The 66,116-nt window shown below is 42.3% G+C and overlaps 2 protein-coding genes across 2 annotated transcripts; both read right to left on the reverse strand.

Moving 5' to 3' along the window:
- Positions 1-10,221: 10,221 nt before the first annotated feature.
- LOC141332915 (uncharacterized) lies at positions 10,222-14,523 on the reverse strand. Its single transcript, XM_073837876.1, has 2 exons — positions 14,393-14,523; positions 10,222-11,345 (listed from the first exon to the last, which is right to left on the reverse strand). Exons 1-2 carry the CDS (start codon positions 14,466-14,468, stop codon positions 10,222-10,224), a joined length of 1,200 nt encoding a protein of 399 aa, XP_073693977.1. The 5' UTR covers positions 14,469-14,523.
- Positions 14,524-18,457: 3,934 nt separating this feature from the next.
- LOC141333231 (guanylate-binding protein 4-like) lies at positions 18,458-59,229 on the reverse strand. Its single transcript, XM_073838195.1, has 10 exons — positions 59,151-59,229; positions 24,964-25,155; positions 24,762-24,889; positions 23,792-23,901; positions 22,909-23,099; positions 22,482-22,724; positions 22,104-22,384; positions 20,733-20,945; positions 20,527-20,629; positions 18,458-19,055 (listed from the first exon to the last, which is right to left on the reverse strand). Exons 2-10 carry the CDS (start codon positions 25,136-25,138, stop codon positions 18,622-18,624), a joined length of 1,878 nt encoding a protein of 625 aa, XP_073694296.1. The 5' UTR covers positions 25,139-25,155; positions 59,151-59,229; the 3' UTR covers positions 18,458-18,621.
- Positions 59,230-66,116: the final 6,887 nt, after the last annotated feature.

A 66,116-nucleotide genomic window follows, 5' to 3' on the forward strand; every position in this document is an offset into this window, starting at 1 on the left:
TATATCCGTGTTAAATCGTTCAGAATTTTGGCAGGTAAAAAATAAGCTTGTCCGGTTGATTTTTTAATCCGGTGTGTCAAAAAGTTAATTTTGGTCCCTGCCCAGATAGCACACGTACGTCTGCAAGATGTCTGTTAAAGGTCTCTTGATCTGGAAAGCATCTGCTGTGTACAAACGTCTGACAGACGTCTGTAAGATGTCAGTTTTATCTACATTCTGATTCAAGAACATCTTAAAGACATCTAATAGACGTCTATTTGACATCTGATGGAAAACGTCTAATAGATGTATTGCAGATGAGCAAACTACGTCTTTCAGATGTCTTGCAGATGTAAATGCAGACGTCAAATAGATGTCTCCGAGATGTACGTGCACTATCAGGGTAGCAACAATGATGTACAGTAATGTTTTTTGGACCTTGAACTGCATAAACATTGCATTACAACAAATACACAAAATAATGCTCTATTTAGCAACATCATGTGACTCCGTTAAATATTTGATAATAGTGTTTAGCATTGAGAAACGTGTGTATTCATGGAAGCGATTTTAGTTACATCGTTCTGCCTTTAGGTGGCGACAGCAGACGAGTGTGTCAGCAGTAAAAAGTGACTTTGGGATTTTTAACTCAAAAGCTACACGTGGAAGTTATTTTTAGCTTCAACAGCAGCGAATAAATGCACTGAGCAGCTAAAAAGGGAATTAACGCCTTCTTTGGTAAACATTCAAACTAATGTTCTATCATCGTGAATAATGAATGCTATCAAACGCAGGTGCGTTAATCGTTCGCTCAGTCCGTCTATTTCTCATAATACTCATACATGATACAGTGAGGTTTTAATGCAGTAATACAATAGGCTTTAAAGGAAGCAACTCACCTTTTGTTCGTTTCTAGCTCTAAAATGACATTTGGAATTAGTAATGGAGGCTTATGCTCAGTTGATCAAGTAGGTTGTAGTTCACAGAAAAGAGGGCTTTTAAAGACCTCCGTTGTCATTTTATATTTTTACTGTTGTATAAATGCAATATCACACGAGTATACTTGAGATATGCACTGCAAAAAATGCTTTTCCTACGATTTTTTCTCGTTTCCATCCAAAATATCTAAAAATTCTTAAATCAAGAAGGATTTTCTAGACGAGTAAAAATCATTGTCTTATATTCAGAAAAAAAAGGTTAAAATTAAGTGCATTTTTGATTAAAACAAGCAAAATAATCTGCCAATGGGGTAAGCAAAATAATCTTGTTTTGTCTGTTTGAAATAATTTTTTTTTTCTTACCCCATTGGCAGATTATTTAGCTTGTTCTAAGCAAAAAATCACTTAATTTTGATTTTTTTTTTCTGAAAACAAGAAAATCCTTTTTGATTTAAGATCTTTTAGATATTTTGTCTGGAAACGAGAAAAAAAATCTAAGCTAGAAAAGCATTTTTCGCAGTGTAGGGCTATCGTTATCGCGACAATAATAAGCAAAATATAAGCAAAGATATTACATTTAATTTATGTAAATAAAGCTTTTGTGTTGCATGCATAGGTTATCCAAATTTGACCAATCAAATGGGGCCTTACTATTTTTATAACCACCTCCCCAGTTGGAGATATTATGCTATTGGCTTGACCAGGTGCGACGGGGAACCTAATGACTTGTTCTTAAAAAGGACTGTACGCCTAACATCTTAAATATGATTTATTAGGGTTACTTCTGTATTATCTTTAATAAGGATCTTCTTAAAGGTAGCATTAGTCCACATAAAATGTCAAATAAAACCACATTAAATATATTCATTTCCATAGAGCTGGACATATTAATAAGGATCCAAACCTATTCCATCGTCACTATCTTCATCCTTCACTTCAATCTTCACATCTTCACTCTCCTCTTTAATAAACGCCATCTTCGTTTGTTCCTCGGTGTCTTCATGTTTGAGACTGAATACTTCTGCAATCCTTATGTCTCCACTCTCCTCTTTAATAAACGCCATCTGTGTGTTAAAGATGAGAAGAATTATTAAAGCGAACTAAGACTGTCTCAATCAGCTCCATAATGGACTTAAATGACCCGATTCACTCAAAATACTCAAAACTAGTACAAGTTAACAACGTATCTTCTCTGTAAGATGTAATAATCATCTCCACAATCTGTAGTTCTATGTTATTGTGTTTATTAACCAAAGTATATAAAAAACGCATTAATTACACAAATCATCAAGTTGATACTTCACTGAAACACAACTGAAAGCATATTATTGTCCAGATATATTAGTTAACTACAAAAAAAAAAACTAAAACCATTAAAATGTCACTTGAAATAAAATCAAGAGTTAACTGTAATAAAATAAAATATGACAATCTTAAATGCAAATTTTATGTCCATTAGTTGCCAAGGCATCATTACTAAGATCTATACAGACATAAAAAAATAATAAAAATGGCAAAATACATGCATTTCTGAAATTTTTACAAACAGTTATGTTGTAACAAATATGAACAAAAAGTATATATCAATAATATAAAAAAATATATATACAGTTACTGTTAACTGAAGCTAAAACCTATTTAAAAAATGTTGTTAATAGGAATAAACCTGAAATATATATATATATATTAGACGGCTAAAATAAGCTGAAGCAAAAAATAAAACCAGTCAAACCGAAATAGTAATAAGGATGCGCTTCACTAACAGAAAATAACGCGATTAATCTGAGATCAAGTATTACAGCGTCACACTCAATAATAATGAAGGTGTTTGTAAAAACTATAAAGTTGCTTTAATGGATTGCATTCATTTAAACGCTTAAAAACAAACCTTTTTCTTTAGTCGAACCACAACAAACGCCGGAGCGCGACGCAGCTTTCTGACGTCCTGTCGCCAAAACAAAAGAAAAGTCCTCTTCTTCTTCTTCTTCTTCTAAGATTCGCGGCAGACTAGACGCATCAACGGCGTGTTGCTGCCCTCCTCAGTTCACTTCAAGAACTCCACCTAGAGGTTCAATTCTCCCATACAGTCCAGCGAGGACTACTAGAACATGTGTGACAGTCTCTGTTGTCTCCTTTTCCTTGTTATTATGTCTTGACTTGAAACTCCAGATTTCAGCAGCTCAGAAAACATGGTAAATCTTGCAATTTGGTGAATAACACACTCCATTATTACATGCTTCACAGTTTCTGCTTCTCCACAAATACATTTGCCATCTGGATGCTTACCAACCATTGCCAGCCCATAATACAGTGCACATACCCTGTTGAAACAAACCCAGATAAAACCAGCCTAGACTGGATGACTGGTTTTTGCTGATTTAAGATGGAAGTAGCTGGTTTTAGCTGGTCACCCAGCCTAGCCAGGCTGGAAAAGTGGCCAAAACCCCTCTAAAACCAGCTATATCCAGGATGGTTGACCAACTAAAACCAGCCAAACAGTCTAGGCTGGTTTTAGTTTTTTTTTGTTTTTGTTTTTTTAGCAGGGGTGCCCAAGTCTTAATCTAGAGATCACCACCCCTGCTGAAAAAACAACAACAGATAAAACTAGCCTAGACTGGTTTACTGGTCTTAGCTGGTTTAAGCTGGAAGTAGCTGGTTTTAGCTGGTCACCCAGCCTAGCCAGGCTGGAAAAGTGGCCAAAACCCCACTAAAACCAGCTAAAACCAGGATGGTTGACCAACTAAAACCAGCCAAACAGTCTAGGCTGGTTTTAGTTTTTTTTTGTTTTTGTTTTTTTTAGCAGGGTTGCTCGAGTCTTAATCTAGAGATCACCACCCCTGCTGAAAAAACAACAACAGATAAAACCAGCCTAGGCTGGATGACTAGTCTTTGCTGGTTTAAGATGGAAATAGCTGGTTTAAGCTGGAAATAGCTGGTTTAAGCTGGTCTCCCAGTCTGACCAGCTAAGAAAATGACCAAAACCCCGTTAAAACCAGCTTGCTGACCAGCTAAAACAAAGATGGTTGACCAACTAAAACCAGCCAAACAGTCTAGGCTGGTTTTAGCTTTTTTTTTTTTTTTTAGCAGGGGTGCCCCAGTCTTAATCTAGAGATCACCACCTGAAACCCCCCCCCCCCCAGCTAAAACCAGCCTAGACTGGTTGACTGGTCTTAGCTGGTTTAAGCTGGAAGTAGCTGGTTTTAACTGGTCACCCAGCCTAGCCAGGCTGGAAAAGTGGCCAAAACCCCTCTAAAACCAGCTAAAACCAGGATGGTTGACCAACTAAAACCAGCCAAACAGTCTAGGCTGTTTTTAGTTTTTGTTTTTGTTTTTGTTTTTTTAGCAGGGGTGCCTGAGTCTTAATCTAGAGATCACCACCCCTGCTGAAAAAACAACAACAGATAAAACCAGCCTAGGCTGGATGACTAGTCTTTGCTGGTTTAAGCTGGAAATAGCTGGTTTTAGCTGGTCTCCCAGTCTGACCAGCTAAGAAAATTACCAAAACCCTGTTAAAACCAGCTTGCTGACCAGCTAAAACAAGGATGGTTGACCAACTAAAACCAGCCAAACAGTCTAGGCTGTTTTAGCTGTTTTTTAGCAGGGGTGCCCCAGTCTTAATCTAGAGATCACCACCTGAAAAAAACCCCAGCTAAAACTAGCTAAATCCAGGATGGTTGACCAACTAAAACCAGCAAAACAGTCTAGAGATCACCACCCCTGCTGAAAAAACCCCCCAGCTAAAACTAACCTAGACTGGTTGACTGGTCTTTGCTGGTTTAAGCTGGAAACAGCTGGTTTTAGCTGGTCACCCAGCCTAGCCAGGCTGGAAAAGTGGCCAAAACCCCTCTAAAACCAGCTAAATCCAGGATAGTTGACCAACTAAAACCAGCCAAACAGTCTAGGCTGGTTTTAGTTTTTTTTTGTTTTTGTTTTTTTAGCAGGGGTGCCCAAGTCTTAATCTAGAGATCACCACCCCTGCTGAAAAAACAACAACAGATAAAACTAGCCTAGACTGGTTTACTGGTCTTAGCTGGTTTAAGCTGGAAGTAGCTGGTTTTAGCTGGTCACCCAGCCTAGCCAGGCTGGAAAAGTGGCCAAAACCCCACTAAAACCAGCTAAAACCAGGATGGTTGACCAACTAAAACCAGCCAAACAGTCTAGGCTGGTTTTAGTTTTTTTTTGTTTTTGTTTTTTTTAGCAGGGTTGCTCGAGTCTTAATCTAGAGATCACCACCCCTGCTGAAAAAACAACAACAGATAAAACCAGCCTAGGCTGGATGACTAGTCTTTGCTGGTTTAAGATGGAAATAGCTGGTTTAAGCTGGAAATAGCTGGTTTAAGCTGGTCTCCCAGTCTGACCAGCTAAGAAAATGACCAAAACCCCGTTAAAACCAGCTTGCTGACCAGCTAAAACAAAGATGGTTGACCAACTAAAACCAGCCAAACAGTCTAGGCTGGTTTTAGCTTTTTTTTTTTTTTTTTAGCAGGGGTGCCCCAGTCTTAATCTAGAGATCACCACCTGAAACCCCCCCCCCCCCCCCCCCAGCTAAAACCAGCCTAGACTGGTTGACTGGTCTTAGCTGGTTTAAGCTGGAAGTAGCTGGTTTTAACTGGTCACCCAGCCTAGCCAGGCTGGAAAAGTGGCCAAAACCCCTCTAAAACCAGCTAAAACCAGGATGGTTGACCAACTAAAACCAGCCAAACAGTCTAGGCTGTTTTTAGTTTTTGTTTTTGTTTTTGTTTTTTTAGCAGGGGTGCCTGAGTCTTAATCTAGAGATCACCACCCCTGCTGAAAAAACAACAACAGATAAAACCAGCCTAGGCTGGATGACTAGTCTTCGCTGGTTTAAGCTGGAAATAGCTGGTTTTAGCTGGTCTCCCAGTCTGACCAGCTAAGAAAATTACCAAAACCCTGTTAAAACCAGCTTGCTGACCAGCTAAAACAAGGATGGTTGACCAACTAAAACCAGCCAAACAGTCTAGGCTGTTTTAGCTGTTTTTTAGCAGGGGTGCCCCAGTCTTAATCTAGAGATCACCACCTGAAAAAAACCCCAGCTAAAACTAGCTAAATCCAGGATGGTTGACCAACTAAAACCAGCAAAACAGTCTAGAGATCACCACCCCTGCTGAAAAAACCCCCCAGCTAAAACTAACCTAGACTGGTTGACTGGTCTTTGCTGGTTTAAGCTGGAAACAGCTGGTTTTAGCTGGTCACCCAGCCTAGCCAGGCTGGAAAAGTGGCCAAAACCCCTCTAAAACCAGCTAAATCCAGGATAGTTGACCAACTAAAACCAGCCAAACATTCTAGGCTGGTTTTAGCTGTTTTTTTTTTTTTTAGCAAAACCAGTGTGTTTGACCAACTAAAACCAGCCAGCCTTGGCTGGCCTTAGCTAGTTTAAGCTGGAAGTAGCTGGTTTTAGCTGATCTCCCAGGCTGGGAAAGTGGTCAAAACCCTCTAAAACCAGCCTGCTGACCAGCTATGACCAGCTAACCAGCCTAGCCTGTTTTTAACTGTTTTTTTTTTCACCAGGCCACAGGCATATAAAAATATTACATACATACAAGACATACTGCACTTACCGACAAATAAGTCAGATGTTGTGAGCTTTTTTTTGGTCAGCAATCTTTTCTTGGTTTTGATTTACCTTTGAGTCACCTGTAAATACTCAAATGACGAGCGACATCCCTTCTGTGATTGGTCCGTCCTGACACCAAACGGCGGTGATTGGCTCAAAGTTTCGCAAGAGGAAATATATTGTTTATTACTGCTGTACGTGACCTAAACAACAAAACTCTGTCCTCTTGCACAGTCATTACTAGATGGTAATATATTACGTATATCTTTTTCATTTCATTTCAGTTATAGTTGTTCTGTTATAATTTACACACTACAATTTGTTTTGATATTGAATAACACCAGAAATTATGAACGAGCTCATATGATGTTGCTTTAAACATTTAATTAATTAATATCTTATATTCGTTCAAAATTAACAATGACTTTCGGAGAATAAGATTTCAATGAGAAGTCTAAAATTGACAACAAAGGTGTTTTAATCCAATGCTATATTTGCATACTGTGCATTTATATCTGAACTTAGGGGCAGTTCCACACATTATAGGCAAACCATGCAGGACAATGACGGAAAGCTCATCTACTGTTAGAACCTGTTAACACTGCTGTTTCACCCTTTTATGCTCCATTCCACACTGTTAGGCAGGTCATTTAAAATAACAATTTGACAGAAATGTTAAATGTTTGGCATACTTTTGACTTATTTTGTGAGGTGTGGAGCATTAACAGCATATACATGTATGTGTTTTTATCCCCAACAGGGTGGAATACTTTAACAGCCAGTGTCTGAACTTTAATTTTTTTTTTTTTTACCTGAGCTTGACCAATACTTATTCATAACTGTTAAGTATGACACTATTTTGGTACAATGCTAAAAACCATTAAAAACATGTAGCTTTTTATCCAAACATTATGAAGCCAAAATGTTAATGGATACCAGGAATGGCCCATAAATTACTCAACCCTGTGGTTCTTGAGGTTTGAAAAGTTACAAAAACTCTAGAAGATTGTTGTCTGTGGTATATTTTCACTGGAAAACAACACAAGAAATGCCACAACCCAGATTGTACACATACATCTGCAAGATGTCTGTTAAGGTTCTCTTGATCTGGAAAGCATCTGCTGTGTAAAACATCTGGCAGACGTCTGTAAGATGTAAGTTTAACATACATTTTAATTCATAAACATCTTAAAGACATTTAATAGACATCTATTTGACATCTGATGGGAAACGTCTAATAGATGTATTGCAGATGAGCAAACTACATCTTGCAGATGTCAAATAGAAGTCTCCAAGATGTACGTGTGCTATCAGCGTAACATATTTAAAGATAAGTTCAGATATAAATGCACAGCATGCAAATATAGCATTGGATAAAACACCTTTGTTGTCAATTTTAGACTTTTTATTAAAATCGTATTCTCCAGAAATCAACGTGACTGCCATTTTATACGAGTATGAGATATTAATTAAATAAATGTTTAATAGCAACATCATCTGTTATCTGGGTAGTAATTTATATAAAGGGGATCAGAAAAAAAGTGGCATGCTTTTTGGTTGTCGTTTTAGTAATCCTGCAAATATTGTATGTACTGGTGCTTTTCTTAGCAGTCTCAGACAAGACTTTCAATTTTATAGTTTATATTTTAGATGTTGAAACACAATGCTTCAGGCACTTACTCTGAGGGTGATGCTCAATGTGAAGGTCAACATCTTGTGAATAATGAAGCAAACAATGCAACACAACAAACAATTAAACAAGAAGATAAAAGATGCCTTGCCGAAGTCTGCACGTGCGCCGGCAACAGCGTCAGCTTTTGTCATTTAGCAACGAATGCCAAATCATTCTGTAAAAAAACACCACTGTGCATTGCTCAGAAATGCGGCTGTGATCTCTGTTTGGAACAACTTTTGTTAACAAAATCGAGTCAAAAAGAGTCAACATTGATAATATTGTGTCTATAATGTAAGTCACTTTGCAATTGAAACTCAGATTCTGATTTATTCTGATTCTGAAATAGTACATTTGTTTTTTTACCAAAAACCTCTTGTAAGTCCCATGACAGCACACGTACATCTCGAAGTCGTCTATTTGACATCTGTATTTATGTCTGGAAGATGTAGTTTGATCATCTGCAATACGTCTATTGGATGTTTCCTATCAGATGTCAAATAAACATCTACGTACGTCTGCAAGATGTCTGTTAAAGATCTCTTGATCTGGGGTCCGTTCTTCGTACCTCGCTTACTACATCCAAGATCAAATGACACATCTAAGATCAAATCATCGCGCTAACTATGAGCTCGCTATTTCGGTTCTCCGAACGCACCTGTTGTTGATGATTAGTATAGCTGGATGAAGTTATTTGAGATCACTGGGTGGCTTAAAAGGGGGTACGTATCGATAGTAGAAACATTGATCGGCAACTCTTTGATTGGTCGGCGAACATGACGAAGGAGCGCGCTCAGTATTTTTCTGCAGCAGAGCAAGAACTCTTGATTGAGGGATTTCAGGAGTTTCAGAGTTTAATTAAAACGCAAGGGAACACTGCAAAGGCTGGAAAAGCAAGGAGAGAGGGCTGGCAAAAAGTAGTGAACACATTAAATGTGTTAATGTTGCCCATGTTACATGTTTTTTTCTTGGTATGTTATTTTATTTATATTTTTATTTTTTTATACACTACCGTTCAAAAGTTTGGGGTCAGTAAGACTTGTAATAGTCTTTAAAGAAGTCTCTTATGCTCATCAAGACTGCATTTATTTGATTAAAAATACAGAAAAAACATTAATATTGCAAATTGTTTTTACAATATAAAATAATGTTGTTGTTTTATATATATATATTAACATACTTTAAAATATAATTTATTCCTGTGATGAAAAGCTGAATTTTTATCAGCTGTTACTCCAGTCTTAAGTGTCACATGATCCTTCAGGGATCATTCTAATATGCTGATTTATTATTAGAATGATCAATGTTGGATAATATCAACAGTTGTGCTGCCAAATATTTTTTGGAACCTGTGATTTTTTCCCCCCAGGATTCTTTCATGAATAACAAGTTTAAAAAGTACAGTATTTATTCAATATATATATATACTTTCTTGCAAGATACTTTTCTTTTCCCACGTGAGTCAGTCCGCGTCAGTTGTGCTCTTTAACCAATCAGATGTGACCTCGCCATTTCAACCAATCATAACCCGCCAGGAGCGCAGCCTAAATCCTGTTTACATGAAATAAACCTGCTCCAGAGCAGGTTTAGGCTTGCGCAGCTGTTGCTATGACAGCAAGTCCAGGATGAGCTTCGAAGAACCAAACAATCCAAGATCATGCCAAATCGTCAACAATCAAATCCAGCTAACTTAGTTAGCGAGGTACGAAGAACGGACCCCAGGAAAGCATCTGCTGTGTACAAACGTCTGGCAGACGTCTGTAAGATGTCAGTTTTACATTCATTCTGATTCATGAACATCTTAAAGACATCTAATAGACGTCTATTTGACATCTGATAGGAAACGTCCAAAAGACGTATTGCAGATGTAAATGTAGACGTCAAACAGACGTCTCTGAGATGTACGTGTGATATCAGTGTATGAAAGCTGACATCCAAACCCAAGCAGACCAGAAATTTATTGTTTTCTTTATTTTGGTCTGGACCAAAATAACCAAGAGAACCAAACTACAAGTGTGAAAATAAGTAAGTTAACGACTTCTTTTCTGCGCGATGCCTCATGTGAATGTTTTCATTAGATCTGAAAGTCCTTCATCAGGCTTCTCTTCACTGTGAATTCTCAAGTGAATCTCAAGGTTTGCTTCATCTGGACAAGTTTTTCCACATTGATGGCACATGAAACGCTTCTTTCCAGTGTGAGTTGTTACATGATTCTTGTATTGTTTCCTGTCCGTGAAACTCATTCCACACTCATGACATATCAAATTGTTCTCTCTTGAGTGAATCTTTATGTGGGCTTTGAGGTTTCCATTTTGAGTGAAGCTCTTTCCACACTGTGGGCAGGTAAAAAGTTTCTCACCTGTGTGGATTCTCATGTGGACTTTAAGGTTTCCCTGTTGATTGAAACCCTTTCCACACTGAGGGCATATGAACGGCTTTTCTCCAGTGTGAATTCTCATGTGGACTTCAAGATTTCCTTTTCTAGTAAAACTCTTTCCACATTGCTGGCAGCTGAAGTGGCTCTCTCCGGTGTGAATCCTCATGTGGACTTTGAGGTCTCCTTGTTGATAGAAACTCTTCCCACACTGATCACATATGCAAGGCTTCTCTCCTATGTGAATTTTTATGTGGGCATTAAGAGCTTGTTTGTGTGTAAAACTCTTTCCACATTGAGGGCATGTGTAAGGCTGCTCTCCAGTATGAATTCTCATGTGGCCTTTAAGGCTTCCCTTTCGAATGAAACATTTTCCACACTCTTGGCAGGTGAAAGGCTTCTCTCCGGTGTGAATTCTAATGTGCCTTTCAAGGATTCCTTTTTGAGTGAAACTTACTCCACATTGAGGGCATGTGTAAGGTTTCTCTCCGGTGTGAGTTCTCATGTGGTCTTTAAGGGTTCCCTTTTTAATGAAACTTTTCCCACATTGTTGGCAGGTGTAAGGCTTTTCTCCAGTGTGAATTCTATTATGAACTTCAAGGTTTCTTTTTTCACTAAATATCTTTCCACATTTTTGGCAGGTGAAATGTTTTGTAGCTCTTCTCTTTTTAGCTCTTTTTCGTGAAGAAGCCTTTCTAGTCTGTGCACAACTTAAGTTTTCTCCAGAGAAATCGTGATGTTTCTCATGCTGGCCTTTGTCTTCCATTTCATTCTGTTCTTGACTCTCCTCTTTATGCAACACCAAGTCTAAAGCAAAAAGAACCAATAGAAGTTAACTTCATTTTAAAGGCACAAGCTATTGAAATAACTACATTTAAACATATAAAGCATAAAAACCAACATGTAATCTAGATGCCACCAACAATCTACTCCAACACAGCTGTCTGTAATTATCAAGTGCTACCTAATTAGCTGGTTCAGGTGTGTTTGATCAGGGTTGGAGCTGAACTTTGTAGGATGGTAGATCTCCAGGAACCGGGTTGGGCACCCCTGATCTACTGAAAGAGGTTTTGTCTGTAATTCTCTTCTCAAAACTAAATTTTCTTTCTTTAGGAAATGTCCCAAATACTTTTCATTCACTTGAGAATTTATTTGGAATTTGTGGACAAGAATTAGTTAATGTCTGTTATACCTGACCGCTTCTACATGAAAAGACATCTCATCACACACAAGTAGTGGTGGAGTGCCACCGAGCTCAGTATTAGGTCCTCTGCTTTTAATGCTTGTAAACAAGGCATAAAATGAACACTTGCCAAGCTCCGAATGTAAGTAAAAATCAACATTGGTGAGTATATGTAACAGTGTCAGTCGCCAGTTGGCGGGTAAAACTTTTACGAATTAAAACAATACAATGTAGTGAGAACAAGAGCCAGTTTTTCAAGAGAATAGCTGTTTCTGATGTGAGCAAATAAAATAATCTTTTCCGAAGACAAGTGTAATAAGAGTAATAAGAGCGATTCAAATAATAGGACACAAACAGGTTGATAGGGTGACCATACGTCCTCTTTCCCCCAGACATGTACTCTTTTTGGACAGAAAAAATGCGTCCGGTCAGGATTTCCAAATCGGCCAAAATGTCTGGGATTCGGTTTTTGCTTTCTACAGTCACCATTCATTGTGTGCATTTTTGTATTAAAGTCTTGCGCAGGACTGTTTTCTTAATCCTGCTACCGAAAACATTTTAATATTGAATATAATTTCTGCAAATCAGGGAGTTGTTGTAAATATGCAGTATTTAAATAGCTTTGGATGCAGCTCGGGTTGGATGGAGAGTTGCAGAATCTGCACTTTTTCGGTGGTAGGAAGCTATTTATGACATGCCGAAAACATGCAAAGGACAAGAATCTCAATAGCTGTGTTTCCATCCACCTATTTTTATTCGCATTCGCATATTGTGTTGACGGATGTTGATGACAAATGTTACAGGATCAACAAATCAGCTTTAGCTGCATTAAAATATGGTGGCTTTAAAATCTAGTGCTCAAGCATACACATAAATGAACTAGTGTTTGAGTCAACGTCTGCTGCAGAGATATAGTATAGTTCAGCGATGCACAGTTCTAGCCCTGAGATTAGCTCTAACCTTAATCAAACTCACCTGCCTGAAACTTTCTAGTAATACAAACCTTGATTAGCTTCAGGTATGTTTAATTAGAGTTGAAGCATATTGTAATGATTATAATCTGATGGATGGTGAGTGACGTCACTGCTATAGATAAACAGGGAAGGAATGATGTCTCCGAACACACCTGTGGATAATGAACAATTTGTGGATGCTTTTAAAATGGGGGAGGGGAAAGGTGAGGACGCTCTTTTGTTTGATAATGAATTGTGAAAGAGACTGAACGCTGTGTTTTTAGCCTGCTGTGTCCACAGAATAAGAGGGATCTGTGGCGTTCGTGGCTGGCTAGCACCACCGGCACTGAAGAAAACCGGGGTCCCACTTATTGGCCTGGAGATAGTTACCGGGAGGGGAAAATTAGATAGAGAGGAAAACGTGAGTGCAGGTGGACACTGGCAGGCTTTGACTTTGAGATAAAGACCTTCCTATGATTACTCCAGAGGAGGGGAAGGCTGAATCCTCACAGTGACGGCAGGGTGTCGTCGGACGTGGACAGGGAAGTCCGAAATTGTTTTATTCACTTTACACAATTTATGCGTGTTATTGTTGTACTCATGTGATTATTGTCCTCTTGAATATAGTATATTGATTGCCTGTGCTGGTTAGTACACATAGGGCATGTGATTTATGCTTGGAGTTTCTAACTACGTGTGCAGTGTATGAAATATCTCACCATAATTGTTTGCTGTGAATTTGGAACGAGTAAGCCTACTCGGGTTCTCTTTTAATTGTGTGTTCACGGTATAATGAGCTTATATGACCAGCGTATGTAATCAAGAACTTTATATGAGACATTGCCATATGGCTGCTATTGTTATTAATAAAGTATATTCTTTGTAGTTCTACTCTTGAGTGTGTTTTGAGTGCTCCTCCCGGCTCCCGGACCAGACCGGGTTTGACTAATGCCTCGTTTCCACTGAGCGGTACGGTACGGTACGGAACGGAACGGTACGCATTTATTTGCGTTTCCACTATCAAAAGTTGTGAATTGTACCAAAATGCCGAACTGTACCGTACCACTTTTTGGGTACCCTTCCGTTGTGGTACCTTGCACAGTGGAACGGTACTAAAGGGTGGAGCTAGACTCATTGCAGAGCGTTGATTGGTTGACAGAGAATCGTCACTTGCGCGTGCTACAGAACGACAACGCAACACAAGAGGCGCCATTTTTAAAACACACACAACACCTTACAAAACAATGCCACCGCGAAACATAACTCGCGAATGTCCTCCATTGATGTTTGCGGTCTTTCTTCTTTGCGCGAGAATGACGTCAAACTACTTTCCGTCATACACCACGCCTATCAAGTGACGTTATCACTACTTTCCGGCATACACCACGCCTATCAAGTAAGGGTACTGTCGGCAGTGGAAACGCTAGCCAATTCATGGTTTTCCGACCCGACCCGTACCGTACTGTACCGTACTGTACCGTACCACTCAGTGGAAACGAGGCATATAGGTGGTGGCAGCATAGGTGCTAATTCGATATAGCGAAGATCACCAGCGGCCCCTAGTGGAGGCCGAATTTATTACACATATAAATGAAGCTGACAATAAGGAGAGAAAGCTGCTGGACAGCAAACATGGTATAAAAACACCTATTAATATGCAGATGAATGCAAATGAATGTACAGGACAAAATAGTTTAGCTTTGAGAATGAAAACCAACCTGTTTGTTCCTCATGTTGGACTCTGAATGCTTCTTCAATCCGCATGTCTTCACTCTCCTCTTTAATAAACGCCATCTTTATAATAGTAGATCTCTGTTGATTCACCGGGAGTTTTTCTGTGTCTGGAAACTTTTTCCTGTTTTAAGATGAGAATAAATAAATGCAAACTAAACCTCTGGGTGCATCGTGGTCAGCTCCCTAATTCATTGGTCAGCACACTGGTAAGACAGATAGTCAGAGTGAGAGTTAATGGCCTTTATTCGATAATTGATAATAATGAACAAATTAATTAGACTCATCCTATTTAGTTTTGATTGATATTCGGTATTTAATGGTTAGTATATTTAATAGATTACACTTTCTTGAAGACGTTTGCTGTTAATGTGCAAGAGTTGTCATTAATTCACGTTTGTTCTCGTTACATTTAAACGGCGGTGATTCAAACGATTCGAATCACTGAATCATTTTGTGAAGCAATTGATTCAATTGACTCGGATTTTTTAAAAAGCTGTTTCTCCATCACTACCTGCCGGTCACCAAATTCACGACATTGGGAGCGAAATGAGACGCACTTTTTTCTGTGACTAAAGTGTTTGGGCTCTTTATTCACACAAAAATAATGTTAGATCAACTACTGCAATGTTTCACTGCGGAAATGAATTATCGTTACATCGGCTGTATAAAACTATAAATAGACTGAATGCGTCCTGTTAATTTAAAGACTTTATATAAGTAAAAACACAAACCTCTCTTCAGCCGAAGCACAACAGAAGCAGGAGCGCAGCCTAATGACGTCATGTTACTAGATCAAAATGAAAGTCCTTTTCAGACGCTGTGTTTACATTCAGAAGAAAAATACATAAAAACAACATACAAATAATAAAACACGAGTTTTATTTTTGGTGAAATACATAATTAAATACACAATGCTCACACAAATATGTGAGATTCTGTCTAAAAAGGCAAAACAAGCATGTTTAGTAAGCTAACTAACTAAATAAAAACGTTAAAAAAGAGTATATTTACTGCATGCATTAATTTATTTATTTAATTATAGGCTGCTTTAACTGACATATTTACATATGTGTTTACGTCATCTTTTATTTCTACAATGATTTATTTAGCCAAAGAAGAGTGGAACTGTGAAATCTGCACAAATTAAAGTGTGCATTATAGTTGTTTGGATTCATCTTATATTATAAGAAATGATGAAGAATGAATATATAGAATGAGTAGATTTGCTGTATTTGTATTTTTATTTTATTGCTGTATTTATTATTTTTGAGTACCGGTTATTTGGAGTTCAACTTATTCAAAGTAAACATCAGATGAATTATGATATAGAATAGGGTATAAGCTATATAAATGTGCATTATGATATTAGAATAGGCTATATAAATGTGCATTCAAACCCTGATAGCACCAGTGTTGGGAGTAACGCATTACAAAAGTAATATGTTACAGTAGTTTATTACTTTTTGCTGTAACGCGGTAATATAACGCATTACTAATACAATTTGGGTAATAATATTACTCGTTACAATCTCAGTAACGCAAGTTACATCAACATATTTTAATTCAACATTAATTTGTGAATTAAAAAAAGTCCACAAGTAAAATATTTTGTCTTCCTGTTGCTGGAATTCGATGGCTGAGATGACTGCAGAGACGGATTCTACATTTATGAGATGGACGCACTCCCGTTATGGAGAAACAAAACGAGTAACTCCTAGAAACATCTAGACTGGTGCCAGTAACACTAAACTAATGATGAGAGCTGCGGAGTCGGAGAAGAGAAAAAATGACGGACGAGCGCATAAGCAACAAAAATTAAGCTAAAAATGACTAAATCTGTTTTTATTAAATCATAGTCCGCATATAAAATGGATGAATACGCGAAATATATCTGATTTTCAAAACGAAAAGACTGAGTGACATATGCTGCTGAGTTTGGTTTACTTTTGTGTGGAGTGGCGCTCTACGAAAGTTCACGGAAAGGAAACCAAGATGACAGAAATAAAAGTAAACACACTGCAGTTTTAAATGATCTGTAAGACCAAAAATGACGGAGTTATTCCGCTATTCGATTGCCCCGGCGCCTCACGCACACACAGCGTTGCAAAAGTTGCAGTCTGTTAATTATAAGAATAAAATACAGTCACTGGTCAAATGAAATAGTGCGTACTGCATAGTATCCGTGCCGTCAGCCTGAGCTCGAGCCAAACACATATTTGCTCATGTGAGGAGGATGTTTTATAAGCGCGTTAAGTACAAATCCTGGTTTACATAATAGTTTAGCATTCAAATACATCACGAATATGGACACATTTAATTGGATTGATGCAGAATGAGAGAGGTAGGCTGCACGAGAACAACACCGTTTGTTTTTAGTTTCGCTTTTACCCTCATTCGTTTTGGCTTGTTTAGCAACTTGTATTCTTCATTCTTGTTTTGTTCTGAAAACCATTTAAAATAGCCTATAGGCTATTCATTGTGTTTAATGATTGTACATTATAACACTTCACTTTATTTACCGGTGTTATTTCTGAAAGTATTAATGAGTTTTGTGCTTATCCATGTTTAACCTAAACTACAACGTAACATTAATAGACATACCGGTAGGCCTACCTAAATATGTTTTTATAATTTTATGCTAGCTATCCTAAACTTAATGTATAATGAGCAGCTATAAACTTTTTTTTGGCATTTTATAATCTGTGGATATTTTGATGAAAGTAACTCAACAGTAACTTAAAAGTAGTGTAACGCATTACAATTTAGAGACAGTAATATTGTAATATAACTAATTACTATTAAAAGACAGTAACTAGTAATATATAATGTATTACGTTTTGGAAGTAACTTGCACAACACTGGATAGCACATGCACAGTGGGTACGGAAATTATTCAGACCCCCTTAAACGTTTCACTCTTTGTTATATTGCAGCCATTTGCTGAAATCATTTAAGTTCATTTTTTTCCCTCATTAATGTGTACGCAGCACCCCATATTGACAGAAAAACACATGGTCCCAAGTATTCAGACCCTTTGCTGTGACACTCATATTTCATAGGTTCGCAGACCAACGGCGTTTCGAATATTCAGTGATTACTATGGTGAATGACATCAAGTGGACCGCTGCAATATGTAAGGCAGCTTACGTAACGGCCCATAGAAACAGTCTCTAATGAGGCATCTACATATATCTATGGTCAGTTGTCAGTTTCTTGTCAATCAGCCACTTCAACCGTTTCATCATCAGACTCTGGTTCGAATTGGTAAGAAACAATCATTACCATCTTTTCTATGTATTGACAAGTCTCCAGGGCTGCCATTTAGTTATGGGCTTATTTTGTTTCCGACATGCGCTGTACGTGCCGCGGTAGACCAATCGGTGACGGCTCACGAAAAGGAGGGGTTTAGAGAGACTGTTTCTTAATCTAAATGCTTCACATGAGTCGTTTCCGAATCATTTAGAAATGAGGTAAAATTAAATCTATTTTTGGAGAAAATGAAAGTGTTTTTTTGACATTGGATACATGTAAACCCGTTTTAGGAGACTCATAAAACAATAATAACAACCTTTTAAATAGCATAGGAGCACTTTAAAAGTAATAACAACAGTAATAATATTCTTTATAATAATTAATGAATTAAACCAGTTAGACTTAAAGAGCCATTATTCCTGATAAGAATTATTGTTTAATACCGTAAAACTGTGAAACTGTTATTTTTTGAAAATCTCATACTGTTTCAACCCTAATCTCACATTTCAGTTTACATCATGTAGTTTTTTTGTCATTTTGAAGTAAATGAAACACTTTTTTCATTACTAAAATCTTGTAGGATGAGTAAAATGAACAGATTTTAGATATTCAATGCAGTTTAGGTAGATGCCTTTATGAAGTCGACAGTGCCTGTGTTTGTTGTCGTATGCTACCGAGACCATGTTTCAGGTACCCAGAGGTGTATTATTAGTTTTACCAGTTGTTATCAAATGAGCACAAACCACTGGATGGTGCGACTGACCAGTCAGAATCAAGTATTCCAGAGAGATGTGTAATAAATGAGTAGTAACACATGAAGAATTTATTTTAGAATTAATTAGCAATATCAAATAAACATGTTATAATGATGGATAAAAGCCATAGTGCAGGCTAGACAAACCAGCTTTTGAAGTGAAATGTATAATTTCCTGTTCAATGATGATCACATAGTCACAGAGAATCACAAGATGCAACAAACAGCGGGCGGACTCTTAGGTATGGAATCAATCAGTTCTTTGTGGTGCTGCATCATCAACGCCATGGTTTCCTCATGTCTCTTGTTGGAGTTTTCTAAAATCAGTGCCAACTCTTTAGCTCTGTTAGTTTCAGCTTCAGCGCTCCGTCTCTTGAACTCTTCAATCTCTTGTCTCATCATCTTTGCCTTCTCCTCAAAGCCCTTCTCCAGCAGATCAGCCTGCTCCCTCAGTTTACTCTCCAAGGCACGCTGAGTCTCCTCTCTGAGAAGCCTGATCTCTTCATCCCTCTTCTCCTGCATCTGCCTCATCATCTCTTCATTTCTCCGTCTCTCTGTTGCCATAATCTCTTCTTGTTGTCGCTGCTTCTCGTCTTTAGCTTTAATTTCCTGCTTCAGAAGGACTGCATTCTCCATTTGCTCTGCTCATTTATTGACAAAAAGAGAAAGAAGAAAAGATAAACTGTATAAAACTGTAACGCTATTCACAATAATAATAGCATAAGTAGTGCCTCTGGAACCTAAACCCTGGACAGAAGATATTGTCTGAATAAGATTACTTTTGCTCTGAAAGTAAAACTATTCCTGGACCCTTGAAACTGCTTCTACCATTTGGTGCTATTTCATGTATATATGGTATTACTAGCCTATCTGAAATGGTTTTGATTGTACAATAAGTAATACAAAACAAGTCTGTTACTATATTGCTTGTTGTATTGAAATTCAAATCTTGGAAATAAAGCTTAATGTCTTTAAGTCCGTACCACATGTAGTCAGTGGTATAGGTGTGTATATTTTTAATGAGCAACGTCTATTTCAGACTCTTCAAATCAGCGAATTCTGAAATGATTTACTAACACTGCCGTTTCCATGTGAGTAAAATGCTGCGTATATATGTTGAATGAATTATTAATATAACTAACAAATCATTACCTGCTTCAAAATGAATACTGTTAATAACGAATATATAATAATATAACATATAATTAATAACAAAAGGATTGTTGAAACATGCAGTTAGCCTACTGTACGAATAAAAACAACAAAATGACATAAACAGTGAATAACTACTAAGATGAATTAAGGTGTAAACAAATCTTAAATATTCATTCAGATTCATGAGCACGTTGTCTTTTGTAAACATGTTGAACGCCCAATGTTTATGTTTATCTGATGTACAAAACTGTGATGTAGGCTATATGAACGTACACTTTTAATAAGCAGAGGGAATTCCCGACAATAAACAAATAACCGTTTACATGCTTAGGACGTTTGCGTTGTGAAAATGTACAGTGAGACTTCCGATATAAAAACGCTGACTTGTTATGTAATTTTTTTTCTCAATAAAATCGTAGAGTTTCCTATTCATTCAATGGAATGTAAGCGAATACTAGGGAATACTAATATGGCGGCGCGGTGGCTTCACTTTTATGACGTCATGAGCAATCCAGTTCTCTATTATAGATCAGTGGTTGCATGCCATATTTTGGCTAAATAAATAGTTGGATTTATGATATTCCATCCTGTTAGCAAACTCAGCAGCGTTTACAAGGTTTTATGGTTTAATTTTTTCAAATATTTTTTTTTTTTTTAATTGATGACCAGTCTAATATTGGGATATATTTAGACGTCTATTAAATTGTCACTGACAGCCCAAATACAAACTTGTTTTAGCCTAGACATCTAGGCTGTGTTTTCACGGCTAATAGACATCTTTTAGAGCAAAACATTGATGGCTGGTTTGTAGCCGTGTTTGGCAGTTACATCACCCTGTCCATTCACGAGCAGAAACACTCTCACAAGTGCCTAAACCTTAAAGCACAATTTTTCTCAAGAAAACTAATAAGAATTTGCAAACAGGGAAATTGGTATATTATTACTTAAAATTTTTACCTTTAATTTTTTTCTCCTTCTCAGTCAGTTTCTTGTCAGCCTGCAGAATGGATTTAGAATCCACAGACTTCTGCTTCAGGAACTCCTCTAGGACCTCTTCAGCCTATTGACATACACATGTACAGAAAAAAAAAATAATATAATGTGGCAAAAATGATAGTGATAGGAGTGGTCATGTCGTGTGATGTTGTGAATAAGGGCATAACCTTGACTTCTTTATTGGTCTGGTTGTTATATTTCTTCCCAACGTCCTGCAGATCATTGCAGAAGAGATCATAGCCACCAGGTTTGGCATAGAAGCCCTGATCAAGCTTTTCCATCATTGGTGCAGAGAGGGATGACAGGAGATCTTCACAACGTCTCTTTGAAACTTGCTCGTTTTGGCACAGGTATTCATCAAAGAGTTTACTGATATTGACCTAAAACATAATGTTGCAAATCAGTAGCATAAAAGTATACGAGCTGCTGAATGCTGATGATGTGCTGTCTCTCACAACATCTGACCTAAGTGCAAGTTCCCATTTGAAAGGGAATGTCCCGGGTTATGCATGTAACCACGTTTACCTTAAAAGAGGGATACTTCTACATCCTACATCCTTCAGACAATAAATGGATCACATGTTCTACAAGTGTCCTTTCAACAGCTTTCAACAGCCAATGCCAAGCATTTAGACTCCAGCTTCAGACACCAGTCAGGTCAGAGATATTACCCATAGTGTGCTCTAAGGAATTACATGCATAACCTGAGACATTTTATTATGAACCAGAGGCCATTTCAGCTGTCTGTAACATCTCTTATAGGTGCTATAGAATACATTGATACAATATTTGTGTTGATATCCACATAGAAGGTATATGGCAGGGTAAAAATTCTCCAGAAACGGTTCTACAGGTCCATTTACAACCTAGGACTTGTCCCAAGAATGCAATGGTCTATTATTGCCTTATTTGGAAGGTTCATTAATAATAATGATAAGCTCTGCTCTAATTGGCCGTTTCAAAAAGCGACTCATTCAGTATCTCCCACACCGAGGAAAATATATATTTAATCACAGAGCTTGAGCCGCTATTATGCAGGTCATTGAAACTGCCATTTTGATGTGCTCTGTGTAACGTTATACTACAGCGGCAGTACTTACCACATTTTTTTTTAAGTTTAGATGCTTGTTAGTGATGCTCAGGATCTATAAATCATTCGCCATCATCTGCACAGTCCTCTCTCTGTTTATGTGGTAAGTGACATCTTATGTACTGCAATGTAACAGGCTACCGCTAGCATTAAGCTAACTGTGTCCCTTTAGTGGCTCCCCTTATTTTATTAGAACACCTTATTTGTTTTCCTTGCATTTCTGAGTACAGACACAAACCCATCTCTGCACTTAACATCTCCTGCACAACCTGGAACATACATTTATTCCCATGGTCTGCCGTTTTCGCTATTGTCAAGGTAAATAAAATTTTCCATTCTATGGCACCTTTAATAATTTCAGAAACAATTAATTTTTTTCATCAATTGGTTTCCCACTCTTACTGAGTCAGTAATTCACCATCATCCTAATTGAACTGACACTGCCCACCTCTAGAGATTTCAGGTACTGCCCATCAGTGTCTTTGAAGGAACGCTTCATGAAGGCTTGTGTTGCTGTGTTACTAAGGTGTTGGTGTTCTGAGGTCAAATCCTTCAATTTCAGAGGGAAGGACTCCTTCAGTTTCTCCATTCCACTTTGGTAAACCTGAAGACTCTCCTTCACCGCAGCCTCATTCTCAATCATTGCCATGGCGATCACAGCGTTCTCCAGACATGGCACAGCACCACTGGAGATGGTTTCCACATACATTTTTGCCAGATGACCCAGAACTTCAGAAAAAGAAAGAAATTAAACACAGAGTTATTGATAAAGGTATTGATAGATGGTTTTCTGTATGCACAAGCAAACTTTTCAAATTTGAATCACCTCTTCCAGTGACCGTGTGTCCATCTTTCAGCTTCTTCACACGGCTGTCATGAAAGACAAACTTGCAGAAATTATCTGTGACCGTCAGGAACTCAGAGGAAAGGTCAGCAGGATCTAAGCTCTCCAGGCAAGACATATTTTCTGGGGCGGTTGGTAAGGGGAAAGTGAAGCACTTCCTGGAAGGAAAGTATTTTTGGATGCACTCCCTGGGAAAGTTGTACTCCACCACATTTCTTGAAGTGCCTAGAAAAGATGAGCACATTTTCTACGATTGTAGGAGTGTAGCTGGTTGAGCTAGCAGACATAAGATGCTGAGGCATAGGAAATAGCAAAGCTTGAATAACAAAACAATTACAGTAACAGGAACTAGTTGTAATAGTGATTATGAAGACTCTTCAAATAACATTTTGCAGTATTTTTAAATTACCATGTTTCAGCTTCAGAGCAAACTCTAGGTATTCATCATCCGTTACATCTTTGTCATCGATCATTAGATCCAGAGTGAAGTCCCTCACAGCCCAGATGAAAATAGGGAAGAGCTTCACAAACTCGCTTGAATCATCATCTTCCTCATCTGATGATTTGACCTTGATGCACTTTGTTAGTTCAGTAACATATCTGACCGTTTGTTCAGGCATGAGCACAAAGCAACTGCAACTCATGATGCATAGTCTAACAAAACAAACGTGTAATTCCATGAGCTGATAAGCAAATTCACAACACCAATACATGAAAACTTTCAATTTGACTAATAATTACATCTATACTTAAAACTTTATAGTAAAAAATAAATAAATAATGTAATGAAGTTGATACTTTGAATATAATCTAACAGTGTGACTGAACACTGAACTTCTAATTGTATAATTCCAAATTCTGGAATAAAAATTGGGATCCATTATAAATAATTATGCATAAAAAATGTATTTTAATTAAGTTCTAAATATTATAAATACAAAAGTAATATGAAAGAATTCCATGGAGTGAAATGTTCAATCCAAGTTGAGCAGTGTGTAATGAACAATATCTGACAATTTAATCCTGAACCATTGAGATAAGCATTCCTGCCGACTCCACAGAATCGAAAATGAGTGGAGCAGCAGATGTACAGCTAAAAGTCTACTTTTGTAGTGAACACAATAAGGCTTAGAGTTGGGTTTTGCTATATTTGTGGATGCATACCAGCACACACTGTATTCTGTATTATTCATTGAATTAAGTTGAAGTTGCACATGGAATTAAAAAGTGCTCAATGATTTCTTAATTCGTAGACACACTATTTATTATACTATTAATGGTCAGAAGGATACTGCAGATCCATTACAGCCTTGTTGTCAATCGTCCCTCGACTGTTGTACACTAGAGTGCTGCTGAGTAACACAGCCAAACAGAAGATGTGGGTGTCATGTTTTGGGTCTCCCTGTGAGAGAGAAATATATTTTTAATTATCAGCATCACCCAATAATTCGTAATTGTCCAATGAGTGTGCTTAGTGTGACTTTAATTCATAAGATATCCATCTTCATTTGTTTACTCATTTTAATTGTTTAATGTAACGTGTGGTTTTGTTTTTGGTTTTCATGTTCTTGTTTTTTATTTTGAAATTAGCCATGGTCCTTGTTTAGTCTTGCTTCCCTTGCCCCCATGTATTCCCATAATTGGTTCCTTAGTGCCCCAGGTCCTCCAGAGCTTCACTTTCTGCCATATGCTCCACGGTCCAGGCCCACCTCTGCTCCATGATCCAAGCCCAACTCTGCTTCATGATCCATGTCCGCCACTGCTCCATGGCCCAGGTCCTCCAGAGCTTCACTGTCTGCCATTGCTCCACGGCCCAGATCCTCCAGTACTTCACTGTCTGAAATTCCCCCCTGGTTCAGGTCCGTCACGGCAACATGGCCCTGGTCCAAGCCATGATCTGAACCTGTTCCCCTCCATGGACCTTTTCATTGGTTGCTATGGTCTTGTTCCTCATTTCCCATTTGTTGGTTTTTGTCATTTATATCAAGTCTGTTTCATGTCAAGTCAAGTCAAGTCTGCAAGTGTTTATATCAAGTCAATCCACTGTTTGGATTATCGTTCATGTGGATTATGTTTGTATTTTGGATTATTTCACCATTTCAATAAACTGCACTTGGGTTCATCAACTACAATCGCGCTGTTCAGTGGATATATTGTTACATTTGTGCAATATCTCTGCTTTAAAAGTGTAAGTTTTCTTGGACTCATAAAACTGCTTGTAATGCTAGTTGTGTTTTCTTGGTAGTTTTCATGTCATGTCACCTTATCTACGTCTCCGAGTCCCTCGGTGTCCAGCAGCACTAGCATGGTTTCTGCTTTAGTGGGATGGGGCATACACCACATCCAGATACCCTTTGTCTTGGACTCAACTGTGCTGCCCAGTGCAAACCCTGATAATGACAATGAATTTTGTGGATGTAATGTCATTCACTTGAACTGTATGATGTTTGTAATGAGCACTAACCTGTTTGTTTTCCAGTGAGTTGGTTCATTAGGTAGGACTTCCCGGTCCGGTAGAGCCCCACAACAGCCACAACCACCACCGGCTGCTGGATCTGCTCTAGGATCTGTAGCGCTGACTGCTGCACACACAGCTTCCCATCTGAGTGTCTGTCAATGATGCACACTGGTTTATCCATGGTCACTGGAGACAAATCTGCCAAAAGAAACGCACATTTTAAACATGGGTATTAAGGTATGTTACTTTCTAAAATATGCAGTACAAAAACCCATTTAATACATTATTGACAAAAATCCACAATGTTTTATACATATTTTGGACTACGATGACATGAAATGGCAATTTTTACTACAACACAACTCGAAAAATATGTGTGGCTTTTAGTTGTAATTTTCAGTCAATGGCAACTAGAGAAGCAGTGTGAATTTCCCCTAATTTCCTAGGGATGAAAAGAGGAAAAGGGAATGGGAAGGTGTCTGTGGGCAAATAATGCCTCTTCAAGACTTTTTTTTTTCTCTCCACTTTAGCCCTGATGTCTTAGAGGCTTTAAGTAGACCATAGCTGTTTCATTCTATGTTATATACGACTAATAGAGTGGAAGGTTAACACAGTAACAGCTGCAATAATTACTTTTATTGAACACAACAAATCCAACTTGCACTATATGGCTTGCACAAAGGTAAACAACTTGTGTCACCTACAAGTTAGTTGTTGCTACAACAGAAACCACCCCAACATCCTTTTTTTTCATAATAATAATTTGATCACTTGCAAAACAGCATGTATACATTCACATTTACTTTGTATTAACTAACAATTCCACCAGTTCTTATTGTCTTAACATTAATTGTAATTTCAGCAAGGCTGTATTTGTAATGTTTTCATTAATGCATTTGACAAACTTAATAACAAAATAGTGTCATCTTTCCTGGACATCCCTTTTTTTTCTTTAAGTTTGACCTTAGACCTAAATCGGACTCTACCAAGCATTAATAGATCCAAACACAAGCTTTATTGTACAGAACATGGTCAGAACAAGAAGGGTCAAACACCAGCAAACAGGAACATCCAGGGCAAGACAAAAGCGTTATCTGATAAGACAGGCGAGGGTCAAAATTCAAGAGGGCAGTCCAAAGTAACGAATAAAACTAAACTATGAAACTAGGCAAGACTATGGCAATGACTAGGAAACAAAACAGAACAATGGTATGGGCAAAAGAAAAAAAACAATTAAAAAGGCAATGGAAACAAGGAAAAACGCTTGGTAGAGTTCACAAGAGCAAAACAATACTTCGCAACCTCCTGTTTGGCATAGCCTTCTTTATATGGCTAACAAACAGGAAATAACCGGAGAAGCAGCAGAGGGAGCAGTAACAGTCTGTACTGTGTAAGGGCTCCCTCTGCTGGCCTGGCGTTAGAAGCTACAAGAGAGCTCAAGCAATGGTGAGGGTTAAATTAAAACAGCAAAAAGAATGTACAGGAGAGAATTTAAAATGAGGTGAATGAGGCAGAGAGATGAGCTAAGTTATGAGGTTTTCGGTTTTCAGTGGAAACTTAGTTTCTTGAATAAGAAAAATAATCAGAGGTTGAAAATTAAAATGTATGGTCATCAATTAGAGCAAGTGAATGTAGTCAGATTCCTTGGATTGAGGATGGATTCAAAATGTAATTTTCGAATACATTTTTAGAAATTAATAGATAAATGTAAAAAAGGGATTTGTGGGACTTCCGCCTTCTCACCTGAGAGGACGTACCTCATTCTGCTCTGTCTTAACTAATATAATTTTCTACTGACAGCACTCGCATTTGTAACAAAATGTGGTAGCATAGTGTTGGTGAGGATACCATAATGTCGAAGTCAGGTAAATCAAGCAAAGAAAACAGCAAATCGATGAAGCAGCCGAAGTTAACTAATTTTCACGTTCTCAGTGAGGCACAGAAAGGCAACGAAGAGGTGGAGGATGAGGCCAACAGAGAGGTAGCACTTGAAGGAGTAAAGGCTGATGAAGTATTGGCTGCTATTAACTCTATGAAAAGGTCTCGGGTTACTATTGTAACCTTAGTTCCCTGAGGGAACGAGATGCCGCTTCAGGAACGCTATGGGGAAACGCCATTGGCGGGCCGCACTCTGAACTGTGTATAACAACCAATGAAATGACGGGGGTGACGTCACAGGCGCGGTGGCGTCACCGACCAGGAAGTATAAAGCACGTGCGTTTGAAGCCGGCGGCAGGGGTGCGGGAATTATGGTCCGAGACGCGGCGTCTCGTTCCCTCAGGGAACTAAGGTTACAATAGTAACCCGAGACGTTCCCTTCCGGGAACTCGAGCCGCGTCAGGAACGCTATGGGGAACGAGACTACCAACGCCCCCATAATTTCCGAGCCCTGCGAGTGTCTGCTCAACCAGGGTGGAAAAAGAGAGAGCCCTTGTCTAGCATTCCGCGGACAAGAAGGCCCTGAGTCCTCGGCCCTCGGGCACACGAGGAATGGTAGTCTTCCTCTGTCTGGTCGCCAGCCAGAACGAGAGGTACTCCACGGCCCTCAGGCACACGCAGAGTCTTAGTCCTTTGTATGGGAGTTAGCCAGAACAAGAGGGACCGAATGACCACTGTCTAGCACTCGGCGGACAGATGGTGTGGGAAGTCCTCGGTCCGCAGACCCACGAGGACGGTGAGCTCGACCTCAAGGCTCCTCGGCCCTCGGGCACACGAGGAGAGGGACCCAAGGCTCGGCCTTTAGCTCCGCCAGGACGCGAGGGAATAAGCCATTGTCTAGCATTACGCGGACATGAGGGCACTGCAATCCCCGGCCCTCGGGCTCACGGGGAAGACAGTAGGGGCCTCAGCCTGGTAGCCAGCCAGTGCATGAGGCACTCCTCGGCCTTATTTGAAGGCAGACGAGGAGTCTTAGTCCTTGGTCTGGGGAAAGCCAGAAACCAGAGGGACCGAAATACACTCGGTCTGATAGCATCCTGCGTCAGAACACGAGGAGAATTAAGCCATTGTCTAGCATTCCGCGGACAAGAGGGCTGTACAGTTCTCGGCCCTCAGGCACACGAGAACCGTGACCTCTGCCTGGTTCCCCAGCCAGTGCGAGAGGCACCCCTCGGCCCTCGGGCTCACGAGGAGTCTTAGTCCTTTGTCTGGGAGTACTGCCAGGACAAGAGGGACTGAAAGAGCTTTTGTCTAGCTTGCACGGACAAAAGGGGTAAAGTTTGCAGATCTCTTAAGTGGCGAAAACGACTTCTCTTCTTTCCGCAGAAAGAATGCGCCTTGAGAAGTCTCCTCCTGGCTAGGGAGGTGGCTGACCCTCTAGGCCTAGCGGACTAGGCCGAGAGTACAGCCAAGCCTGGAGCGGCTCTGAGGTCGAGCTCGTAATACCTAACGAATGTTAGGGGCGTGGACCAACCCGCAGCATTGCAGATGTCTTGTATTGGGACACCTGCCGTCAGAGCCCTCGAGGCCGACAGACCTCGAGTAGAGTGAGCCTTGAGCCCCATCGGGGATGGGAGACCAGAGGACTCGTAAGCTGTAGATATGGCATCGATGATCCATCTACTGATAGTGGGCTTTGAAGCCGGGCCCCCTCTCTTTGGGGGGCCGTAACAGACAAACAATTGCTCTGTTCTACGCCACGTGGCAGCTCTGTGGACGTATGCATCTAAGGCTCTGACTGGGCACATGCAATTGAACTTCCTGTGGTTCGGCTCCGTGAACGGAGGAGGATAAAACGCCTGCAGCGTTACTGGCTGCGGTGCTAGGGAGGGGACCTTCGGGACGTACCCGACCCTGGGATAAAGAAAGGCCTTGGCCATCCCTGGGGAAAACTCTAAATGAGAAGGGGCCACCGAAAGGGCCTGCAGGTCGCCTACTCTCTTGAAAGAGGTGAGTGCTAACAGGAGCGCCTTCTTAATTGTGAGGGCGCGGTCCGTAGACTCCTCTATGGGCTCGAATGGAGGCTTGCAGAGAGCTTCTAGCACCACAGCGAGGTCCCACGTGGGGACCCTGGGTGTCACTCGAGGCCTCAGCCTGAGCGCACTGCGGAGGAACCGTATGACCAAGGGCTCTCTACCTACTGAGAGGCCACCTAAAGGGGCGTAGTAGGCACTTATGGCCGCCACGTATACCTTTAGAGTGGAGTGAGCTAGCCCTGCGGATAGGCGAGACTGTAGGAACTCCAGAACTGTACCGACCAGGCAGTTGACTGGGTCCAGGTGGCGTTCGCGGCACCATCTCGCGAATAAGTTCCACTTAAGGCCATACAGTTTCCTCGTAGAGGGAGCTCTGGATTGGAGAAGGGTCTCAACAACCTCGGTTGAGAGACCCGCTCCTATGAGTTGTGCCCCTCAGGGGCCACACCCATAACCTCCACTTCTCTGGGTGGGGGTGGCATATTGCGCCCCCAGCCTGAGACAGGAGGTCCCTCCTGACGGGAATCTCCCACGGAGAGCCGTCTAGGAGAGATACCAGGTCCGAGAACCATACTCGTGCCGGCCAGTACGGGGCTACGAGTAGCAGCTGTACTTGAAACCGACGGACCCGTTCCAGAACTCCCGGGAGCAGAGCGATCGGGGGAAAGGCGTACAGACGCAGCCTCGGCCACGTCTGTGCCATGGCATTCAGCCCCAGTGGAGCTGGATGAACTAGAGAGTACCAGAGGGGACAGTGCAATGTCTCCTGAGTCGCAAACAGGTCCACCTGTGCCTGGCCAAACACTCTCCAGATCTGCTTCACCACCTCCGGGTGAAGCATCCATTCCCCGGGCCTCGGCCCCTGCCTCGACAGGACGTCTGCTCCCACATTCAGATGTCCAGGAATGTGGACTGCTCTCAGGGAGAGGAATTTCTCTTGAGACCAAAGGAGTATCCGGTATGCCAGCTTGTATAAGGGGCGTGAGCAGAGTCCTCCTTGGTGGTTTATGTAGTAAACCACCGCAGTGCTGTCTGTACGGACCAGCACGTGTTTGTTTCTTAGGTCTGGGAGAAACCTCTTTAGGGCCAGGAATACTGCCAGCATCTCTAAGCGGTTTATGTGCCACGAGAGATGGTGGGTGCTCCATAGGCCTTGGGCTGAGCGGCCACGCATGACCGCCCCCCAACCGGCAAGGGAAGCGTCGGTCGCTAGCGTGATGCGGCGACCAGGCACTCCCAGAACCGGTCCCTGAGAAAGGAACCAGGGTTTCCTCCACATAGCCAAGGCACGTAGGCAACGCCGCGTGACCTTGATCTTGCGGAGTGGGTTTCCCCTCGGGGAGAACACCCTGGTCCTGAGCCACCACTGCAGTGGTCTCATGTGCAGCAGTCCAAAAGGTATCACGTTGGAAGCGGCTGCCATAAGACCTAACAGTACTTGAAACTGTTTGACAGTGAGTGACTGGCCTAGCTTTACTGCATTCAGTGCGATCAGTATGGAATTGACTCGTGCAGGAGACATGCGTGCCTGCATGGAGATCGAATCCCACACTACGCCTAAGTAAGTGGTCCTCTGTAGTGGAGAAAGCATACTCTTCTTAGCGTTGAGTCTCAATCCCAACTCTTTCATGTGAGCGAGAACAGCACCTCGATGCTGAACCGCTAACTGTTAGTTGAGTATGCGGATGCCCTGGAGTCACAACGGAGCCAGCGCAGCATCCACACACTTCGTGAAAGTGCGGGGTGAGAGAGCTAGGCCGAAAGGAAGCACTCTGTATTGGTAAGCCTTGCCCCTGAAAGCGAACCTGAGATGCTTCCTGTACTGAAGAACCAGAAAGTTCACTAAGGGTACCAGCCTCTCGAGACTGGTGTCTGGATTTACTCGAGGAACTAACTCGGAGTCCTGTAACAGCGAACTGGCAGGAAGCGCCGGAATTAGCACCTCGGAAAACCCCCGCGGGTGTTGCGAACTCTCCAGGGCCGCTACGTTTCCGGGCGGACCAGCTAGAGGATGCTCGCGGGAGATAGCCGCGCCCTGTAACACTGGCAGGGTTAGCTGACTCATCTCCTGAGGGCCACGAGGGGGTCTGAAACCCGCACCTGGAGGTACAGTGCAAACCCCCTCGAGAGGGGCTGCCCTCAACGGCTCTGAACCACAACCGTCCGGGCCGCTTAGCCGAGGACTTCCTTGACTGGAGGACGACCCTCAGATCAGGCCTCTTCGTCTTGGAAGCCCCGACTTAGAGCGTCGCTTTCTGGGTCCCCTAGGCGGGCCGGGGGAGCGCGGGCAGCGACGCTCTGTGCCTCACGATAGGAGCTCGTACACGGCTGAGGCTGCTTCTTAGATGGTGCAGCAGCCTCAGAGGAGAACACGCGGCGAGGAAGGAACGTTCTGAACGCTGCCGCCTGCTTGCGGGCCTCCTGGTGCCTGGCTACAACGGTATCAACCGCGGCACCAAAGAGGCCAGATGGTTGCAGGGGGGCGTCCAGAAGCGTGACCCTGTCCAGGAAGCGATCATCTAATCGGCTTCGCTGCGGCTCATGTGATTGCTGTTGTTCTGCGGGCCATGTGATGTGTAATTTGGCTACCGCATTAGTCAGCACCTCTACGAGCTCCTCATAGTGAGGCGAGCGTGATGGCGGTTGTGGTTCCTCTGTAACACTTTCAATGTCAACCTCCTCAGAGGAAGACAAGAGGAACTCGGGGACCTCCTCCCGGGGGGAAGAAACTGCAGCGCGGGCTTCCACATCCAGGAGGAGATCGCTCGATCCGCTGAGTGAGGGCGGAGAAAGGAGATCACCCGTCTCCATACCCTCCAGCAGATCGAGCTGCGAGCCCCACGAGTGCAGCCGCCGCTCCGCCTCGGTGGAAGCGGGGCCAGACCCACGGGGCACGCTAGTTAAAGCCCCCTCCTCGAAGAGGGCTTTCCGGGAGCGAAGCAGACGCACCGGCAAGCGTTCACAGTGCTCACAGCCAGCCTTTTCGAGGGCTGACTGTGCATGCTTCGCTCCCAAGCAGACCACGCATAGACTGTGTGTATCCCCACCAACAATGAAGCGTTGGCAGGGAGGGACACACTGTCTATGCGGCCGCTTAACCACCATCAAACTCTTTTTACTTTTAGATTGTAAAGATGCCATTCTACTCAAATAAAAGTGTGTCAAACTGGACACAAAAACAGCAGAAATGGCAAGACAGACACAGCGCTCTCGCTGAATGACAAAAGCTGCCGCCGGCTTCAAACGCACGTGCTTTATACTTCCTGGTCGGTGACGTCACCACGCCTGTGACGTCACCCCCGTCATTTCATTGGTTGTTATACACAGTTCAGAGTGCGGCCCGCCAATGGCGTTTCCCAATAGAGTTCCTGACGCGGCTCGAGTTCCCGGAAGGGAACCAATATTTTTTCCAAAATTGGAATTAATGAACAAGACTCTGGAAGATAAACTTGTGGACTTGGAAAACAGTTAAAGGGATCCTATTATGCTCTTTTACAAAGTCTTATTTTGTTCTGGGGGTGTACTTCAACATGCTCTCATGCTTAGTGGTGCGAAAAACGCATAATTTTTCACATAATTCACAATATTACAATAGCTGTCTCTCCAGGCTGGCACAAACAGCTCGATTTGTTCCGGGTTCTGCCTTCCGAAAAACCAAAATTATTTTGATTGGTCCCACTGCGTTGCGATTGGCAAACAGTGTACACAGCAAACTAGATTAAAGTTATTCTTAAGGGTTTTTTTTTTTTTTTTTTACAAAAACAGATCTGATCACTAAAGGAGGCTTATACCGACTGCCCCAGAGCCATTTGAGGCACTTTTTTATTATGGATCAACTTATTTTGGACTGATGGAACACTTGCCCGTGTCGCTCCGTCTATGCTGTTGTATGAGAGCCAGAATTGATTTAATATAACTGCATTCGTCTGAAAGAAGGTAGTATACACCTAGGATGCATGAAGGGTTAGAAAATGAAACGCTATTGTGGGTCCTATCGACACCCTGCGAGATCGGGGATACATGAAATTATCGCCTTTAAATGAGCTGACCTATGACTCGCTCTAGCATCCCAAAAGTGGCTGTCCATAATAAATGCCGAATCCCCCCCCCTTACATTATGACAAAATAGCCTCCGGAAAACAAATGTTGTAATCCAAACGAGCTGTTTCTGTCACAAGGAAGGTCAGAGACGAGCGGATCCATTTGCAGCATTTTATTCGAACAAACAAACACAAAGGGGCAGGCAGAAATCGTCGTCAAAAAACAGGCAGAAAGGTCGGGGCTGGCAGCAAGAATCAAACACGGGAGGGAGTCCAGGAATTAGTGTTGTTTTTGGCGGCCAATTTTAATTTTAGTTTTAGTCTAGTCTTTGTGTGAAGCTGTCATTTTAGTTTTTATTAGTTTTAGTCACGTTCATACTCTTTTTAGTCTAGTCAAGTTTTAGTCGACTAAAAGTCTGAGAATTTTAGTCTTATTTTAGTCAGAATTACCCATGACTATTTTCGTCTAGTTTTAGTCGACGAAAACTGATGACATTTTAGTCTCGTTTTAGTCGACGAAAACTGATGACATTTTAGTCTAGTTTTAGTCGACGAAAACTGATGACATTTAGTCAATTTTTTGTCAATGTTAATTGTATTTTAGTCTATTTTTCGTAATGCAATCTTATTTAACCCAGTCAATATAGTATAAGTACCTATAGTATAGACAAAACTAAAGTTTTCTTTTAGCCAAACCCATTTCAACCTTACCTTATAAGCTCAAGAATACATCCATTCCAAACATGGAAGATGCTCTAATTTGAAATTACGACATTTATTTTATACACACACATGAATTGAAATAAAATAAATAAAAACAATAAATAAAATAAAACCCCTTGCGCAGGTTTCATGTGTCATTCACTTCTTTATTAAGAATAAATCATAATACGAATACATATGTACATGTAGTTTTGTGCATGATCATTTTGTAGCAATTCCCGCTTCAAAAGCACTTCTAATTAATAATAATATTAATCAATTTAACAATATTCTTAATTTACTTTGATCCTCTATGGCTACACAAATCATGCTTGTACTTTTATAAGTTTCTTTACAGATTAATTAATTTGTGTAAGTGAAATATTTCTTATGGTTTTCGTAGCACATATTGATGCATTTTATGAAATGGTCTAAAAATCGCTTTTAACATCTGGGACGCAAAAGAAACGTTTTCCACCTTTGACCACAAGATGTCATTAGTGTGCAACGTGTTGAAAAGCTTCGAGTAATGAAGCTTTTTAGATACAGTTGAGGGGAACGCTTTGGTGCTTCAAAAAGCTTAATTTTCCCATCACTTCTAAAAAGTAGGAAAAAATGTATGAGTTGTTTCTTCTTTTTATCCCAAAGACGAACCACAGCTGATCATCGGTCCCTTTCTCTGTGTCAAACCTAACTTTGTTTGTAGCCACGAGTGTGGCTTGAGAAAGTGACGTCGCCTGTGGTTTAGGCTAGAAGGGATACAGCTCTGGCTACTGGGCATGCGCACATCAATTTGACGTTATAACATTTCGTTTCGTCTCGTTTTCGTCGCCGAAAATGAAGAGACATTTTAGCATAGTTTTATTTTGTAAACCACATTTAGTCTCGTTTTTATTCGTCAACGATATTGCATTATACATTTTATTATAGTCATCGTCACATGACCAGCATTTTAGTTTCGTTTCGTCTCGTTTTCGTCATGTGATAAAGGTTCGTTGACGACGATATTTAGTCATAATTTTCGTTGACGAAAGCAACACTACCAGGAATCAAACACATCGGAAAACAAACACAGTCAGTGTGATGAGGTGCAGCTGTAAGCGGTAATCAGTGCAGTGAGAAACAAGGAGCAGGTGAATGCAGTGATTAGTGCAGTGGCTTGTGGGGAATGAAGTCCATGATGTATAGTGCAAGAGTTAATGATGACAAGACGACCAATACGTAACAGTTTCATTGTAGTTCTTGAAACGGGATTTTTTAAAACTAAATATCTCCCTTTGGATTGGACTTTGAGATTTGTAACTCTGTAGATGTTTTTTATGCCCAAACATACACCACACACTGACTAAAGTTCAAAAAGTGAAAAAGCATAATAGGACCTCTTTAAACAATTTGAGACTGGAGGACCTACCAAGCCGAAGGATGGGATTCGCGCTTTTTTTTTTTTTTTAATGGATCCTAGAGGTGCTGGATGGCGCGACAAAGCAGTCCTCCGGTTTCTTAAAGGTGAGATAGTATATAATGAAAATATATTTCAAATTGTTCTCTGATATCTACAACGAAGGTATATGGCTTAGGAAATGGCAAAAAGATTAATTTATTTGAACAATGCAGCTCTGAGTAGATATTAAACTCTTCTAATTAGATTTGATTTGTTTTGAATTTAGTACGTTTATAAAAGATACTTATGAAAAGATTACCAGGTGCTAAAACAGAAGGAGGATATTTGGTAAATGTTGTTGTACTCTCTTTTGGTTTTTATTTGAGATTTTTGTTAGAATTTTTGAATGCATCCTTCTAAACAGATTTCAGCAAACTTTCTGTATAAGGAATCTAGGAAATTGTGCATGATTGTACAAGGCTGTATTTTGAAGTGCTTAAAGTGAAATAAAATATAAATATTGCGCCAAAAAAAGGCATTCATGTGTTAAGGTGATTGTAGGGTATGGGGAGCATGTTCTCTGTCACTGAAAAGTGTATAATGCAGTAATAAGATCAAGCATAGACTATGGCAGTATAGTATATTGTTCTGCGAGTAAAAACGCTTAAAAAAAGTATTACAGTCACAGGTTGTGTAGTGGAGCTTAAGGAACTTCTCCAGTGGCTGCTCTACAGGTAGAGAAGGGAGAAATGCCCTTAGAGCTTTGTAGGCTACAGTTGAGGATGAGGTATTGGGCTGGGGTAAAGGGTCACTCAGAACATCATCCAGTGAAAAACATTTTGAAAGACTGTGGGGAATATAAATATAAAGAATTAAAGAGCTGTGGTTGAACTGTCACGTTCGAGATGAGGTCAGGGTCCAAAAATGCAGGGAAGGGATTTTAATTAAACAAAACACAATAAAACAGAACAAACAAAGCAAACAAAACATAAACTTAAACATAAACTGAACAAAACAGAGAACAAGGTCTAGAGCTGGAGCAGGAACACAAAATAACATTGAGGACAAAAGACAATGCAGACATGAAGCAGGAGAGAAATGTGAGAGTATTTAAAGACCGGATAATAGTGAACAGATGTGAGTAATCAGTGTTAACGACAAGGACAGGTGAATGTTATCAGAAGTGCAGTGTGAACGGCGACCTCAAGAGGCTGAGGGGAGACCCACAGCTCCGATCATGACAGTACCCCCTCCCCACGGAATGGCTCCCAGACGTTCCCTAAGTCTGGAGGGAGGAGGCACGGAGGAAGGCAAGTCAGGGGGAGGGATGGCGGGCCAGGGCCGTGTAACGCCGCGTCAGGCACGGAGATAGCGGACGTCGCCGCGTCGGACACGGAGATAGCGGACGTCGTCGCCGCGTCGGGCACGGAGATAGCGTCAGGCACGGAGATAGCGGACGCCGCCGCGTCAGGCACGGAGATAGTGGACGCCGCCGCGTCAGGAAGGGAGATAGCGGACGCCACCGCGTCAGGAAGGGAGATAGCGGACGCCACCGCGTCAGGAAGGGAGATAGCGGACGCCGCCGCGCCAGGCACGGAGAGAGCGGTCACCGCCGCGTCCGGAACAGAGATAGCGGTCACCGCCGCGTGCGGAACAGTGAGAGCGGTCACCACCGCGTCAGGAACAGTGAGAGCGGTCACCGCCGCGTCTGGAACAGAGAGAGCGGTCACCGCCGCGTCAGGAACAGTGAGAGCGGTCACCGCCGCGTCAGGAACAGTGAGAGCGGTCACCGCCGCGTCCGGAACAGTGAGAGCGGTCACCGCCGCGTCAGGAACAGTGAGAGCGGTCACCGCCGTGTCCGGAACAGAGAGAGCGGTCACCGCCGCGTCCGGAACAGAGAGAGCGGTTACCGCCGCGTCCGGAACAGTGAGAGCGGTCACCGCCGCGTCCGTAACAGAGAGAGCGGTCACCGCCGCGTCCGGAACAGAGAGAGCGGTCACCGCCGCGTCAGGAACAGTGAGCGTGGACACTTCCGCCTTCCCACGGAAGAGCCACTCCACCCCGACTGCAAAGCCGGAACGCCGTCGCGCCGACTCGGCCCTACAGGCCTCCATCTCGGCCAGTTGGAGGTAAATGACCTCCTCGAACCGAGCTGCCGACGCCGCCTCAAACGCCGCCGCCTCCTCAGAGAGAAAAAAAAATTACTCCCCGCTGGACCCATAGGTGATGTCTGCATTCTGTCACGTTCGAGATGAGGTCAGGGTCCAAAAATGCAGGGAAGGGATTTTAATTAAACAAAACACAATAAAACAGAACAAACAAAGCAAACAAAACATAAACTTAAACATAAACTGAACAAAACAGAGAACAAGGTCTAGAGCTGGAGCAGGAACACAAAATAACATTGAGGACAAAAGACAATGCAGACATGAAGCAGGAGAGAAATGTGAGAGTATTTAAAGACCGGATAATAGTGAACAGATGTGAGTAATCAGTGTTAACGACAAGGACAGGTGAATGTTATCAGAAGTGCAGTGTGAACGGCGACCTCAGGAGGCTGATGGGAGACCCACAGCTCCGATCATGACATGAACAGTAAAAAGGAGGCAGACAGATTAGGATTGAGTGGTACCCACCCTGGATGTTTCCAGTGCCTTTGATTGACTTTCAAATACAAAAACAATTAAGTGTTAAGGAGAAGACCATTCCAATAAATATAGTGGTTCAACAGAATCTAAGTCAAGCATATTATTTAAAGTTATAGACGGTTTGAAGGATCCTGAATCCTGATTTAAAACAAAAATATCCAAAAGAGTATCAGATCCTATATCATTATTTACGACAACAATTATGAGTAATAATTTTGGCACTGCAATGGATAGAAGAAATACAACCAACTAATACTGTAATATGTACGGATTCGATGTCTGCTCTAACAAGTCTTTTGAGTGGAAAATCTGCACCAAGGCAAGATTTTCTATATTTGGTATTACAATACCTGTTCAGAATACGGCAACTTGGGATTAAGGTGTATTTCCTATGGGTTTCGACTCATGTTGTGGTGGAAGGAAATGATGAAGTAGATTCCTTGGCTAAGATGGCTTTGAAGAATTCACATAGTGAAATTATTACAGCAATAAGCAAAGCTGAAATCAAGAATGTAATATCAATTGAAGTAAGAAAGACATGGCAAAAGTCATGAGATAGTGGAACAAAAGGAAGGCATCTTCACCAGATACAGGAGTGTGTAGGAGATGAGAGAATGGCATGGGGTAGCAGGAAGAAAGATGTTATTATTGCAAGAATGAGTGTGACTGCCATTTCCCTCCTGCAGTGCAACACATCTCATTCAGATTCAGCCTAGGCTGGTTGACGGGTTTTAGCTGGTTTACCAGCCTGGTTTAACCCGTTTTTTCAGCAGGAATGTTAGTCCACTCCTCTTCAATGGCTGTGCAAAGTTACTGGATATTGGCAGGAACTGGAGCTTGCTGTCGTATATCCCAAATATGCTCAATGGGTCATATGTCCGATGAGTATTCTGGCCATGCAAGAATTGGGATGTTTTAAGCTTCCAGGGAATGTGTACAGACCCTTGCATCAAGGGGCCATGCATTATCATACTGCACATGAGGTGATGATCATGGATGAATGGCACAACAATGGGCCTCAGGATCTCGACACTGTATTTCTGCACATTCAAAATGCACCTTTGTTCATTTTCCATAACATACGCCTGCCCATGCTATATCCCCACTGCTATCATAGGCCACTCCATCCACAATGTACATTGAAAACCGGGATTCATCTGTGAAGAGACCACCTCTCCAAAGTGCCAGATGCCATTGAATGTGAGCATTTGCCCACTCGATTCCGATGACAAACTGCAGTCAGGTCAAAAACCTGATGAGGATGATGAGCTTGCAGATGAGCTTCCCTGAGACTATCTTTTCTAATACATTAGAAGCTGTTGCCCCCATCAAGCTAAAAAGGTTAGAGTAAAATGTACTGTGCAATGGTACAAAATGAATACCTATTCTCTCACAAAAAAAAAAAAAAAAATTGTAAATGGAGAAAAAGATATAGACAGTCCTTAAAAGCTGCTAGAGCTGAGTACACCCACCAAAAAAAAAAAAAAAAAAAATCCAAGTTTTTTAATTAGTAGCTAGATTAATAATTAACCCAATGCCACCTGACTTCAATATTCTTGTACAGTTTAATTGTAATGACTTTGAGAATTACTTTATTGATAAAATAGACAACATCAGAAATACAATAAAAATTATAAATACTACAGCAACTGATACTTCAGCATTAATCATTGCGCACGAAAAGAACTGCAGTGCTTTACAACTATAGAACAGGAAGAATTAAATAAACTTATCACCACATCTAAACCAACAACATGCCTATGAGATCCTGTACCCTCTAAAGTACTAAAAGAGTTGTTACCTGTAGCAGAAGAACCGTTTCTTAATATTATTAACTCATCGTTATCTTTAGGTCATGTCCCAAAACCATTAAAAACTGGCGGTTATTAAACCTCATATTAAGATACCACAGCTAGACCCTAGTGAACTGGCAAATTTTATACCCATTTCTAATCCTCCATTTCTGTATTAAAATGTAGAAAAAGTTTTATAAAAAAATTAAAAAAAAAAAAAAAAAAGTAGTGTCTGCTCAATTGTGCACCTTCTTGCAAAAAAATATTCTCTTTGAAGAATTTCAGTCAGGTTTCAGGCCCCATCATAGCACAGAAACTGCACTTGTAAAAATCACAAACGCCTTGCTACTTGCGTCAGATCAAGGCTGCTTCTCATTGCTAGTTTAACTTGATCTTAGTGCTGAGTTCGACACTATAGATTATGAAATATTCATCGATCGATTACAAAACTCTACAGGAATTCAAGGGCAGGCTTTAAGATGGTTCAGATCATACCTGTCCGATCGCTACCACTTTGTTTATTTAAATTTGGAGGATCTCTCCTAGGTCCTATATGGGATTGGTTAGCTAACAGAATGTGTTAAAAATGTGAAAGATTGGATGACCAATAATGTTCTACTATTAAATTCAGATAAGAGTGAGATATTACTTATTTGACCAAAAACAGTTCACTCTTAAACAGTTCACTCTTAAACTGCAATTTGCAACTCGACAGATGTACTGTTATTTCCTCTACGGTCAAAAATCTGGGTGTTACTCATTTGAAAAATTTAAGGCCATAAAAATGTGTTTTAAATGTGTTTGATAGTCTAGGAAATGGCTTAATTATAATTTAGGAGGTCTTACATTTGGGGACAGAAAGACGAGAATTGCAATATGGCTGGATTAAAATTCAAAAGGCAATAATGTCATTGAATAAATATGCACGCTGCACATTTCAAAGTCAAAAAGCGGCACTGATGTCTTTATATGAATGACTCTGAAGGGAACAGACCAAGTCATTGGCATTTTCATTTAATGCCTGATAAAACTGCATTAATGCTGCTTTGTGTACAGCCGTTACAAGGGAAACTGTAGTATTGTATGGCCCCTTCAAGAAATAATTTTTATTTCCACATTTTTTCAGCTGTTTATGGTCAAATTATTGCAATTATCGACCTGTGTTTTTATGCAGCAAACACATAGTTGTAAATGTGAAAGAAGTTAATGTGTCTTCTAAAAATCTTAACAATTAAGACAGTAGTATTTATGTTTTAAATAAATATAACAAATGATAAACTCGATTTATCCCTTTTAATGGTATAAAGGCTGAAATGCCATTGTAAAAGATATTTTGTTTTTGTGTGAACCTGTATCTGAATTATAAATCATGCCATTTTATGGCTGAATATTCTACCGTTCATTTTCCAACCCCACTTACTGTTCAATTTAGTTGTGTAGCTCTTAAAAAGGGTCATAATTTTTTTTATTATTATTTGGGCTAGTTAAATTCATTTTAGTGCTAACGAAGGGCAACCATAGATTCTGAAATTTTGCGAGGCCAGAAATCCTAGCATTTTTTTCTTTTTTGTGCCTACTCGTTTCTTCAATATCTTATTTTGCACAGTGCCATATTTATATTGTATTTATAAGTTAATGTCACTTGTTTACATTTTTTTATTTTGGAAGTATTTAAATCTAATACTTTACATAAACTATTTATGTTGTATTTCATATGTTCAGTTCATTTTTTTTTTTGTATTTGTTTCTTTAATTATTTCTAAGTATTTTGAAAGTGCAATTGCTTTATTTAAATAAAAGAATGTCCAAGACAAAGCTATTAAGTTTCTTATGAGTATATGTACAGTACAGTGGAATTTACTGCGATGCAACAGGGCACTTCCTGAAATCTTGCCTAGGGCGCCAAATTGGTTAGGGCTGGGCCTGATTGAACTGAATAATGAATGTTATTATATCCTTTTTTACACACAGAATTTTATATACTTACTACAACAAAACAATATCATCTTCAACATTGTCAGGTCGTGAAGGTTCTGATCTTTTTTTTTTTTTTAAAGGAAAAATTAGAAAATGGCTTCTTTATTCTTTCGATTTTAGCTTGATTTTTCCTGTTTTTGTTTCATGGGTAGAAAACTACGGAGCCCCTTACGTCACCTGTAGAAGAAAACGAATTAATCCTTGGGGACGGTTTTGCCATTCGTTCTCTCAGTTTATAAACCGTACTCACGAATTCTGAAAATGTTCCCTCGGATTAACAAACCGTACCCACAAATTTCCACTCAAATTCATAATCCATTGTAACACCAAGCAGCAGAGGGAGCCGCAACAGTCAATGAGAGAAAGGACTCCCCCTGCTCGCCTGGCGTTACATCCATGCGCACGCTTTAGCAATCTGTTCCCATGGGTTCGTAAACTGTGCTGTTTTTTTTAGCTTTATTTTATATTAATCACTAACAAATTAGCTGATAAATCACCACACCTGTTTTTTTTTATCCCATTGGTTATTAATGTCAAATGAACGCTAAAAAGAAGAATGTTTTTTATAATGCGGATCATGGTACCAAAATAAAATAATAAGTGAAGAGCGGTGTTCAAACGGCTTTGCTTTATTTAATAAAATTTTTCAAAATATAAAATTGCCTGAATAATAATAAGAAAAAGTATTGGAGGGGAGAAGGTAAAAAGCAATATAAAACAAATAATGTACAGGTTATTTTGTCGTTCCTTTGCTCTCAAACTAAATGCAATGTAACAATACGCCTTATTTAATAATAAAATTAATAGTGCAGTATGCATCTAACTCTGGGTGAAAAGCTTATCACAAATCACCAAAGTGAGTTATGTTAAGAATGACATTTCCAAAACTGTAAAAGGTAAACAGTTCACTGTCTTAAGTGCATTCCTTTATTTAGTCTACAAATTAAAATAATAATTATAATAACTACTATTATCAGTATTATTTACAGTGAGCATTGTCACAGAACACCTTCTCCCAAAAACAGCGCATACTACGGTTTCAGCTATTAAAATAGTCCTGTTTTGTATGTCTGACTAATAAAACACAAAATAGTCGGTAACACTTTACAATAAGGGTACATGAATAATCATGTACTAATGCCTAAATTAATATTTAATTCATCACCTACTAATGATTATTCAAGGAATTATCTAATTATGAACTAACAAAGGGCTATCCTTAACTACAACCGGAGTCATACGGATTCATGGATGAATAACGGCAGACTTAACTACATGTTAGTACATGTTTGATGGTTAATGCATTAATTAACATTTATGGGTAAACTAAATCTTTAGGAAAGAATGAGAAATACTCTGGCTTTGAAATTAATTTAAGTTATTTAATACTATCATAATTTGAGCAAAGATCTTCAGCTTTGTCTTAAACATTATTGGGTGTCAAAGGATTAGTTGATCCTCTTCATCAAGTGTAGAAAACACTAAATACATTAATGAGTGATCTTGTCTGTTTTATGTTCTCCTCTTTCCCTTTAAACTCACCCTATTGATTTATACACAGAATAATAAAAAATAAAAACCCAAAACCCACAAAGAACATTTGTAGAACAATTCCTAAAGAAATGCTCAAACCGGAAAGAGTTCACTCTCCAAGGCGGTACAAGCAACCACATAGATAGTGTGTTCCTCCCTGCCAATGATTCATTGTTGGTGGGGATACACACAGTCTATGTGTGGTCTGCTTGAGTGTAGAGCACGCACAGTCAGCCCTAAAAAGGGTGATTGTCCACAGTGTGAGCGTACAAAACTAACACTGCGGGTGCTCCGTTCCCGGAAGGCTCTCTTCGAAGAGGAAGCCTCCGCTTGCGTTTCTCGCGGGTCCGGCCCCGCTCCCGTCTAGGCGGAGCGGTAGTTGCACTCGTGGGGACCGCAGCACGATCTACTAGAGGGAAGGGAGAAGGGTGTTTAAAAAATACCCTATCTCCTCTCCTACCTGGTGGATTGGTAAACCTCCTACTGGATAAGGAAGCCTGCAATGCAGTTACTTCCTTCCAGGAAAAGCCATAAAAAGAAAGCATGTGGCACAAACAGAGCTATCAGTAGATGGATCACCTATGCCATTTCTACTACTCCAAAGTCCTCTGGTCTCCCAGCTCCATGGGGAGTCAAGACTCACTCCTACTGAGGCTGTCTGACTGCTAAAAAGGTCTGAATGCTGGTGTCCTTATAACTAAAAATGACAGGACATCTGCAGTGCTGCAGGTTGGTCCTCGCCTCTGACATTACGTCAGATTCTATGAACTCGACCTCAGAGCCGCTCCATGCTCCGCTGTCCTCTCGACTTAGCAGGCATTCTTTCGGCGGAAAGAAGAGAAGTCGAAGGATCAGACTGCCCGACTTTGTTCTCGTGTGCCCGAGGGCAGAGAACCATACAGCCCTCTTGTCCACGGAATGCTAGACAATGGCTTATTCCCCCTCGTGTTCTGGCGCAAGAAGCTACCAGACCGAGTGTATTTCGGTCCCTCTGGTTCTGGCCTTTCCCAGACCAAGGACTAAGACTCCTCTTGTGCCTGAGGGCTGAGGAGTGCTTCCTGCGCTGGCTGGGCAACCAGGCAGAGGCCCACTGCTATCCTCGTGCGCCTGAGGGCCAAGGATTTTACAGCCCTCTTGTCCGTGGAATACTAGAAAATGGTTTATTCTACTTGTGTCCTGGCAGGAATACCAGGCCGAGTTACAACAGTGTCTTAGCAGGTAAGAATTCTAGACGCTGTCTCCTTCATGGTCTGGCAGGAAACCAGACAAAGTACTAGACTCCTTATGTGCCCCAGGGCCGGGAACTATACTGCCCTCTTGTCCACGGAAGGCTAGACAATGGCTTGATTCTCCTTGTGTTCTGGCGCAAGAAGCTACCAGACCGAGTGTATTTAGGTCCCTCTGGTTCCGGCCTTTCCCAGACCAAGAACTAAGATTCCTTGTTTGCCTGTGGACCGAGGACCAACTTACACCATCTTTCTGCGGAATGCTAAACACTGATCACTGTGGTCCCTCTTGTTCTGGCTACTCCCAGACTAAGGACTAAGACTCCTCGTGTGCCTGAGGGCCGAGGAGTACCTCTCGTTCTGGCTCGTGACCAGCCAGAGGAAGAACCCCATTCCTCGTGTGCCTGCGGGTCGAGGAGCACTCTCGAGGTCGAGTGCACTGTCCTAATGGGTCTGCGGACCGAGGACTACCTTACACCATCTGTCTGCGGATTGCTAGACAGTGGTCATTGCGGTCCCTCTTGTTCTGGCTATTCCCAGACAAAGGACTAAGACTCCACGTGCACCCGGGGGCCGCGGAGTACCACTCGTCCTGGCTGGCGACCAGACAGACAAAGACTACCATTTCTTGTGTGCCCGAGGGCCGAGGACTACAGGGCCTTCTTGTCCGTCGAATGCTAGACAAGGGCTCTCTCTTTCCACCCTGGTTGAGCAGACACTGCGCAGGGCTTGGAAATTACGGGGGCCCGTAGCGTTCCATGACGCGGCTCGAGTTCCCTGAAGGGAACGTCTCGGGTTACGTATGTAACCTTAGTTCCCTGAGGGAACGAGACGCCGCGTCTCAGACCATAATTCCCGCAAGCTGCGGCGCCCGCTTCATTCCTAAAAGAGCTGCCGCCGGCTTCAAACGCACGTGCTTTATACTTCCCGGTGGCTGACGTCACCGCGCATGTGACGTCACTCCCGTCATTCATTGGTTGTAGACATGATTCAGAGTGCTGGCTGCCAGTGGCGTTCCCCATAGCGTTCCATGACGCTGCGTCTCGTTCCCTCAGGGAACTATGGTTACATACGTACCCCGAGATGTTTTTTGGTGTGGTTTTTTGGTTTTAAAAAAACATTTTACTACGGTTATATTGTAGTAATACTATAGTAAAACTGCATTTAACTATGACTGCAGTAACTGTGGATTTATGGTGCGTTTTTTTTTTTTTTGGTTTAAAAAAAAAACACTATTCTGATACCATGGTTTTACTATGGTTATATTGTAGTAATACTATTGTAACCCTTGTCAAAAAATCATTTAGGATTCCAATAGGAATTCTCTGCAGGTTTCCAGTTTGAACTTCTATCGTATTTTGGAACCGTTTATAAAGGATTCCATAAGGAATTGTTTTATAGGATTTTCTTATACAAGACATAATAATCCTGTAGCATAATTTCTACAGGATTTTAATGGGTTTATTTTAAAGCATCTTTCAAGAATTTTGTAGAAATTAAACCTACAGGATATTTATGTCTTTTCCCATAAGAAAATCCTATAAGACAATACCTATTCCAATTACAATCCAGTACAAGTTTCGGTCCCACTTTATATTAAGTGTCCCTAATACCTGTGAACTTCAATGGTAACTAGATGTGTACGTAGCATGTAACTACAGTGTATGTACACATTGGTACATTGCATCTACAGCTCTAATACTGGTGTAATTACACACATGTAACCACTCACTGAATAGCATTTGTAAATTTCTAACATTGACATTGTTAACAACACTTTTTTCAAATAAGTTTTTACACTTTCACACATGCTGCCTCCCAATTCGCAAACTATCCGTCCTAAATAGTATTTGAAAATAGAATTAGTATGTCCCAAATCGTAGCATGTTCAAAAAAGTATTACAAAGATTCCCAGATGGTCTACTACTTCACTTCAGAATTCGAAGTGTGGATCAATGCATACTCTAACGGCTAATATTGCCCACAACACATTGCGCGGAGAACGAGGATTCGATTAGAACTACAAACACGCATAAAAAGTGTTAAAAAACTACAAAAATGGAGAATATGTGCGAAGGATGGACAGGTAGAGAAAGGGGTTTGAGTGATAAATAATCAGTGTTTAACCTGATGAAAAATATAAATTTTACATGTTATCCTCGTTATATTTCATTTGCAGCAACATTATGAACTTTTTTAATGATAGGTTTGGTCATTAACGTTTAAATGCATAATTATGCAAACACGAGCAGAGTTCTCGGCATGAAAGACTCCTGAAAGAACATGCCTCTCAGGAAATTAAATTAAACGAAATGTAGATAATGTTAACTGTGATGAATGACAGGGCAGTTTAAACAGTGGCAGGATTCAGGTAACCAAGCAACAGAGCGTCCGTTAAAGAAACAGTTATGACGAAGTAGTATGTCCCAATGTACTTTTTCTTCACAAAAAGAGTACATACTTTTAGGGCGTAGTATAAGTAGGCGAACTGGGACGCAGCAACAGTCTTCAAAACTGCAGTTACCAGTTTGGAATGCCCGGAAACATTATTGAAATTATGATGATTCTTATGTAGGCTACATATAATTTTTGTATTCATGTATTTGTGAACACTGAATTAGAATTAAAGTATCAATTTGTAATACCAGTGTACTTGGTACATAGGTACATAACTCCTCAGGAACTGTCTCCTTAATATAAAGTGTAAAATGGTCACAACTTATTAAGTGATATATAAATGTAAACCTCTGTGCAACACTTTAATATCAGTGTACTTACTGTCACGCGGGTGTGCAGGACGAGACGAGAAGATAGACGAGATTAACAATCAACAATAAATTTAATAGAATTCTCCAAGATGAACAAGGCAGGAACAGGCAGGAACACAGAGGGCTTTCACACACATCCAGATAACGTTAAAGACCGACAAAAGACTAAACTCAAAGACAGACTTATAAAGGGTAACTCATTATCAAACACAGGTGACACAGATGACTAATAATTACAAGGACAGGTGCAACAGATGACGGTGACGAGGGCTAAACCAAATGACAACAGAATGGCAGGGGAAGACAATGGGTGAAACCAATGACAGACAGGGTTGTGACATCACGCCCCCCTCCGGAAAGGCGCGTCCTCGCGCCGTGGAAGAAACGAGAGGGGCGGAAAAACAGAGTACATAAGGGAGGAGGCTTGGGCGGAGGACGGTACCCCTGGAGGGGGACAACAAACAAAGTCATGAGAGTCCAGTGGGGCGACGAAGGTGGGAGGAGCCAGGGAGGAAACAGGAGGGACCTGAAGCAGGAGGAACTGACCCAGACCACAGCCATGATGACGGCCCACTGTGGAGCCGACGGAGGGAGGAACCATGGTGGAAGAAGGCGTGCCGACTCCATGGGGCCTACCGACAGAGGCGGAGCAGATGGCGGAGGAGCCCGAGGCGGAGACGGAGAGCCGATGATCCGGGGTGACGCCTAGGATCCGGAGGGCCAAGGTGGAACAGGCTCTGGCGCCCGAGGCGGAGGCGGAGTCCCCGAGATCCGCGGCAGAGCCGGAGCGACAGAGGATGGAGGCTGTGCCCGCAGGAAGGAGGAGTCCCAAGGAGCCGGTGGGACGGCACGACGAGGCACAGCCGGAGGAGCAGAGTCCTGAGGAGCCGATGGGGTGACGACTGACCAGGGCGGAGCTGGAAAGACGATGGAGCCCGGTGGAGCTGGTGGATCGACGGGCGACGGTGGAGAGGAGGGCGTCGAGAGCCGTGGTAGAACCGCGGGGTCGAAGGGCCGAGGCGGAGTCCAGGACTCGGAGGCTGGAGGCGGAGCTGAGGAATCCTCCAGCCGAGACGCCGATGGAAGCTGGCAGTCCCGCGGCGAGCCCACTGCACAGGTGGATGACTGAGGGTGAGCAGGGGGACTGACAGGTGATAGCGGAGATTCAGGATGGCTGGACGGGACCAGCGGAGACTCAGGCATAGGCAGAAGAGGGCGGGTGGGTGGGAAGTTCAGGCAGGTCAGTGGTTCTGTGGAAAAGTCTATTAAGTCCCCAGAGTGTTGCTCATTCTCACCCCCAGTGGTGGTGCAGTGGGCAGGGCTCTCTGTAGCCCTCTCTTGCTCCACGTAATACTCCACCGTCGCGGATGTAGCAGTCGGCTCTCGCACCTGGTCCGATGGGTCCGGCTCTGGCTCTGTCGCTCTCGGCTCGGGCTCTCCATCGTCGGTGGGCTCGGGCTGCACGAAGAGCTTGTCGGGGTGATGTTGGGCTGAGTTCTGGGTCTGGAGTGGGGCTGGTGTCATCCTTCGCGGTCAACGAAGCTCTGCTGGACACCAGCACCCACTCGATGTAGTCGGCGAGGCTCTCTCGAGGACCCTCCCCGGACAGCTGCCTCTTGATGTCATCATTAAGTCCTACGCGGTAGAACGTGCATAGGCAACTGTCCGGGTAGTGCGTAAACGGGGCGAGGAATATAAAGTCTCTGGTGTGGTCCTTGAGAGAGCGGTTCCCCTGCTTCAGGAGGAGGATGAGGACGGCGGGATTATTCATGACGGGGGAAAAAAAAAATATAAACTAAACACTGATACAAAAAAAACGGAAAATAAACGCATGGGAAGACGCCGTGAATTTTTTTTGGGTCGGTCTTTCTGTCACGCGGGTGTGCAGGACGAGACGAGACGATAGACGAGATTAACAATCAACAATAAATTTAATAGAATTCTCCAAGATGAACAAGGCAGGAACAGGCAGGAACACAGAGGGCTTTCACACACATCCAGATAACGTTAAAGACCGACAAAAGACTAAACTCAAAGACAGACTTATAAAGGGTAACTCATTATCAAACACAGGTGACACAGATGACTAATAATTACAAGGACAAGTGCAACAGATGACGGTGACGAGGGCTAAACCAAATGACAACAGAATGGCAGGGGAAGACAATGGGTGAAACCAATGACAGACAGGGTTGTGACACTTACATGGTAACCCCTCAGGAACTGTCTACTTAATATAAAGTGTAAAATGGTCACAACTTACTGAGTATTATATAAAGTGGAAACCTCTATGCAACACTTTAATATCAGTGTACTGACATGGTAACTCCTCGGGAACTGTCTACTTAATATAAAGTGTAAAATGGTCACAACTGAGTAATATATAAATTGTAAACCTCTGTGCAACACTTTAAATATCAGTGTACTTACATGATAACTCCTCAGGAATTGTCTACTTAATATAAAGTGTAAAATGGTCACAACCTACAGAGTAATATATAAACTATGTTTTCAAATTCATCATTAAAGAGTTTACTTAATATGAAATTATAACTTTCCATCCTGTTCTGTGTGATTTCTTTCGCCAAGCATATGTAAACATAATGTTTAACAAGACTACTGTCACCAATAGCGCCTCTGTGGCCCTCTCCGAACAGACACAGCGGGAACCATCGCCCGAGTATTAGTTCCACCCGGACTCATTTCACCCACGTACCTTGGTTAGTTTCTCCTCAGCTGTTTACAAAGTCATCATTTAACTCTTGCACTACACATCATGGACTTCATTCCCCACAAGCCACTGCACTAATCACTGCATTCGCCTGCTCCTTGTTTCTCACTGCACTGATTACCGCTCACAGCTGCACCTCATCACACTGACTGCATTTAAGCTTCTCACACACACAGCCACCTTGCGAAATCTTATCGTTCCTCATGGTCATAATTCTAAGCATTTTTCTCTGTGTTGGATTTCCCATGTATGACCCTGGACTATGTACCCCGTTGTTGATTCTTGCCGCCCGACATTGTGACCATTGCCTCGAGTATTGAACTGTCTACGTTGTTCCTGTTTTCTGGTGATTACTCCTGCTTGTTGACTTCTCTCAATAAAGCCTGGCAAACGGATCCGAACGTCTCTGACTCCTTGTTACAGAAGACTTCGCCACAACAGAATCCAGCGGCTTTAGACAACGTCGTGTCTGAGGTTGCATGGCAAGCCTCTCTGCTTGTGGTTCATCACCAACAACTAGACCAGTTAACTACCATGACCGAGGAGTTGGTGCTATCCATGCAGACGCTCACCTTGGTGGTGCAAAAAACCACCGCCTTGACTAATCCTCCCGCTGCAGTCACCACAGCACCACCTCCCGCTGCCCCTACAGCTGCGGTCCACGCACCTCGTCTGGCACTTCCGGAGAAGTACGACGGCTCCCCAGGCAAGTGCAAGGGCTTTTTGATGCAGTGTGCCATTTATGTTAACTCTCAGCCGCAAGGCCTGATGACTGAGGACAGCAAGGTCTCGCTTGTTTGCTCCCTCCTCACCGGCAAGGCCTTGAGCTGGGCCACGGCCCTGAGGGAGGGATCCCAATAACTTTTCCCTCTTATCAGTTCTTTCTTGCCAAGTTCAGGGAGGTATTTGATCATTCCGAGGATGGCAAGGAGGCTGAGGAGGAGCTGTTGGATCTTCGCCAGGGATCTTCCACCGCTGCAGACTATTCCCTCATGTTCCGCACCCTGGCAGCCCGGGCAGGCTTGGAGGGAAAGCCTCTCAAGGCTATGTACCGCCGGGGCCTCCGAATGGATCTGCAGGCCGAACTCACGTGCCGGGACGAGAAAAAGACTCTGGAAAAGTTTATGGAGATGGCTATCAAGATGGACCATCTGCTTCGCTCCCGCAGGAGTCGTTGTTCCCGATCTCCCTTCACCCCTCTTCAGTCTCCCGCTCACGCCGCTGAGGAACTCATGCAGGTGGGATTCACTCGCCTCACCGAGGAGGAGCGCGAGCGAAGGATGAGGAATCGGCTCTGCCTCTACTGTGGTCAGTCTGGACACTTCCGAAGCCCAATGTACCGCCCGTCCTCCCAGATCCACAAGCACTCAGGTAAGCCACACTTCCTTGTCACCCTCTCTTCTGCTGGATGTGTGCTTGATCATCCGAGGCCGGTAAATTCGTGGATCAAGATTTTGCTAATCGTCATCACCTGTCTCTCATTCCATGTACCCCTCCCGTGGTGGTGGCAGCCCTCGATGGACGACCACTAGGAGCTGGAAAGATCCATCACATCACGGAGGCACTCACCTTGATCACCAGCTCTCTGCACACCGAAACCATCCAGTTTCACGTCACCCAGTCACCTCATCATACCATCATCCTCGGCCACCCCTGGCTCGCCCTCCACGACCCACAGATTTCCTGGAAGGACCATGACATCTCTCAGTGGTCCCAGTCCTGTCTTCAAAAGTGCCTCAGATACCCTCAGAGGAACCATCCTGGCTAGTCAGCTTCTTCCATGTCGGGACACGGACTGTGCCATCGAGATCTTTCCCGGAGCCACACTCCCCAGAGGCCGAGTATACCCCCTGTCTCAACCTGAGACCCAGAGCATGCAACAGTACATCAACAAAGAGCTCGCTAAGGGGTTCATCCATCCCTCTACCTCACCAACCTCAGCTGGCTTTTTCTTTGTGAAGAAGAGGGATGGGTCCTTAAGACCCTGCATCGATTATCGAGCTCTCAACAAGGTGACCATAAAGTACCGTTATCCCCTGCCATTGGTACCTTCTGCTATGGAACAACTACGCTCAGCTCGCATCTTCACTAAACTTGACCTGAGATGTGCCTACAACCTCATTCGCATCTGGGCAGGGGACGAGTGGAAGACGGCCTTCTCCACGACGACTGGCCACTATGAATATCTGGTCATGCCCTTTGGCCTGTCCAACAGTCCCTCGGTCTTCCAGGCCCTAATTAATGACATTTTCCGGGACATGCTCAACAAATTTGTCATCGTCTACATCGACTACATCCTGGTTTATTCCGAGAACTTACCTGATCACATCCAACACGTGCAAGCTGTACTCCAGAGACTCATTCAAACCAACTGTATGCCAAGTTACCCAAGCGTGCTTTTCACTTCTCCACCGTCTCCTTCCTAGGGTACATCATTTCCACCGAGGGCGTCAAGATGGACGACAACAAGGTCACCGCCATCCTTCAATGGCCTCAACCTCAGACCGTCAAGGATCTACAGCGCTTTCTGGGCATTGCCAACTTCTATCGGTGATTCATCCGCGGTTTCAGCCAAGTGGCGGCTCCCCTGACTTCCCTCACTCGTGGCGGATCCAACAAACAGACAGGGACTTCCCCCTGTGAGAGAGCCTTTCAAGATCTCAAGACTCGCTTCACCTCTGCTCCCATTCTGAAACACCCCGATCCACAGCGTCAATTCACTGTAGAGGTAGACGCCTCCAACACTGGCATTGGAGCCATCCTGTCTCAACGCCATGGAACCCCAGCCAAGCTGTACCCTTGTGCCTTCTACTCCCGCATGCTCAATCCCGCCGAACGTAACTAGGATGTCGGGAACAGAGAGCTGCTGGCCATGAAGGCAGCCTTGGAGGAATGGAGGCATTGCCTGGAGGGTTCCAACGTTCCTTTCCTCATTTTAACTGACCACAAGAATCTGGAATTCTTGAGAACAATCCGACGTCTCAACGCTCGCCAAGCCAGGTGGTCACTGTTCTTCTCCAGATTTCACTTCACCATCACCTACCGGCCAAGTCTCTTCGTCAGCGTCCCGCAGGTCTGCTCCAGCCTCTCCCCATCCCAGAAAGACCTCGGTCCCACCTTGCTGTGGATTTCATGACCGACTTGCCACCCTCCAACCACAACACTGTGATCCTCACCATCATAGATAGGTTCTCTAAGGCATGCCGTCTCATCCCACTTCCCAAACTTCCTACAGCCTGGGAGACGGCTCAGGCTTTGCTCAACCAGGTTATACGGTTTTACGGTTTGCCTGAGTGTCAGATCGAGGCCCACAAGTCACGTCACGTGTGTGGAAGGCTCTCTGGTCACAACTTAACGTCAACATCAGCCTCACGTCAGGATACCATCCACAATCCAACGGGCAGGTTGAGAGGCTGAATCAAGAGCTGTCCCGCTTCCTACGGGCCTACTGTCATCTCCAACAGGAGGATTGGAGTGACTACCTCTTGTGGGCTGAGTACGCCCAGAATTCTTTGAGGAAACCCTCCACTCAACTCACTCCATTCCAGGACGTGCAAGCGGGGGAACAAGCTTACAGAGACTGTTACTTCATATATCAGTTTCTGTGAGGATTTATGCATTCCTACCAGGACTCGCTTAACTTACAACAACAACAAACCATGGTTCACTGCAAAACTCAGGCAGCTTCGTCATGCCAAAGATGATTCTTATAGGAAAGGGGACAAAGTCTTCTATAAAGAGGCCAAATACACACTGGAAAAGGAGATCAAAGTGGCAAAAAGAAATTATTCCGAAAAGATATTATTCCGAAAAGATAAGGAACCAATTTGGAAAGGTCTAAAACACATCACCAATTACAAGACATCATCCCCTAGCACTTTGCAGAATCAGCAACTGGGAGACAATCTGAACGAGTTCTATTGTAGGTTTGAAAAAACACCTCTTCTCCCTGTATACTAACGACAGTACCTCCAAAGACCCTCCTGTCAAGCTCCTGAAGTTTGCAGACGACACCACACTTATCTGCCTCATTTAGGATAGTGACGAGTCTGCTTATAGACAGGAGGTTAAAGAGCTGGCTGTCTGGTGCAGCCATAACAACCTGGAGCTCAACATGCTCAAAACTGTGGAGATGATCATAGACTTCAAGAAAAAAAAACCTGCTCTCCTCCCACTCACCATCATGAAAAGCACTGTAATCACAGTGGAGTCATTCAGGTTCCTTAGCAAAACCATCTCACAGGACCTGAAGTGGGACATTCACATAGACACCATTGTGAAAAAGGCCCAGCAGAGGCTGTACTTTCTCCTCCAGCTGAGGAAGCCCAACCTGCCACAGGAACTGCTGAAACAGTTTTACTCTGCTATTATTGAATCCGTCCTCTGCACTTCAATTACCATCTGGTTCAGCTCAGCTAACAATTCTGATCTCAGAGGACTACGTTTAAAGCCCGGACTGCTGAACGAATCATTGGTACAACCCTCCCTACCCTTCAAGATCTCTACTTATCCAGAGTACGAAAAAGGGCTGCCAAAATTACTCTGGACCCCTCACATTTAGCTCACTCGCTTTTTGAACTGTTACCATCTGGTCAGTGCTACAGTGCACTGAGCACTAGAACGACCAGACACAGAAACAGTTTCTTTCTGTCACGTTTGGGAGAAGGAAGGGGTCTGGGTCCAGATGCAGGTAGAGAAATTATTAAATGAACACAAATAAACAAACCAAAGGCCAACACGACACAACACGACTAGAATACAAGATCAAATAAACAAAACAGGAAACACGGTCTAGGAGGATCAGGAACACAGAGAAACACACACAAAGACGGAGTGGTCGCAGCCACTTCAGGAACAGAAATAGCGGTCGCTGCAGCGACAGGAACAGAGATAGCGGTCGCCGCCGCATCCGGAATGGAGATAATGGTCACTGCCGCATCAGGAACGGAGATAGCGGACGCCACCGCCTTCCCGCGGAAGAGTGTCTCCGCCCCCGCCGCAAAGTATGAATGAATGAATGAATGAATGAATGATGCATTTGTATAGCGCTTTCATTGTGTATTTCCGTACACCCAAAGTGCTTTACAATCATATGGGGGATCTCTCCTCAACCACCACCAGTGTGCAGCATCCACTTGGATGATGCGTCGGCAGCCACAGTACAACGGCGCCAGTGCGCTCACCACACACCAGCTACAGGTGGACAGGAGAGAGTGATATAGCCAATTGAATGGAAGTAGGGGCGCATCTGCGCAGCCTCTGCCCTATATGCGTCCATCTCCGCCAGACAGGCGTAGATGTACTCGAAACGAGTGGCCGACGCCGCCTCGAAGGACATCCCAGCCGCCTCGGGAACAGAGCAGGTGGTCGCCGCCCCCAAGCCGGCGCAGGCTGCCGCCAAACGGAGGGACACCGCGTCCCTGAAAAAATTCCTCCCCGATGGACCCATCTTTTTACTGGCTGCATTCTGTCGCGTTTGGGAGAAGGAAGGGGTCTGGGTCCAGATGCAGATAGAGAATTTATTAAATTAACACAAATAAACAAACAAACAAACAAAACAAACAAAGGCCAACACGGCACAACACGACTAGAATACAAGATCAAATAAACAAAACAGGAAACACGGTCTAGGAGGATCAGGAACACAGAGAAACACACACTAAGACTATGCAGCCAGAATGTGCAGTGAGACATGAGCAGCTTTAAAGTCTGTATAATTGTGAACAGGTGTGAGTTGATACGAGTGTAACGATCACAAGACAAGTGTAGGTAGATGAGTGCTAATGATCACAGACAGGTGTATACAATCATGGAAGTGCAGTGCAAGGGAAAGGGGAAACAGCGACCTCAGGTGGCTGAGGGAAACCCCACAGCCCAGATCATGACACTTTCCTCGGGCAATCCATCTCATGAACACTTGATCGTGGAATAACAACACAATACATTCTTTTTTCATTTTTCCGTTATTTATTTAAAGCACATACTTACTTCCATTCATATGTCTTTGCTATTTTTGCACATTGTCTGTCTTGTAAACCTGTGTATTGTTCTTTTTATAATATGTATCGTCTTGTCACTAGCCGCTTTTCCACTGTCGGGCCAGTGCGAGCCAGTGCTAAGAGCGTGCCGGGCGGGGCCAATGGCCTCGAGTCGCAAGCACCAAGACCAAAAGTAAGCTGCGTTTCCACTATTGAGCCAGTAGCCTCGCTGCGCAAACCTAAAGCCCGCCCTTTACACACCTCTTTGAATCAAACGTCACGAAACCTCTCCCCTTTCAGCGGGGAGATTGAAAGTAAGTCACCGTAGTGTGATTATCGAAGGAAGAGAGCCGAAGCGGCTGTTTGCTCCTTTCGGTGTTTTTCTTGGAGGAAGATGAGGCAGCGAAAACAAGACGCAAAGACGGAGGCTCAGCAGCGTTTAAGGCGAAAGCTTATATTAGCTGCAAGGCGAAAAAGAACAATAAAGCGACGTGGAAGCCGGATACAGCGAATGCAGAAACGTCTAATGTTGGTGATGTCTGTTCTGATGCAAGAAGTGCTCTGCAACAGTTGTTTATGCAGCAGCAATATTTGTAATATATTACATTAATAAATCACTTGAAAAGAAGCTTTGTTTTTATGACCGACACACAAGTCTTTCGTCTAACTTTGTATTACATTAAACTAAATGTTGCATATTATCTACACTACTGCTAAAAATAACTACACAGTTGTACTTCTAGTATAATGTTGTATGCTTTTATTTAGGTACAGATACAGGTACAGTCTATGTTAACAATTTATCAAGGTGTGTTGGTGAGTTTCTGTGGGGGTTTTTGGACGATGTAAATAAACTTATACATCAGATCTTATTTGCATTTTTCCAAATTTAGATACGAGTAGATACTAATCAGACAGGCATTTAAATGTTTTCATCACAAATCTGTAACAACAGTTAGTAACGATTAGTGTAACGATTACTGAATAGGACCTGGTTTACACAGGACACAAAAGGTGCCCCATCAGAAAACCATTTAAGTAATGTGCCCATCAAAACGGCATTTCCATATAATATCTGCCTAATGTAAGTGTCTTCTCTGGGCACCGCTTTGTCCATTGTGCGTTTTTATGGCTTTGTACTGCGCCGTGTGCCCGCAATTTCTTCAACTTGTCTCGAACTTGCATTGTGGTGCGCTGGATATTTAGCTTTGCGAGTCCAGCAACGATGTATTTTATCACGTCTTTGTTTCTGCAGACGCCGTCGAACTGGCGTTGTATATTGTCATCGGCCCAAATACTGTACATAGAAGAGCCCTGTATTAGTAATACAGCGAAATGCGCATACCGCAGACACACTCCGCCTTTCACTTTGACCACGCCTCAAGCCCCGGCTGGCCCGCTTTGGCCCAAGGTTTTCGTCGGGCCGAAAAATCCAGGCCATTGGCCCTGAGGAAGCACCGACGAGGCACGATCAGGCCCCGGAAGTGACAGTGGAAACGCGACTGGCTCTGGCACGCACTAGCACGCCCGCTTTTGGCCCGACAGTGGAAACACGGCTACTGTCATTCTGTAGCACTGTGGAGCTCTGTCACAAAAACAAATTCCTAGTATGTGTAAACACACCTGGCAATAAAGCTCATTCTGATTCTTATTCTGATTCTGATTGTTGGAATCCTTTAGGATTTTTTGACAAGACATAAATATTCTGTCGGATGGTTTCTATGGGATTTTTATGGGATCAAATTGGATGCCTGTTCATGTCCTTTTTCCCCCTTTTTTGTTATCTAAAGTGCACTTTTCCACTGTTTTTAATTTACTAACAAATAGTACTTGCAGTTTGTCCTTTACATCACCATGATGCAGCACACAGCTTTAGCGCAAACATGGAGTATGTAACACTTGTCCTTCAATGCAAATACTACACTACAAAGTGAGGTATATATAAAACTTAGAGTACACCAGAAGTTGGAAAGAAATATAACTCTTTACTGTGACAATAAATAAATGACATAAAAAAAAGAAAAAAGTACACATTGTAATCACACTTTGGCGGATGGAGTTAGTGTAAATAGCCTCTGCCAACAACGTGTGCTATTTGCACTTAAAAGTATAGTGACGCTACAAAGCCATAAAGCACAACATTAATTAAAACAGCTGAAAATGGTGGCAGAATGGTCACTACTACAATGTTTTATACAATGCAAATTAGTAGAATAAACATATAACGTTATGACTATCATTATTAATATCAGTTATACAGATTCATAGCTTTTGACACATGGCTGCTGTGCTAATCAGCAGATACAATCAAATGAGAGTTCAGAAACTCACCAAGATAACCCTAAATTGTTGGTTTAGGAGACAGACCAGATAAATGTTACTATTTCATTATTTTTGGCGTCTTTGAAATCAAATTTGAACAAATTAAACACCGTTGATCACTCGCTGTTTTTCCTCTTCAACCGTTCTTTTCAAATGATGCACACTACAGTTGCAGGCGAGCTACATTTGGATTTCTTAAAGGGGTTCGAAGGGATTTCTTATATTTCAATAAATACATATAATTTGTTTACATTTGTGTGTATTCATATAGGCTGCTATTTAGTAACTATGGTTTTACAACAAAAACATAGTTTAAATATGGTTATTGTAGTAAACCCATGGTAAATTTTGTAGTTACTATGGTTTTACAATAAAAAACATAGTTTAACTATGGTTATTATAGTAAAACCATGCTTTATTTTGCAGTTACTATGGTTTTACTACAAAAAAAAACATAGTTTAACTATGGTTACTATAGTACAACCATAGTTACTATGGTTTTAATATAAAAAACCATAGTAAAACCATGGTTACTACAAAAGAACATGGTTAATTTTCGTAAGGGTTTTTAATTCACAAGCTAATTTTGAGTTGAAATATGCTGTTTTAACTTGTGTTACTGAGATTGACAAGAGTAATATTATTACCCAAGGTGTATTAGTAATTCCTTATATTACCGCGTTACAGCAAAAAGTAATAAACTGCTGTAATATTATTACTTTTGTAATTCGTTACTCCCAACAATATATATATATATATATATATATAATCTGTACGTCGTTGTTGGGATGTTTAGACAGATTAATCTTATTTTCGCTATTCATTTAACTCGAGTAACTATCCACCTGTAAAGTAGAAGTGGGTTATTCCAAAACGTTTTGTTTGTATTTATTATTCAGGATATATGGGATAAAAAAGATTTCTAGAGAATGAAATGATTGTTATATAGATCTGGCATCTTGCGCTCACATTCGAAACTAGGCTCATCTGCTTGTCTCATACAGCCTGCATTACTGTCTAATTTGCCTTAACTTGTGCCAACCTACATTCCCAATAACGCAAATCATCTCTGTTCTGGGAAGGGTCTAACAAAATAAATATTCCCCTTTATACATGTTTAGTTGGGTTTTGATAAAAAGCGACGGCTAAATGAATAAATGTTAATGCAGAAAAATCAAACCTTAACAGATCTGGAAGCTGAAATTTCTGCAAGATGATGTATAACAGGTGTGTCTTGTTCTCTCGAATTATTTTCCAGTAATCTTCTGTCACACTGTATTGCATTTAAATAGTGTAAGTAATGATATGCAAGATATGCGAATGACAATAGACTTTGTTGATGTCAGATGTTTGCTCTTTTTCCTGTATATCACATGATTGTAAAGAAAGGAGAGACTGTGGGGAGGGGGGTCTGAGTGCGATCTGCTGAGTAGGCAGGCCCGTCACCAAGGGTGGGCATTGTGGGGCAGTGCCCCCATCTGCGAGGTCTGTAGCTCATGATTTATTGTATACAAGAATGATCATAGGCTACAGTGCCTTCTCCTGTACTGCAGTTAATCAGGAAGTGACAATTTTGTTCTCTTCAACTCACTGGATGGTACTAGAGCTTTATTCGCAAATGTTGTATGCCATATTCTAATTTTGCACATAAGTTTAATTAACTTTGGATGGAAACATATTGGTGTAGCAAGCAGGTGGGCATGCACTGCGCATGGGATTCTGTGTGGGGAGAAAACAAACAAACAAAAAAAGAGTATAAAAGAATAAAATATATAGTCCTAAATGAAATATGTATCACTAAAATAATTAACATATTATCAAACCAAATAAAAATAAAAAACTGTGTGACATGTCTACACTGAGTTCTAGTTCATTTAGTGACCGCGCAGCAAGCTCAAGGAAACAGAGAAGGCTGAAAGACTTTTTCTTTATTTTACAAATGCTGTTCTTATTGTGAGTTCAAATAGAAATTAACCTTTTACAGTTCGGAAAAATGTCTTATTCTTATCAATGGGACCAAAAGTACATATTTTAAGTTGGTTCCGCTATAAGTAAAAAAATCTAAGCGCCAGTGCCTGTGGAAAATATTAGTATTCTTGCTGAAAGACGCGTACGTTTCAGTTTCTCTTTAAATTCGTATGTTTAGACTTTTTTATATGGTGTTTATAATGAATGTCATAATTTGTGATCAATTTTTATTTTTAAATTTGTACTATAATGTTGTAGCTGCTATTTTGTAGCTAATATTTTCTGATTTTTATTTTCGTCCATCTGATTAGGCAAATTTAAAGGAACTTTTTTTTTCTCTCAATGCAATTTTGTCTGATATGTGTATAGTAGCCTTTTTTTATTCATGCAGCAAATGTTTTAAAACTAGTAAGTACGTAAATACGTTTTTTTAACTTTACATGCTTTGAAGGAACCTTTAACTATAACTTTTTGGGTAGTTTAAACATTGTCATGAATTCGTTGTAAATTACAAAATGCATTGTTATAGGCCTATAATAATGGAAGAATATTGTTTTAGCAAAGTATATAGTCGTAGATAACATTATAGTGATGTATCGATAGGCCTACATATTAGACAGTGCATGTGTTAACAGCCTATGCGATTCCTTAAAAACATTCTCCTTTTGCTCAGCTGTGCATAGTTTTATTAACAGTCAGTGATGCGCAGGTCAATGTTTAAAAAAAAACCGAACCCGACCGATGTTTTCAACTAACCCGCCCACAACTCGGACCGCAAAATAAAAAAAGAAAATAGTGTACCAGACTGTCACGAATTAAGTCGTCCTGTCATCAGTAACTCTTGCACTACACATCAAGGACTGCAGCCCCCGCAAGCCACTGCTCACACCTGCTCCTCTTGACCCACTGCACTGATTGCTGCACACATCTGTTCCTCATTTATACACATGCTGTTACGTGACGTGTTGGTTAGACGAGACGTAGAACAGGATTTCCACAATAATCACTTTAATCAACTTCTTGAAACGAACAGGAGACATCCACACACACAGGTAAATGTCAATGACCGGACAAAGGACAAAAGTCAAAGACAGACTAATAAAGGCAAACTAATCAAGAAACACAGGTGATACAGATAATGAATAAACAAGGACTAAACCAAATGATCAAAAACAGATGGGGTAAGACAGAGGGAGAAACCAAATGACACACAGTGCAGAACAAAAACATGGCTACATATGACATATGACCCCCCCCCCCCCGGTAGGCGCGTCCCGGGCCGTGACGATACAACAGGGTAGGGAGGGCAGGCGCCCTGGAGGCTGATACGGAACCAGGACAGTCTAGGCAGGGAGAGCCTCCAGGGCTGATCAGAGAGACAGGGCAGGTCAGGGGGATCAGGGGGCCATGGTCTGGCCAACACTTCACCTGTCTGGCCGACCAGACAGTTCATGTGGCTAAGCGGGTCAGGAGGCCATGTCCGGGTCACCAGTTCATAAGGCCATGGCGGGTCAGGAAGCCATGGCCGATCAGACAGTTCATGTGGCCATGGCGGGTCAGGAGGCCATGGCCGGGTCACCAGTTCTTAAGGCCATGGTGGGTCGGGAAGCCATGGCCGAGCCGACAGTTCAGAAGGCCATGGCGGGTCAGGAAGCCATGGCCGGACAGACAGTTCAAGGAGCTATGGTTGGGCAGCCCCCATGGCCTTGGCCTCAGTCCTCGGCCCGACCTTGTTGGCTAGGGGTATGTAGTCCAGCGCTCTGGAGGGCTGGACTGGACCAGCGGAGGCTCTGGAAGGCTTGGCGTAACCAGCGGAGGCTCTGGAATGCTGGACGGGACCAGCTGAGACTCTGGATGGCTGGACTGGACCTGCGGAGCGAGCTCTGGACGGCACTCTGGAGGAGTGGCCTCTTCACGGCTGGACGACCCCAGCGGAGATTCAGGAGTGCTGGAAACTGAAAAAGCTAGCTCTGGGCGAGCAGTCACTGGAGGGCACTTGGGCGGTGCGCTCATTGGAGGACATTCTGGTGATAGGATAGGGGCTGAAAACTCCATAGGAAGAGTCATATCCATCAGGTCCATAGCATCCTTTTCAGCCGGGAGCTCAGAAACGAAGGCCAACTTGGCCGGGAAATCAGGAACATCGACCATCTTGGCCGGGAACTCAGAAACTACGGCCATTCAAATAGAGAATGACATTGACAATTTATATAAACGAAAGCTTGTGCACGGACAGATCACTACGGATTATGTCCTTGTCCAGCCCCAACAGAAATACAACATTTCTGAGCGTTTCTTCCCGTGTTTGATTTTCACTGCCAGCCCCAACCTTTCTGCCTGCGTTTTGACTACGATTTCTGCCTGCCTCTGTGTGTTTTTTTTGTTTTGTGAAATCTAATAAATGCTGTGAATGGATCCGCTCGTCTCCGGCCCTCCTTGTGACAGAAGACTTCACCACTACAAGGATCCAGCAGCTAGTATGGTGTCATCCGGTTCCAGCACGAACTCTACGGTACAAATCATGCGTCTCAAACAAGGTGAGCGGTCTGTTGAGGAGTATGCAATGGACTTTATCGAATTGGCAAATCAGTCTACTATGGATGAGACATGCCTGATGATTTTCTTCCGTGGAGGACTCTTAGAGCCATTGGCATCCCTAATGCCCATGTTTGAACCTGGCTGGACTTTGCAATATTACATGGACATTGCTATGCAACTAAGTGGCTATCCTTTTACTGTGGGAATCAAAGAAGAGGACAACAATGTTCCCACTGTAAACTCCAGCTCAGAGCCACTACTCAAGATGGCTGCCACGCCAGAGTCTGCAAGCAAGATGGCTGCCACGCTAAAGTCTGCAAGTAAGATGGCTGCCACGCATGAGTCTGTAAGCAAGATGGCTGTCATGCCAGAGTCTGCATGCAAGACGGCTTTCGTTTCCTGAGTTCCTGGCCAAGAAGGCCGCCGTTCCTAATTTCCCCGGCCAAGATGCCCACCAACCCTGAAAGCCTTCCAGAGTCTCTGCTGGTTCTGCCCAGCCTTCCAGAGCCTCCGCTGGTTCCACCCAGCCTTCCAGAGCCTCCGCTGGTTCCGCCCAGTCTTTAAGAGCCCCCGCTGGTACCTCCTAGTCTTCCAGAGCCTCCACAGGTTCAGCCCAGCCTTCCAGAGCCTCCGCTGGTTAACCCCCTGGGGCCGACAGTCACGCCGGCGTGACCAACCTACTTTTTTCAAGATCAGCGCAAAAGACACTGAAAATGCTCTGTCGGTTTAAGTCATACACATTAGAGATAAACATCAATGGAAACTGTAAAGCGTGTACTTTTATTTGGGCACACTCAAAAGAACAGCAGAAAGTTGTGTTTTTTTATTTAGAATAAAGAAAACAAACAGGGTGATTTCTGTTTTCTCTGTCTCCGTGAACTGCTTTTAGAAATGCGTCAATTATATCATTCAAACACGGTGAATATTTAGCACACGAACATAAAAGTGGTATCTACTGAAAGCTTGAGATTTATGCTTTTAAACAAAGTAAGTTTTATCAAAAACAAATAATCTGTGATAAATTAATCTCTATGAAACCAAGGAGATGTCGAGTCTATCCAGTTCCAACTAATTATCTCTAATGTGACCGCGCCCACTATCGCGAAATCTTTTGCCATGCAGATTAGCCATGTGCTACTAGCGAGGCAAGGACCGGATTATCTGTAAGCGAGGAAACTCCCACATCACCGCAACAAAGCAACATGACTTCAAGTTAATCTTGGTTACAGTTTGTTACTGAATGAAGACATGCTGTGAGGAATAAGACTTATATGTACCTCAATCCTACGAAGGACGCGATGCGACACAAACCCAGCAGGAGGAGACATTTACTTGAGTAAGTTTTACTTTCATTTTCCTACTAGCCTTTGCTGTAATTTACTTTGACAAAACATGTACACATTTTACTAGTTAGACTTATTCCAAACTAAAATTCCTGACTTTATCAAATGAAACATTATGAAGTACGTTTGATTGCATTGCATCTCTTACAATGGCAGGATATTTATAATGTTCTAGAAAAACGATGTGATTATGACTGTGAGATGCATTTATGACGATATCTTTATGAATGTAGAATCATACTTTATTTATTTATTTTATTGTATAACAGTGTAAAAGTAATATGAGTGCTTACACTGAATGTGTGTTTACATCACGTTTATTAGTAATATAGTGCTAAACGATAATTATTAGTTTCTTAGATATTACATGTCCTTTTTTTTTTTACATTATTACAAATTCTAGAGTATAGACTGTATTCTGACAGATGATCCTGATATGATTTTTGGTTTGTTTTGTTTTTGTAGTGATCTCAAACCTGCTCAAAAGATGAATCCTGCCCTCTTTCCCTTGAGTCCCTTCAAACTGTTTTCCTCTGAGAGCACTAGAAACTTGAGGTGTTCAACTACACTGATATTCTAGTGTAAAACAAGTTTTTGACTTTTTTTGTATTTTTTTAAGGGATTTGTTTCATTTGTTGAACAGAATTCAGAAGTTTTCAGAAATGCCACAAAGTCTGTGCACATCTGTGTGGATAGATGAGGGAGCTCAATAATGTGTCTTTGACCTTCATTATGTATGTTTTGTTTATACAGTGATAGTAAATAAAATAAAAATAATCTAAAACTCCATTCTCTGAATCGTCTCACATTGTTTCCTATAGTCAAGTCAGACATTGATGGGGCCATTAGGAGGGCCCTTTTGTCTTTCAGGTGTGAATTGCTAAATATTCATGGGTCCATTGCCACACCTATGAATAATCCCTTTCGATCACAAAACATGTTTTATAAAATTTAAATCAATATATTGTTTTCTCTGAACGAGTGAACGAGATGATTTTCACATCATTTGGTTAAAAAAATTCTAGCCTACGACATCCAATTATCTAAAGTCTTGTAAAGAAATGTCCTGTATGTGCTTCATGGCCTTATTTCAGTGACTTCTAAAACTTTAGATTTTCAATATGTATAATCACACATAAACATAGTTTTCTCAAAAACACAAACATGCACATTAATGTTGCTTGCATATTATTGTAGCCCAATATGTGCTGATTACAATGTAATCTGACTTTAACCATTCATATGTTTTTTAAGATACTGAAAAAAGCACAAATGTCAGGGCATGTCAAAACTTCTTCAGGGCCACAAAACACCTCAGGCCCCAGAGGGTTAAGCCCAGCTTTCCAGGGCCTCCGCTGGTTCCGTCCAGCCGTCCTGAGATTCCTGTCTGCCCGGTTCAGGCCACGGAGGCCATTTATGGACTGTATATTTTCTCCATTAGAGCTACTGAGGCCGTGTATGGACTGTTGAGTTTCCTACCCACCCTCCCTACTGCTCCAGTCCCACCACCTCTGTCTCCTGACAGTCCCTCTGCTCACCCTCAACCCACCTTCAGTGCAGAGGACTTGTCGTGGGACTGCCAGTCTCCATCGGTGCCCTGGCTAGAGGATCCCTCACCATCGCCTCCAGCCTCAGAGTCCTGGACTCCGCCTCGGCCCTCCGACCCTGCGGCTCCACCCCGGCTCTCTGCTCCCTCGTCTCTGCCGTCTGCCATCAGTCCACCAGCTCCACTGGGCTCCATCGTCCCTCCGGCTCCGCCCTGGTCAGTCATCGCCCCACCTTCGCCTCTGGACTCTACTCCTCCGGCTGCGCCTCGTCACTCCGTCCTACCGGCTCTGTGGACCTTCTCCCTCCCGTGGGCAAAGCCTCGGTCCTCTGTCGCTCCGGCTCCGCGCATACCTCCGGACCTCCATCACTGACTTGGTCGCCAGAGCCTTGGGTTCCGCCTTGGCCCTCCGGATCCTCTATGTTGCCCATGACCATCACCTCTCCGGTTCCGCCTCGGGCTCCGTCGGCTCCTCCTCTGTCGGTCAGCCCCATGCTTTGCTTTGTTTTGTGTTGTAAAATATAATAAATGTTGCGAATGGATCCGCTCATCTCTGGCTGTCCTTGTGACACAGACCTGCTTCCTGACCCGCATGTTTAATAATTGCGACTGACACCAACGATTATATGCGGTGGAGATGCGCTCACTGTCAAACATCATTCAGCATTAATTAGGTATTTTGTCTAAATAAATATTCTTGATTACAATAAAAATACAGATTGTTCATGTTGTGATTTAGTTTGTCTTGCCT

This window comes from Garra rufa, chromosome 4 (assembly GCF_049309525.1).
Source record: "Garra rufa chromosome 4, GarRuf1.0, whole genome shotgun sequence".
NCBI lineage: Eukaryota > Metazoa > Chordata > Actinopteri > Cypriniformes > Cyprinidae > Garra > Garra rufa.

Excerpts from the sequence above, each read along its gene's own strand:
- LOC141332915 (XM_073837876.1), bottom strand. The coding sequence starts at position 14,468 with ATGGCGTTTATTAAAGAGGAGAGTGAAGACATGCGGATTGAAGAAGCA. Across the intron at positions 11,346-14,392 it reads CCAACATGAGGAACAAACAG|ACTTGGTGTTGCATAAAGAG; the intron begins GTTGGTTTTCAT and ends TTTTTGCTTTAG.
- LOC141333231 (XM_073838195.1), bottom strand. The coding sequence starts at position 25,138 with ATGGATAAACCAGTGTGCATCATTGACAGACACTCAGATGGGAAGCTG. Across the intron at positions 22,725-22,908 it reads TGCTCTGAAGCTGAAACATG|GCACTTCAAGAAATGTGGTG; the intron begins GTAATTTAAAAA and ends CATCTTTTCTAG. Across the intron at positions 20,946-22,103 it reads AGTACCTGAAATCTCTAGAG|GTCAATATCAGTAAACTCTT; the intron begins GTGGGCAGTGTC and ends ATTATGTTTTAG.